The following is a 71,830-nucleotide window of genomic DNA, read 5'->3' as shown; positions in this document are numbered from 1 at the left end:
GTGAAAGTCTCATGGCCCTCTATCAGAATCCAGAGTTTTGAGAAGATTGGAGAAACTTATTTTTTTGCCCAAAATGAAAAAAAAAACGAAAGGGGTAACACTGTCGTTTTTTTTTTCGGGTCGAAATTGTGAATTTTGATATTTCAGCTCTGGAAGGGTCTAGAGCCTCCATTTTTGCACTCAGGTGAAAGTCTCATGGCCCTCTATCAGAATCCAGAGTTTTGGGAAGATTGGAGAAACTTATTTTTTTGGCCAAAAACGAAAAAAAAACGAAAGGGGTAACACTGTCGTTTTTTTTTTCGGGTCGAAATTTTGAATTTTGATATCTCAGCTCTGGAAGGGTCTAGAGCCTCCATTTTTGCACTCAGGTTAAAGTCTCATGACCCTCTATCAGAATCCAGAGTTTTGAGAAGATTGGAGAAACTTAATTTTTTGCCCAAAAACGCAAAAAAAAACGAAAGGGGTAACACTGTCGTTTTTTTTTCGGGTCGAAATTTTGAATTTTGATATCTCAGCTCTGGAAGGGTCTAGAGCCTCCATTTTTGCACCCAGGTCAAAGTCTCACAGCCCTCTATCATAATCCAGAATTTTGAGAAGATTGAAGAAACTTAATTTTTCGCCCGAAAATGAAAAAAAACGAAAGGGGTAACACTGTCGTTTTTTTTTCGGGTCGAAATTTTGAATTTTGATATCTCAGCTCTGGAAGGGTCTAGAGCCTCCATTTTTGCACCCAAGTCAAAGTCTCACAGCCCTCTATCAGAATCTAGAGTTTTGAGAAGATTGGAGAAGCTTAATTTTTTGCCCAAAAACGCAAAAAAAACGAAAGGGGTAACACTGTCGTTTTTTTTTTCGGGTCGAAATTTTGAATTTTGATATCTCAGCTCTGGAAGGGTCTAGAGCCTCCATTTTTGCACCCAGGTCAAAGTCTCACAGCCCTCTATCATAATCCAGAATTTTGAGAAGATTGGAGAAACTTAATTTTTCGCCCGAAAATGAAAAAAAACGAAAGGGGTAACACTGTCGTTTTTTTTTCGGGTCGAAATTTTGAATTTTGATATCTCAGCTCTGGAAGGGTCTAGAGCCTCCATTTTTGCACCCAAGTCAAAGTCTCACAGCCCTCTATCATAATCCAGAGTTTTGAGAAGATTGGAGAAACTTAATTTTTTGCCCAAAAACGCAAAAAAATAAAAGGGGTAACACTGTCGTTTTTTTTTTCGGGTCGAAATTTTGAATTTTGATATCTCAGCTCTGGAAGGGTCTAGAGCCTCCATTTTTGCACTCAGGTGAAAGTCTCATGGCCCTCTATCATAATCCAGAGTTTTGAGAAGATTGGAGAAACTTAATTTTTCGCCCGAAAATGAAAAAAAAACGAAAGGGGTAACACTGTCGTTTTTTTTTCGGGTCGAAATTTTGAATTTTGATATCTCAGCTCTGGAAGGGTCTAGAGCCTCCATTTTTGCACCCAAGTCAAAGTCTCACATCCCTCTATCATAATCCAGAGTTTTGAGAAGATTGGAGAAACTTAATTTTTTGCCCAAAAACGCAAAAAAATGAAAGGGGTAACACTGTCGTTTTTTTTTCGGGTCGAAATTTTGAATTTTGATATCTCAGCTCTGGAAGGGTCTAGATCCTAAATTTTTGCACTCAGATCAAAGTCTCACAGCCCTCTATCATAATCCAGAGTTTTGAGAAGATTGGAGAAACTTAATTTTTTGCCCAAAAACGAAAAAAAAAACGAAAGGGGTAACACTGTCGTTTTTTTTTCGGCTCGAAATTTTGAATTTTGATATCTCAGCTCTGGAAGGGTCTAGAGCCTCCATTTTTGCACTCAGGTGAAAGTCTCATGGCCCTCTATCAGAATCCAGAGTTTTGAGAAGATTGGAGAAACTTATTTTTTTTGCCCAAAATGAAAAAAAAACGAAAGGGGTAACACTGTCGTTTTTTTTTTCGGGTCCAAATTGTGAATTTTGATATTTCAGCTCTGGAAGGGTCTAGAGCCTCCATTTTTGCACTCAGGTGAAAGTCTCATGGCCCTCTATCAGAATCCAGAGTTTTGGGAAGATTGGAGAAACTTATTTTTTTGGCCAAAAACGAAAAAAAACGAAAGGGGTAACACTGTCGTTTTTTTTTTCGGGTCGAAATTTTGAATTTTGATATCTCAGCTCTGGAAGGGTCTAGAGCCTCCATTTTGCACTCAGGTCAAAGTCTCACAGCCCTCTATCATAATCCAGAGTTTTGAGAAGATTGGAGAAACTTAATTTTTTGCCCAAAAACGAAAAAAAACAAAAGGGGTAACACTGTCGTTTTTTTTTTCGGGTCGAAATTTTGAATTTTGAAATCTCAGCTCTGGAAGGGTCTAGAGCCTCCATTTTTGCACCCAGGTCAAAGTCTCACAGCCCTCTATCATAATCCAGAGTTTTGAGAAGATTGGAGAAACTTAATTTTTTGCCCAAAAACGAAAAAAAACGAAAGGGGTAACACTGTCGTTTTTTTTTTCGGGTCGAAATTTTGAATTTTGATATCTCAGCTCTGGAAGGGTCTAGAGCCTCCATTTTTGCATTCAGGTTAAAGTCTCATGGCCCTCTATCAGAATCCAGAGTTTTGAGAAGATTGGAGAAACTTAATTTTTTGCCCAAAAACGCAAAAAAAACGAAAGGGGTAACACTGTCGTTTTTTTTTCGGGTCGAAATTTTGAATTTTGATATCTCAGCTCTGGAAGGGTCTAGAGCCTCCATTTTTGCACTCAGGTGAAAGTCTCATGGCCCTCTATCAGAATCCAGAGTTTGGGGAAGATTGGAGAAACTTATTTTTTTGCCCAAAAACGAAAAAAAACGAAAGGGGTAACACTGTCGTTTTTTTTTCGGGTCGAAATTTTGAATTTTGATATCTCAGCTCTAGAAGGGTCTAGAGCCTCCATTTTTGCACTCAGGTTAAAGTCTCATGACCCTCTATCAGAATCCAGAGTTTTGAGAAGATTGGAGAAACTTAATTTTTTGCCCAAAAACGCAAAAAAAACGAAAGGGGTAACACTGTCGTTTTTTTTTCGGGTCGAAATTTTGAATTTTGATATCTCAGCTCTGGAAGGGTCTAGAGCCTCCATTTTTGCACCCAGGTCAAAGTCTCACAGCCCTCTATCATAATCCAGAATTTTGAGAAGATTAGAGAAACTTAATTTTTCGCCCGAAAATGAAAAAAAACGAAAGGGGTAACACTGTCGTTTTTTTTTCGGGTCGAAATTTTGAATTTTGATATCTCAGCTCTGGAAGGGTCTAGAGCCTCCATTTTTGCACCCAAGTCAAAGTCTCACAGCCCTCTATCATAATCCAGAGTTTTGAGAAGATTGGAGAAACTTAATTTTTTGCCCAAAAACGCAAAAAAATGAAAGGGGTAACACTGTCGTTTTTTTTTCGGGTCGAAATTTTGAATTTTGATATCTCAGCTCTGGAAGGGTCTAGATCCTAAATTTTTGCACTCAGGTCAAAGTCTCACAGCACTCTATCATAATCCAGAGTTTTGAGAAGATTGGAGAAACTTAATTTTTTGCCCAAAAACGAAAAAAAAAACGAAAGGGGTAACACTGTCGTTTTTTTTTCGGGTCGAAATTTTGAATTTTGATATCTCAGCTCTGGAAGGGTCTAGATCCTAAATTTTTGCACTCAGATCAAAGTCTCACAGCCCTCTATCATAATCCAGAGTTTTGAGAAGATTGGAGAAACTTAATTTTTTGCCCAAAAAGCGAAAAAAAAAAACGAAAGGGGTAACACTGTCGTTTTTTTTTCGGGTCGAAATTTTGAATTTTGATATCTCAGCTCTGGAAGGGTCTAGAGCCTCCATTTTTGCACTCAGGTGAAAGTCTCATGGCCCTCTATCAGAATCCAGAGTTTTGGGAAGATTGGAGAAACTTATTTTTTTGGCCAAAAACGAAAAAAAACGAAAGGGGTAACACTGTCGTTTTTTTTTTCGGGTCGAAATTTTGAATTTTGATATCTCAGCTCTGGAAGGGTCTAGAGCCTCCATTTTGCACTCAGGTCAAAGTCTCACAGCCCTCTATCATAATCCAGAGTTTTGAGAAGATTGGAGAAACTTAATTTTTTGCCCAATAACGAAAAAAAACAAAAGGGGTAACACTGTCGTTTTTTTTTTCGGGTCGAAATTTTGAATTTTGAAATCTCAGCTCTGGAAGGGTCTAGAGCCTCCATTTTTGCACCCAGGTCAAAGTCTCACAGCCCTCTATCATAATCCAGAGTTTTGAGAAGATTGGAGAAACTTAATTTTTTGCCCAAAAACGAAAAAAAAACGAAAGGGGTAACACTGTCGTTTTTTTTTCGGGTCGAAATTTTGAATTTTGATATCTCAGCTCTGGAAGGGTCTAGAGCCTCCATTTTTGCACTCAGGTTAAAGTCTCATGACCCTCTATCAGAATCCAGAGTTTTGAGAAGATTGGAGAAACTTAATTTTTTGCCCAAAAACGCAAAAAAAACGAAAGGGGTAACACTGTCGTTTTTTTTTCGGGTCGAAATTTTGAATTTTGATATCTCAGCTCTGGAAGGGTCTAGAGCCTCCATTTTTGCACTCAGGTGAAAGTCTCATGGCCCTCTATCAGAATCCAGAGTTTGGGGAAGATTGGAGAAACTTATTTTTTTGCCCAAAAACGAAAAAAAACGAAAGGGGTAACACTGTCGTTTTTTTTTCGGGTCGAAATTTTGAATTTTGATATCTCAGCTCTAGAAGGGTCTAGAGCCTCCATTTTTGCACTCAGGTTAAAGTCTCATGACCCTCTATCAGAATCCAGAGTTTTGAGAAGATTGGAGAAACTTAATTTTTTGCCCAAAAACGCAAAAAAAACGAAAGGGGTAACACTGTCGTTTTTTTTTCTGGTCGAAATTTTGAATTTTGATATCTCAGCTCTGGAAGGGTCTAGAGCCTCCATTTTTGCACCCAGGTCAAAGTCTCACAGCCCTCTATCATAATCCAGAATTTTGAGAAGATTGGAGAAACTTAATTTTTCGCCCGAAAATGAAAAAAAACGAAAGGGGTAACACTGTCGTTTTTTTTTCGGGTCGAAATTTTGAATTTTGATATCTCAGCTCTGGAAGGGTCTAGAGCCTCCATTTTTGCACCCAAGTCAAAGTCTCACAGCCCTCTATCATAATCCAGAGTTTTGAGAAGATTGGAGAAACTTAATTTTTTGCCCAAAAACGCAAAAAAAATGAAAGGGGTAACACTGTCGTTTTTTTTCGGGTCGAAATTTTGAATTTTGATATCTCAGCTCTGGAAGGGTCTAGATCCTAAATTTTTGCACTCAGGTCAAAGTCTCACAGCACTCTATCATAATCCAGAGTTTTGAGAAGATTGGAGAAACTTAATTTTTTGCCCAAAAACGAAAAAAAAACGAAAGGGGTAACACTGTCGTTTTTTTTTCGGGTCGAAATTTTGAATTTTGATATCTCAGCTCTGGAAGGGTCTAGAGCCTCCATTTTTGCACTCAGGTGAAAGTCTCATGGCCCTCTATCAGAATCCAGAGTTTTGAGAAGATTGGAGAAACTTATTTTTTTGCCCAAAATGAAAAAAAAAAACGAAAGGGGTAACACTGTCGTTTTTTTTTCGGGTCGAAATTGTGAATTTTGATATTTCAGCTCTGGAAGGGTCTAGAGCCTCCATTTTTGCACTCAGGTGAAAGTCTCATGGCCCTCTATCAGAATCCAGAGTTTTGGGAAGATTGGAGAAACTTATTTTTTTGGCCAAAAACGAAAATAAAACGAAAGGGGTAACACTGTCGTTTTTTTTTTTCGGGTCGAAATTTTGAATTTTGATATCTCAGCTCTGGAAGGGTCTAGAGCCTCCATTTTGCACCCAGGTCAAAGTCTCACAGCCCTCTATCATAATCCAGAGTTTTGAGAAGATTGGAGAAACTTAATTTTTTGCCCAAAAACGAAAAAAAACAAAAGGGGTAACACTGTCGTTTTTTTTTTTCGGGTCGAAATTTTGAATTTTGAAATCTCAGCTCTGGAAGGGTCTAGAGCCTCCATTTTTGCACTCAGGTTAAAGTCTCATGACCCTCTATCAGAATCCAGAGTTTTGAGAAGATTGGAGAAACTTATTTTTTTTGCCCAAAATGAAAAAAAAAACGAAAGGGGTAACACTGTCGTTTTTTTTTCGGGTCGAAATTGTGAATTTTGATATTTCAGCTCTGGAAGGGTCTAGAGCCTCCATTTTTGCACTCAGGTGAAAGTCTCATGGCCCTCTATCAGAATCCAGAGTTTTGGGAAGATTGGAGAAACTTATTTTTTTGGCCAAAAACGAAAAAAAACGAAAGGGGTAACACTGTCGTTTTTTTTTTTCGGGTCGAAATTTTGAATTTTGATATCTCAGCTCTGGAAGGGTCTAGAGCCTCCATTTTGCACTCAGGTCAAAGTCTCACAGCCCTCTATCATAATCCAGAGTTTTGAGAAGATTGGAGAAACTTAATTTTTTGCCCAAAAACGAAAAAAAACAAAAGGGGTAACACTGTCGTTTTTTTTTTTCGGGTCGAAATTTTGAATTTTGAAATCTCAGCTCTGGAAGGGTCTAGAGCCTCCATTTTTGCACCCAGGTCAAAGTCTCACAGCCCTCTATCATAATCCAGAGTTTTGAGAAGATTGGAGAAACTTAATTTTTTGCCCAAAAACGCAAAAAAAACGAAAGGGGTAACACTGTCGTTTTTTTTTCGGGTCGAAATTTTGAATTTTGATATCTCAGCTCTGGAAGGGTCTAGAGCCTCCATTTTTGCACTCAGGTGAAAGTCTCATGGCCCTCTATCAGAATCCAGAGTTTGGGGAAGATTGGAGAAACTTATTTTTTTGCCCAAAAACGAAAAAAAACGAAAGGGGTAAAACTGTCGTTTTTTTTTCGGGTCGAAATTTTGAATTTTGATATCTCAGCTCTAGAAGGGTCTAGAGCCTCCATTTTTGCACTCAGGTTAAAGTCTCATGACCCTCTATCAGAATCCAGAGTTTTGAGAAGATTGGAGAAACTTAATTTTTTTGCCCAAAAACGCAAAAAAAACGAAAGGGGTAACACTGTCGTTTTTTTTTCGGGTCGAAATTTTGAATTTTGATATCTCAGCTCTGGAAGGGTCTAGAGCCTCCATTTTTGCACCCAGGTCAAAGTCTCACAGCCCTCTATCATAATCCAGAATTTTGAGAAGATTGGAGAAACTTAATTTTTCGCCCGAAAATGAAAAAAAAACGAAAGGGGTAACACTGTCGTTTTTTTTTCGGGTCGAAATTTTGAATTTTGATATCTCAGCTCTGGAAGGGTCTAGAGCCTCCATTTTGCACCCAAGTCAAAGTCTCACAGCCCTCTATCATAATCCAGAGTTTTGAGAAGATTGGAGAAACTTAATTTTTTGCCCAAAAACGCAAAAAAAATGAAAGGGGTAACACTGTCGTTTTTTTTTCGGGTCGAAATTTTGAATTTTGATATCTCAGCTCTGGAAGGGTCTAGATCCTAAATTTTTGCACTCAGGTCAAAGTCTCACAGCACTCTATCATAATCCAGAGTTTTGAGAAGATTGGAGAAACTTAATTTTTTGCCCAAAAACGAAAAAAAACGAAAGGGGTAACACTGTCGTTTTTTTTTCGGGTCGAAATTTTGAATTTTGATATCTCAGCTCTGGAAGGGTCTAGAGCCTCCATTTTTGCACTCAGGTGAAAGTCTCATGGCCCTCTATCAGAATCCAGAGTTTTGGGAAGATTGGAGAAACTTATTTTTTTGGCCAAAAACGAAAAAAAAACGAAAGGGGTAACACTGTCGTTTTTTTTTTCGGGTCGAAATTTTGAATTTTGATATCTCAGCTCTGGAAGGGTCTAGAGCCTCCATTTTGCACCCAGGTCAAAGTCTCACAGCCCTCTATCATAATCCAGAGTTTTGAGAAGATTGGAGAAACTTAATTTTTTGCCCAAAAACGAAAAAAAAACAAAAGGGGTAACACTGTCGTTTTTTTTTTTTTCGGGTCGAAATTTTGAATTTTGAAATCTCAGCTCTGGAAGGGTCTAGAGCCTCCATTTTTGCACTCAGGTTAAAGTCTCACAGCCCTCTATCATAATCCAGAGTTTTAAGAAGATTGGAGAAACTTAATTTTTTGCCCAAAAATGAAAAAAAAACGAAAGGGGTAACACTGTCGTTTTTTTTTCGGGTCGAAATTTTGAATTTTGATATCTCAGCTCTGGAAGGGTCTAGAGCCTCCATTTTTGCACTCAGGTTAAAGTCTCATGACCCTCTATCATAATCCAGAGTTTTGAGAAGATTGGAGAAACTTAATTTTTTGCCCAAAAAGCAAAAAAAACGAAAGGGGTAACACTGTCGTTTTTTTTTCGGGTCGAAATTTTGAATTTTGATATCTCAGCTCTGGAAGGGTCTAGAGCCTCCATTTTTGCACTCAGGTGAAAGTCTCATGGCCCTCTATCAGAATCCAGAGTTTTGAGAAGATTGGAGAAACTTATTTTTTTGCCCAAAAATGAAAAAAAAAACGAAAGGGGTAACACTGTCGTTTTTTTTCGGGTCGAAATTTTGAATTTTGATATTTCAGCTCTGGAAGGGTCTAGAGCCTCCATTTTTGCACTCAGGTGAAAGTCTCATGGCTCTCTATCAGAATCCAGAGTTTTGAGAAGATTGGAGAAACTTAATTTTTTGCCCAAAAACGAAAAAAAACGAAAGGGGTAACACTGTCGTTTTTTTTTCGGGTCGAAATTTTGAATTTTGATATTTCAGCTCTGGAAGGGTCTAGATCCTAAATTTTTGCGCTCAGGTCAAAGTCTCACAGCCCTCTAACATAATCCAGAGTTTTGAGAAGATTGGAGAAACTTAATTTTTTGCCCAAAAACGAAAAAAAAACGAAAGGGGTAACACTGTCGTTTTTTTTTTCGGGTCGAAATTTTGAATTTTGATATCTCAGCTCTGGAAGGGTCTAGAGCCTCCATTTTTGCACTCAGGTGAAAGTCTCATGGCCCTCTATCAGAATCCAGAGTTTTGAGAAGATTGGAGAAACTTAATTTTTTGCCCAAAAACGCAAAAAAAACGAAAGGGGTAACACTGTCGTTTTTTTTTCGGGTCGAAATTTTGAATTTTGATATCTCAGCTCTGGAAGGGTCTAGAGCCTCCATTTTTGCACCCAGGTCAAAGTCTCACAGCCCTCTATCATAATCCAGAATTTTGAGAAGATTGGAGAAACTTAATTTTTCACCCGAAAATGAAAAAAAACGAAAGGGGTAACACTGTCGTTTTTTTTTCGGGTCGAAATTTTGAATTTTGATATCTCAGCTCTGGAAGGGTCTAGAGCCTCCATTTTTGCACCCAAGTCAAAGTCTCACAGCCCTCTATCATAATCCAGAGTTTTGAGAAGATTGGAGAAACTTAATTTTTTGCCCAAAAACGCAAAAAAATAAAAGGGGTAACACTGTCGTTTTTTTTTCGGGTCGAAATTTTGAATTTTGATATCTCAGCTCTGGAAGGGTCTAGAGCCTCCATTTTTGCACTCAGGTGAAAGTCTCATGGCCCTCTATCATAATCCAGAGTTTTGAGAAGATTGGAGAAACTTAATTTTTCGCCCGAAAATGAAAAAAAACGAAAGGGGTAACACTGTCGTTTTTTTTTCGGGTCGAAATTTTGAATTTTGATATCTCAGCTCTGGAAGGGTCTAGAGCCTCCATTTTTGCACCCAAGTCAAAGTCTCACAGCCCTCTATCATAATCCAGAGTTTTGAGAAGATTGGAGAAACTTAATTTTTTGCCCAAAAACGCAAAAAAATGAAAGGGGTAACACTGTCGTTTTTTTTTCGGGTCGAAATTTTGAATTTTGATATCTCAGCTCTGAAAGGGTCTGGATCCTAAATTTTTGCACTCAGATCAAAGTCTCACAGCCCTCTATCATAATCCAGAGTTTTGAGAAGATTGGAGAAACTTAATTTTTTGCCCAAAAACGAAAAAAAAAAACGAAAGGGGTAACACTGTCGTTTTTTTTTCGGGTCGAAATTTTGAATTTTGATATCTCAGCTCTGGAAGGGTCTAGAGCCTCCATTTTTGCACTCAGGTGAAAGTCTCATGGCCCTCTATCAGAATCCAGAGTTTTGAGAAGATTGGAGAAACTTATTTTTTTTGCCCAAAATGAAAAAAAAAACGAAAGGGGTAACACTGTCGTTTTTTTTTCGGGTCGAAATTGTGAATTTTGATATTTCAGCTCTGGAAGGGTCTAGAGCCTCCATTTTTGCACTCAGGTGAAAGTCTCATGGCCCTCTATCAGAATCCAGAGTTTTGGGAAGATTGGAGAAACTTATTTTTTTGGCCAAAAACGAAAAAAAACGAAAGGGGTAACACTGTCGTTTTTTTTTTCGGGTCGAAATTTTGAATTTTGATATCTCAGCTCTGGAAGGGTCTAGAGCCTCCATTTTGCACTCAGGTCAAAGTCTCACAGCCCTCTATCATAATCCAGAGTTTTGAGAAGATTGGAGAAACTTAATTTTTTGCCCAAAAACGAAAAAAAAACAAAAGGGGTAACACTGTCGTTTTTTTTTTCGGGTCGAAATTTTGAATTTTGAAATCTCAGCTCTGGAAGGGTCTAGAGCCTCCATTTTTGCACCCAGGGCAAAGTCTCACAGCCCTCTATCATAATCCAGAGTTTTGAGAAGATTGGAGAAACTTAATTTTTTGCCCAAAAACGCAAAAAAAACGAAAGGGGTAACACTGTCGTTTTTTTTTCGGGTCGAAATTTTGAATTTTGATATCTCAGCTCTGGAAGGGTCTAGAGCCTCCATTTTTGCACTCAGGTGAAAGTCTCATGGCCCTCTATCAGAATCCAGAGTTTGGGGAAGATTGGAGAAACTTATTTTTTTGCCCAAAAACGAAAAAAAACGAAAGGGGTAAAACTGTCGTTTTTTTTTTCGGGTCGAAATTTTGAATTTTGATATCTCAGCTCTAGAAGGGTCTAGAGCCTCCATTTTTGCACTCAGGTTAAAGTCTCATGACCCTCTATCAGAATCCAGAGTTTTGAGAAGATTGGAGAAACTTAATTTTTTGCCCAAAAACGCAAAAAAAACGAAAGGGGTAACACTGTCGTTTTTTTTTCGGGTCGAAATTTTGAATTTTGATATCTCAGCTCTGGAAGGGTCTAGAGCCTCCATTTTTGCACCCAGGTCAAAGTCTCACAGCCCTCTATCATAATCCAGAATTTTGAGAAGATTGGAGAAACTTAATTTTTCGCCCGAAAATAAAAAAAACGAAAGGGGTAACACTGTCGTTTTTTTTTCGGGTCGAAATTTTGAATTTTGATATCTCAGCTCTGGAAGGGTCTAGAGCCTCCATTTTTGCACCCAAGTCAAAGTCTCACAGCCCTCTATCATAATCCAGAGTTTTGAGAAGATTGGAGAAACTTAATTTTTTGCCCAAAAACGCAAAAAAAATGAAAGGGGTAACACTGTCGTTTTTTTTTCGGGTCGAAATTTTGAATTTTGATATCTCAGCTCTGGAAGGGTCTAGATCCTAAATTTTTGCACTCAGGTCAAAGTCTCACAGCACTCTATCATAATCCAGAGTTTTGAGAAGATTGGAGAAACTTAATTTTTTGCCCAAAAACGAAAAAAAACGAAAGGGGTAACACTGTCGTTTTTTTTTCGGGTCGAAATTTTGAATTTTGATATCTCAGCGCTGGAAGGGTCTAGAGCCTCCATTTTTGCACTCAGGTGAAAGTCTCATGGCCCTCTATCAGAATCCAGAGTTTTGGGAAGATTGGAGAAACTTATTTTTTTGGCCAAAAACGAAAAAAAAAAACGAAAGGGGTAACACTGTCGTTTTTTTTTTCGGGTCGAAATTTTGAATTTTGATATCTCAGCTCTGGAAGGGTCTAGAGCCTCCATTTTGCACCCAGGTCAAAGTCTCACAGCCCTCTATCATAATCCAGAGTTTTGAGAAGATTGGAGAAACTTAATTTTTTGCCCAAAAACGAAAAAAAACAAAAGGGGTAACACTGTCGTTTTTTTTTTTCGGGTCGAAATTTTGAATTTTGAAATCTCAGCTCTGGAAGGGTCTAGAGCCTCCATTTTTGCACTCAGGTTAAAGTCTCACAGCCCTCTATCATAATCCAGAGTTTTGAGAAGATTGGAGAAACTTAATTTTTTGCCCAAAAATGAAAAAAAAACGAAAGGGGTAACACTGTCGTTTTTTTTTCGGGTCGAAATTTTGAATTTTGATATCTCAGCTCTGGAAGGGTCTAGAGCCTCCATTTTTGCACTCAGGTTAAAGTCTCATGACCCTCTATCATAATCCAGAGTTTTGAGAAGATTGGAGAAACTTAATTTTTTGCCCAAAAAGCAAAAAAAACGAAAGGGGTAACACTGTCGTTTTTTTTTCGGGTCGAAATTTTGAATTTTGATATCTCAGCTCTGGAAGGGTCTAGAGCCTCCATTTTTGCACTCAGGTGAAAGTCTCATGGCCCTCTATCAGAATCCAGAGTTTTGAGAAGATTGGAGAAACTTATTTTTTTGCCCAAAAATGAAAAAAAAAACGAAAGGGGTAACACTGTCGTTTTTTTTCGGGTCGAAATTTTGAATTTTGATATTTCAGCTCTGGAAGGGTCTAGAGCCTCCATTTTTGCACTCAGGTGAAAGTCTCATGGCTCTCTATCAGAATCCAGAGTTTTGAGAAGATTGGAGAAACTTAATTTTTTGCCCAAAAACGAAAAAAAACGAAAGGGGTAACACTGTCGTTTTTTTTTCGGGTCGAAATTTTGAATTTTGATATTTCAGCTCTGGAAGGGTCTAGATCCTAAATTTTTGCGCTCAGGTCAAAGTCTCACAGCCCTCTAACATAATCCAGAGTTTTGAGAAGATTGGAGAAACTTAATTTTTTGCCCAAAAACGAAAAAAAAACGAAAGGGGTAACACTGTCGTTTTTTTTTTCGGGTCGAAATTTTGAATTTTGATATCTCAGCTCTGGAAGGGTCTAGAGCCTCCATTTTTGCACTCAGGTGAAAGTCTCATGGCCCTCTATCAGAATCCAGAGTTTTGGGAAGATTGGAGAAACTTATTTTTTTGCCCCAAAACGAAAAAAAACGAAAGGGGTAACACTGTCGTTTTTTTTTTCGGGTCGAAATTTTGAATTTTGAAATCTCAGCTCTTGAAGGGTCTAGAGCCTCCATTTTTGCACCCAGGTCAAAGTCTCACAGCCCTCTATCATAATCCAGAGTTTTGAGAAGATTGGAGAAACTTAATTTTTTGCCCAAAAACGAAAAAAAACAAAAGGGGTAACACTGTCGTTTTTTTTTTCGGGTCAAAATTTTGAATTTTGATATCTCAGCTCTGGAAGGGTCTAGAGCCTCCATTTTTGCACTCAGGTGAAAGTCTCATGGCCCTCTATCAGAATCCAGAGTTTTGAGAAGATTGGAGAAACTTAATTTTTTGCCCAAAAACGAAAAAAAACGAAAGGGGTAACACTGTCGTTTTTTTTTCGGGTCGAAATTTTGAATTTTGATATCTCAGCTCTGGAAGGGTCTAGAGCCTCCATTTTTGCACTCAGGTGAAAGTCTCATGGCCCTCTATAAGAATCCAGAGTTTTGAGAAGATTGGAGAAACTTAATTTTTTGCCCAAAAACGAAAAAAAACGAAAGGGGTAACACTGTCGTTTTTTTTTCGGGTCGAAATTTTGAATTTTGATATTTCAGCTCTGGAAGGGTCTAGATCCTAAATTTTTGCGCTCAGGTCAAAGTCTCACAGCCCTCTATCATAATCCAGAGTTTTGAGAAGATTGGAGAAACTTAATTTTTTGCCCAAAAACGAAAAAAACGAAAGGGGTAACACTGTCGGTTTTTTTTTCGGGTCGAAATTTTGAATTTTGATATCTCAGCTCTGGAAGGGTCTAGAGCCTCCATTTTTGCACTCAGGTGAAAGTCTCATGGCCCTCTATCAGAATCCAGAGTTTTGGGAAGATTGGAGAAACTTATTTTTTTGCCCAAAAACGAAAAAAAAACGAAAGGGGTAACACTGTCGTTTTTTTTTTTTCGGGTCGAAATTTTGAATTTTGAAATCTTAGCTCTTGAAGGGTCTAGAGCCTCCATTTTTGCACCCAGGTCAAAGTCTCACAGCCCTCTATCATAATCCAGAATTTTGAGAAGATTGGAGAAACTTAATTTTTCGCCCGAAAATGAAAAAAAAACGAAAGGGGTAACACTGTCGTTTTTTTTTCGGGTCGAAATTTTGAATTTTGATATCTCAGCTCTGGAAGGGTCTAGAGCCTCCATTTTTGCACCCAAGTCAAAGTCTCACAGCCCTCTATCATAATCCAGAGTTTTGAGAAGATTGGAGAAACTTAATTTTTTGCCCAAAAACGCAAAAAAAATGAAAGGGGTAACACTGTCGTTTTTTTTTCGGGTCGAAATTTTGAATTTTGATATCTCAGCTCTGGAAGGGTCTAGATCCTAAATTTTTGCACTCAGGTCAAAGTCTCACAGCACTCTATCATAATCCAGAGTTTTGAGAAGATTGGAGAAACTTAATTTTTTGCCCAAAAACGAAAAAAAACGAAAGGGGTAACACTGTCGTTTTTTTTTCGGGTCGAAATTTTGAATTTTGATATCTCAGCTCTGGAAGGGTCTAGAGCCTCCATTTTTGCACTCAGGTGAAAGTCTCATGGCCCTCTATCAGAATCCAGAGTTTTGGGAAGATTGGAGAAACTTATTTTTTTGGCCAAAAACGAAAAAAAAACGAAAGGGGTAACACTGTCGTTTTTTTTTTCGGGTCGAAATTTTGAATTTTGATATCTCAGCTCTGGAAGGGTCTAGAGCCTCCATTTTGCACCCAGGTCAAAGTCTCACAGCCCTCTATCATAATCCAGAGTTTTGAGAAGATTGGAGAAACTTAATTTTTTGCCCAAAAACGAAAAAAAAAAACAAAAGGGGTAACACTGTCGTTTTTTTTTTTCGGGTCGAAATTTTGAATTTTGAAATCTCAGCTCTGGAAGGGTCTAGAGCCTCCATTTTTGCACTCAGGTTAAAGTCTCACAGCCCTCTATCATAATCCAGAGTTTTGAGAAGATTGGAGAAACTTAATTTTTTGCCCAAAAATGAAAAAAAACGAAAGGGGTAACACTGTCGTTTTTTTTTCGGGTCGAAATTTTGAATTTTGATATCTCAGCTCTGGAAGGGTCTAGAGCCTCCATTTTTGCACTCAGGTTAAAGTCTCATGACCCTCTATCATAATCCAGAGTTTTGAGAAGATTGGAGAAACTTAATTTTTTGCCCAAAAAGCAAAAAAAACGAAAGGGGTAACACTGTCGTTTTTTTTTCGGGTCGAAATTTTGAATTTTGATATCTCAGCTCTGGAAGGGTCTAGAGCCTCCATTTTTGCACTCAGGTGAAAGTCTCATGGCCCTCTATCAGAATTCAGAGTTTTGAGAAGATTGGAGAAACTTATTTTTTTGCCCAAAAATGAAAAAAAAAACGAAAGGGGTAACACTGTCGTTTTTTTTCGGGTCGAAATTTTGAATTTTGATATTTCAGCTCTGGAAGGGTCTAGAGCCTCCATTTTTGCACTCAGGTGAAAGTCTCATGGCTCTCTATCAGAATCCAGAGTTTTGAGAAGATTGGAGAAACTTAATTTTTTGCCCAAAAACGAAAAAAAACGAAAGGGGTAACACTGTCGTTTTTTTTTCGGGTCGAAATTTTGAATTTTGATATTTCAGCTCTGGAAGGGTCTAGATCCTAAATTTTTGCGCTCAGGTCAAAGTCTCACAGCCCTCTAACATAATCCAGAGTTTTGAGAAGATTGGAGAAACTTAATTTTTTGCCCAAAAACGAAAAAAAAACGAAAGGGGTAACACTGTCGTTTTTTTTTTCGGGTCGAAATTTTGAATTTTGATATCTCAGCTCTGGAAGGGTCTAGAGCCTCCATTTTTGCACTCAGGTGAAAGTCTCATGGCCCTCTATCAGAATCCAGAGTTTTGAGAAGATTGGAGAAACTTAATTTTTTGCCCAAAAACGCAAAAAAAACGAAAGGGGTAACACTGTCGTTTTTTTTTCGGGTCGAAATTTTGAATTTTGATATCTCAGCTCTGGAAGGGTCTAGAGCCTCCATTTTTGCACCCAGGTCAAAGTCTCACAGCCCTCTATCATAATCCAGAATTTTGAGAAGATTGGAGAAACTTAATTTTTCACCCGAAAATGAAAAAAAACGAAAGGGGTAACACTGTCGTTTTTTTTTCGGGTCGAAATTTTGAATTTTGATATCTCAGCTCTGGAAGGGTCTAGAGCCTCCATTTTTGCACCCAAGTCAAAGTCTCACAGCCCTCTATCATAATCCAGAGTTTTGAGAAGATTGGAGAAACTTAATTTTTTGCCCAAAAACGCAAAAAAATAAAAGGGGTAACACTGTCGTTTTTTTTTCGGGTCGAAATTTTGAATTTTGATATCTCAGCTCTGGAAGGGTCTAGAGCCTCCATTTTTGCACTCAGGTGAAAGTCTCATGGCCCTCTATCATAATCCAGAGTTTTGAGAAGATTGGAGAAACTTAATTTTTCGCCCGAAAATGAAAAAAAACGAAAGGGGTAACACTGTCGTTTTTTTTTCGGGTCGAAATTTTGAATTTTGATATCTCAGCTCTGGAAGGGTCTAGAGCCTCCATTTTTGCACCCAAGTCAAAGTCTCACAGCCCTCTATCATAATCCAGAGTTTTGAGAAGATTGGAGAAACTTAATTTTTTGCCCAAAAACGCAAAAAAATGAAAGGGGTAACACTGTCGTTTTTTTTTCGGGTCGAAATTTTGAATTTTGATATCTCAGCTCTGGAAGGGTCTGGATCCTAAATTTTTGCACTCAGATCAAAGTCTCACAGCCCTCTATCATAATCCAGAGTTTTGAGAAGATTGGAGAAACTTAATTTTTTGCCCAAAAACGAAAAAAAAAAACGAAAGGGGTAACACTGTCGTTTTTTTTTCGGGTCGAAATTTTGAATTTTGATATCTCAGCTCTGGAAGGGTCTAGAGCCTCCATTTTTGCACTCAGGTGAAAGTCTCATGGCCCTCTATCAGAATCCAGAGTTTTGAGAAGATTGGAGAAACTTATTTTTTTTGCCCAAAATGAAAAAAAAAACGAAAGGGGTAACACTGTCGTTTTTTTTTCGGGTCGAAATTGTGAATTTTGATATTTCAGCTCTGGAAGGGTCTAGAGCCTCCATTTTTGCACTCAGGTGAAAGTCTCATGGCCCTCTATCAGAATCCAGAGTTTTGGGAAGATTGGAGAAACTTATTTTTTTGGCCAAAAACGAAAAAAAACGAAAGGGGTAACAGTGTCGTTTTTTTTTTTCGGGTCGAAATTTTGAATTTTGATATCTCAGCTCTGGAAGGGTCTAGAGCCTCCATTTTGCACTCAGGTCAAAGTCTCACAGCCCTCTATCATAATCCAGAGTTTTGAGAAGATTGGAGAAACTTAATTTTTTGCCCAAAAACGAAAAAAAAACAAAAGGGGTAACACTGTCGTTTTTTTTTTTCGGGTCGAAATTTTGAATTTTGAAATCTCAGCTCTAGAAGGGTCTAGAGCCTCCATTTTTGCACCCAGGGCAAAGTCTCACAGCCCTCTATCATAATCCAGAGTTTTGAGAAGATTGGAGAAACTTAATTTTTTGCCCAAAAACGCAAAAAAAACGAAAGGGGTAACACTGTCGTTTTTTTTTCGGGTCGAAATTTTGAATTTTGATATCTCAGCTCTGGAAGGGTCTAGAGCCTCCATTTTTGCACTCAGGTGAAAGTCTCATGGCCCTCTATCAGAATCCAGAGTTTGGGGAAGATTGGAGAAACTTATTTTTTTGCCCAAAAACGAAAAAAAACGAAAGGGGTAAAACTGTCGTTTTTTTTTCGGGTCGAAATTTTGAATTTTGATATCTCAGCTCTAGAAGGGTCTAGAGCCTCCATTTTTGCACTCAGGTTAAAGTCTCATGACCCTCTATCAGAATCCAGAGTTTTGAGAAGATTGGAGAAACTTAATTTTTTGCCCAAAAACGCAAAAAAAACGAAAGGGGTAACACTGTCGTTTTTTTTTCGGGTCGAAATTTTGAATTTTGATATCTCAGCTCTGGAAGGGTCTAGAGCCTCCATTTTTGCACCCAGGTCAAAGTCTCACAGCCCTCTATCATAATCCAGAATTTTGAGAAGATTGGAGAAACTTAATTTTTCGCCCGAAAATAAAAAAAACGAAAGGGGTAACACTGTCGTTTTTTTTTCGGGTCGAAATTTTGAATTTTGATATCTCAGCTCTGGAAGGGTCTAGAGCCTCCATTTTTGCACCCAAGTCAAAGTCTCACAGCCCTCTATCATAATCCAGAGTTTTGAGAAGATTGGAGAAACTTAATTTTTTGCCCAAAAACGCAAAAAAAATGAAAGGGGTAACACTGTCGTTTTTTTTTCGGGTCGAAATTTTGAATTTTGATATCTCAGCTCTGGAAGGGTCTAGATCCTAAATTTTTGCACTCAGGTCAAAGTCTCACAGCACTCTATCATAATCCAGAGTTTTGAGAAGATTGGAGAAACTTAATTTTTTGCCCAAAAACGAAAAAAAACGAAAGGGGTAACACTGTCGTTTTTTTTTCGGGTCGAAATTTTGAATTTTGATATCTCAGCTCTGGAAGGGTCTAGAGCCTCCATTTTTGCACTCAGGTGAAAGTCTCATGGCCCTCTATCAGAATCCAGAGTTTTGGGAAGATTGGAGAAACTTATTTTTTTGGCCAAAAACGAAAAAAAAAAACGAAAGGGGTAACACTGTCGTTTTTTTTTTCGGGTCGAAATTTTGAATTTTGATATCTCAGCTCTGGAAGGGTCTAGAGCCTCCATTTTGCACCCAGGTCAAAGTCTCACAGCCCTCTATCATAATCCAGAGTTTTGAGAAGATTGGAGAAACTTAATTTTTTGCCCAAAAACGAAAAAAAACAAAAGGGGTAACACTGTCGTTTTTTTTTTTCGGGTCGAAATTTTGAATTTTGAAATCTCAGCTCTGGAAGGGTCTAGAGCCTCCATTTTTGCACTCAGGTTAAAGTCTCACAGCCCTCTATCATAATCCAGAGTTTTGAGAAGATTGGAGAAACTTAATTTTTTGCCCAAAAATGAAAAAAAAACGAAAGGGGTAACACTGTCGTTTTTTTTTCGGGTCGAAATTTTGAATTTTGATATCTCAGCTCTGGAAGGGTCTAGAGCCTCCATTTTTGCACTCAGGTTAAAGTCTCATGACCCTCTATCATAATCCAGAGTTTTGAGAAGATTGGAGAAACTTAATTTTTTGCCCAAAAAGCAAAAAAAACGAAAGGGGTAACACTGTCGTTTTTTTTTCGGGTCGAAATTTTGAATTTTGATATCTCAGCTCTGGAAGGGTCTAGAGCCTCCATTTTTGCACTCAGGTGAAAGTCTCATGGCCCTCTATCAGAATCCAGAGTTTTGAGAAGATTGGAGAAACTTATTTTTTTGCCCAAAAATGAAAAAAAAAACGAAAGGGGTAACACTGTCGTTTTTTTTCGGGTCGAAATTTTGAATTTTGATATTTCAGCTCTGGAAGGGTCTAGAGCCTCCATTTTTGCACTCAGGTGAAAGTCTCATGGCTCTCTATCAGAATCCAGAGTTTTGAGAAGATTGGAGAAACTTAATTTTTTGCCCAAAAACGAAAAAAAACGAAAGGGGTAACACTGTCGTTTTTTTTTCGGGTCGAAATTTTGAATTTTGATATTTCAGCTCTGGAAGGGTCTAGATCCTAAATTTTTGCGCTCAGGTCAAAGTCTCACAGCCCTCTAACATAATCCAGAGTTTTGAGAAGATTGGAGAAACTTAATTTTTTGCCCAAAAACGAAAAAAAAACGAAAGGGGTAACACTGTCGTTTTTTTTTTCGGGTCGAAATTTTGAATTTTGATATCTCAGCTCTGGAAGGGTCTAGAGCCTCCATTTTTGCACTCAGGTGAAAGTCTCATGGCCCTCTATCAGAATCCAGAGTTTTGGGAAGATTGGAGAAACTTATTTTTTTGCCCCAAAACGAAAAAAAACGAAAGGGGTAACACTGTCGTTTTTTTTTTCGGGTCGAAATTTTGAATTTTGAAATCTCAGCTCTTGAAGGGTCTAGAGCCTCCATTTTTGCACCCAGGTCAAAGTCTCACAGCCCTCTATCATAATCCAGAGTTTTGAGAAGATTGGAGAAACTTAATTTTTTGCCCAAAAACGAAAAAAAACAAAAGGGGTAACACTGTCGTTTTTTTTTTCGGGTCAAAATTTTGAATTTTGATATCTCAGCTCTGGAAGGGTCTAGAGCCTCCATTTTTGCACTCAGGTGAAAGTCTCATGGCCCTCTATCAGAATCCAGAGTTTTGAGAAGATTGGAGAAACTTATTTTTTTGCCCAAAAACGAAAAAAAACGAAAGGGGTAACACTGTCGTTTTTTTTTCGGGTCGAAATTTTGAATTTTGATATCTCAGCTCTGGAAGGGTCTAGAGCCTCCATTTTTGCACTCAGGTGAAAGTCTCATGGCCCTCTATAAGAATCCAGAGTTTTGAGAAGATTGGAGAAACTTAATTTTTTGCCCAAAAACGAAAAAAAACGAAAGGGGTAACACTGTCGTTTTTTTTTCGGGTCGAAATTTTGAATTTTGATATTTCAGCTCTGGAAGGGTCTAGATCCTAAATTTTTGCGCTCAGGTCAAAGTCTCACAGCCCTCTATCATAATCCAGAGTTTTGAGAAGATTGGAGAAACTTAATTTTTTGCCCAAAAACGAAAAAAACGAAAGGGGTAACACTGTCGGTTTTTTTTTCGGGTCGAAATTTTGAATTTTGATATCTCAGCTCTGGAAGGGTCTAGAGCCTCCATTTTTGCACTCAGGTGAAAGTCTCATGGCCCTCTATCAGAATCCAGAGTTTTGGGAAGATTGGAGAAACTTATTTTTTTGCCCAAAAACGAAAAAAAAACGAAAGGGGTAACACTGTCGTTTTTTTTTTTTCGGGTCGAAATTTTGAATTTTGAAATCTTAGCTCTTGAAGGGTCTAGAGCCTCCATTTTTGCACCCAGGTCAAAGTCTCACAGCCCTCTATCATAATCCAGAGTTTTGAGAAGATTGGAGAAACTTAATTTTTTGCCCAAAAACGAAAAAAAACGAAAGGGGTAACACTGTCGTTTTTTTTTTTTCGGGTCGAAATTTTGAATTTTGATATCTCAGCTCTGGAAGGGTCTAGAGCCTCCATTTTTGCACTCAGGTTAAAGTCTCATGACCCTCTATCATAATCCAGAGTTTTGAGAAGATTGGAGAAACTTAATTTTTTAACCAAAAACGCAAAAAAAATGAAAGGGGTAACACTGTCGTTTTTTTTTCGGGTCGAAATTTTGAATTTTGATATCTCAGCTCTGGAAGGGTCTAGAGCCTCCATTTTTGCACTCAGGTGAAAGTCTCATGGCCCTCTATCAGAATCCAGAGTTTGGGGAAGATTGGAGAAACTTATTTTTTTGCCCAAAAACGAAAAAAAACGAAAGGGGTAACACTGTCGTTTTTTTTTATCGGGTCGAAATTTTGAATTTTGATATCTCAGCTCTGGAAGGGTCTAGAGCCTCCATTTTTGCACCCAGGTCAAAGTCTCACAGCCCTCTATCATAATCCAGAGTTTTGAGAAGATTGGAGAAACTTAATTTTTTGCCCAAAAACGAAAAAAAAACGAAAGGGGTAACACTGTCGTTTTTTTTTTTCAGGGCGAAATTTAGAATTTTGATATCTCAACTCTGGAAGGGTCTAGAGCCTCCATTTTTGCACTCAGGTGAAAGTCTCATGGCCCTCTATCAGAATCCAGAGTTTTGAGAAGATTGGAGAAACTTAATTTTTTGCCCAAAAACGAAAAAAAACGAAAGGGGTAACACTGTCGTTTTTTTTTCGGGTCGAAATTTTGAATTTTGATATCTCAGCTCTGACCTATTTAGCATGTGGTTCAGTTGTCATTTTGAGAGGAAATCACCCAGCCTTATCATCTTGGTCAGTATGATGCCAGAATACATGGAACATTTAGGCACATATTCTGCATACATACCAGTGGTTTGATGTAAGGGAGACAAAATATATCCACTAATTAGTTTGGAATGGGGGATTACAGAAACCAAAAGTTAAAGTTTAGTTTAGGCTGTAGTTGAACACTGTAGAAAGCTGGCTTGGAGTTTCGATGCCGTGCAATATTACTTGGACACTGTCCTATAATAAAAAGTGTTTGAATGTTGTTCAGTGGCTTTTCTTTTTTAAACTATTAAATTATTATTTTAGCGTCAACCCTATTCTTTTATGTATTGAACACTTTGTACAGGGCTTCCTGTTGCTGAGGTGCCCTGACCCCAGACTTAATATTGTAAATGTGAGATGTGACATTGTTTACAGTGGTTGTGCTGTCACACAGAGGACGGGCTGAACGATTGTGCTGGTTGATGTTTTAATAATGTGTTTCAGAGATCAGTCAATAAAAATAAAAAAAACTCCAGATTTGACAGTGTTTGTATTTCTTTGCACAGTAGCAAAAGTTAAAGTATTTTAATGACACATGAAATGGTACAGGACTTTTACAAAAATAGAATTATAATAATTCAATATTTTGAACAGAGTTACAGGAAATGTTTGGATATGTATTCACACTGATAAATGTGTAATAACTTGTCCCTTTTGGCTTATTTACTGTGTTCTGGACTCTGACATAAAGTGCATTAAACTTAAGTTCACACTTTGCATAATTGATTTTTTTCGTCCATAAGGTTAAATACACTTCCAATTTTTATAGAATGTGAAACGTTAAGCATGAAATATATATTTTAATCGAAATCTTTTAATTCACTTAAATTTTAAAAAGTTTCAGTTTGAATATTTCTTGAACATATACTACATTGGTCATTCTGGTACTTTTGAGATGATTTGTATTTAACAGTTGGCAGTTACCGTTTACTACACTAATATTTAACTATTCGAAAAAAAACTTGCATAAAAAGACAAGTGTTTTGAAATAAAATAATCAGACTATGCTTAGTCTATCAATCACATTTAAATGTGGAAATTATAAAAATGCACAAGCAAAACTCCAGTAGACAGAAACTGCTAGCTGTTAAGATAGCTAGCCTCTGCAAAATAAATAAATAAATAGCTGAGACTGGAATGATTGTTCAGTTATATACAAACAGCTGCTTCCCTGAATACAACATACTTAAACCTGCCAAAACCAGTTGTAAAAGACTTATTGCACAGTTAGTACCAGTTAGGCACACAGATGGCAACAAACTAACCGATATTGTCCCAAGCAGACACTCGCTTGGGATAACGGGAGAAAAACATTCTCTAAGTGCTATTTATATAATGAAGATCTAAATAAATACTCTGCATCTGTTCAGAAGATAAACATACAAATTGTGATTTGAGCAAACGACTCCATACATAAAAACAAATGATCTAGTAACCATTGCGTTTGGCCCAATTCATTGCAAAGCTAATGCATTTGAGGAAGCAAATACATTAAAGACATGTCGTTTATCCAGATTTTGGCTTGTTGGCACAGATCAGTCATGTGACAAATGCCCAAGCAGCAGTTCAAGTCTCTCAACCAATCAGCTGAAGTTGGTCTTGCGAAGGTGCCTGTTGGGAATTTCAATTGCACTGACCTGGAGTGGCCAAGAGCCGCCCATGATGCCTGCCTGAATGGCCACCCCGGTCACCACGGCCAGGTCAGGGTCCACGGAGGTGTTCGGGTCCTTCCCAAAGTACTGACTGATGAGCTGTCTAATGCGGGGGATCCTCGTAGATCCTCCGACCAGGACAATCTCGTCCACCTCTTCTTTCTCTAGATGGCCCTCTATGAGGACGGTCTCAATGGGTGTCAGAATCTTCTGGAAGAGATCCGCATTGAGCTCCTCGAAGAGTTCCCGCGTCAGCTTCTCCTGAAATAGGACGTTTTCCTCTCGCGCTCCGTTCTCTCCTGTTGTCTGCAGGTGAAGAGGAACTCGGAGATGAACTTGAGAGTCCTGGGTGAGGTTGAGTTTGGCGGCCTCGACAGCCTGTCGGAGAAGGTGGATGTCTTCTTTAAGAGTAGGGGGCACGCCGTACTGCTGCCGCACTCGCTCCATGGAGAACTGCAACAAACGCTGGGTGAAGTCCTGCCCTCCAAGCTTGTTATTACCTATGGAGATAAAGACATGTGTTACTCCCGTGCTGGAACAGGATGAGGCTTGTGCACCTGATGTGGTATCATTTCCATGCGTGTTAAATGTCAGTGAGGTTTCAGTGAGAGTATTACCCAAAACCTTGCCAAAAAAATTTTTTATACGGTTAGACTTTGTGTGAGAACACTTTGTGGACTACAACTCTTCCTGCTTTCGACGCATTTGATATACCACCACTAGCACACGGATCCCGCTAATTTGTGGAGGGAAAATGTCTTATGCGGTCATTGCGGTGACACCACATATGCGACGTGTAGTCTTTCTTGTTATGTCTATTCCACAACTGCTAGCAAAGAATCATACAATATACTGTCAAACTCGTTACATGAGAAATTACATTTAAAAAATTCACAGACAACATTTGTTCACATTCATGGCACAATTCAAACAGGATCAGAAAATAATTATTTTCTCTCATTCACTAGCATTGACGCTTTTTGAACCTAGAGGTCCACTTGGAGTTTTACGGATGGGCGGGACTTACCAGCTCTATAGAACAAACAGTTTTCAGTAGAAAGTGTTTTTAGTGGTATGTGTCGCCCCGCTCAAATAAATAGATTCCACCATGAAGAAATGACATGGTGTTTCACTAAACGTCAGAGACAATCCTAACACTCATTGGCTGCCATCTATGTAGATACGCTAGTCACGAAGAGTAAAAAAAAATAAAAAATACAATTTTTAAGAAACGGTACGAGTAAAAATGTTTAATTATTATGTACGTCATATATAATTAGTCTGAAAAAATGGCAGACGGGCTGAATGAAAATGCAAATTCACAGTTTGGCAATAGGTGGAGATTATGGAAAAGCTTATAAACTACTGTATTATTAGGTATTATACAGTGGTAGGATGAAAAGAAAATACCATGGAAAGTTTTCTGAGACAGTTCTTTTCACACATACATTCATATAACACTCAAACCCAACAACAAACAAAAGTCCTCAAGTGTATAATTAGTAATTAAATTAATTGTGAAGTATGGTCTAAGTGCGAAAATTACTTAAGTGTTACATTGAAACATTGAAGTTAATATAAAATAATTACGCTTCCCCCAAGGTCCAGTCACAATAGGCCAGGTGTGTTTGCCCCCTAAGGACAGCCCTGGCCTGTTGACAATTATATACAACTATACATACACATTACACAGTTAAGCAGTAGGGCTGGGTATTGAGACAAATTTCACAATTCGATTCGATTTCGATTCACAAGCTTTCAATTCGATTCGATTTCGATTACGATTCGATTCAATATCGATTATTTTGGATATCAGTTACAATAAATGCCAATTTTTCTCATCGTTTAAATTACACTTTTATTTATTTTTATAATAAGAAGATTATATAAAAAATAAACATTTAAATGGTGGCTGTCATAAAAATTTGCCAGATTTATTCAAATATGAAGGTAATAATGAATGAATCACTTAAATTACACTTTTATTTATTTTTATAATAAGAAGATTATATGAAATATAAACATTTAAATGTCATAAAAACTTGCCAGATTTATTAAATATTAAAGAACTTTAAGATTATAATGCATATGTAATATAGTGTATATATTTAGCAAAATGCTCCTCTCTGGAGTTGTTTTTTTCTATAAGACTAACGAGTTGATGTGGGTCTTCTGAGGTAAATATGACGATACATGACAAGACATTGATTACAAGCTGTTTAACTGACGACATGATACGGATTTCGATAAGTTGTACTCTCTTTATCTTTTAACACACTTTCAGATGCTCCTTCATGTTTATTTTGCGCTGTGATTGGTATTATTAACCCAGGAGAGAGATCAGCGCTGCTGCTTCTCTAGAGCTGTGCCAGAGTGATCTCACGCCACAGCGCCAAAACTCTATTTATGTTTTTGAATTTCTAAAGGAAATGGACGTAATTTGGAAATTGAGACTTTGTTTCATATCAATAGTAACAAAGGACAAAGATTATTGCGATTTTTTTGAATGCGCGCAGCCGCGATAGAATGTCCCATTCATTCAAATGAAACAGGATGACTAATCGATTCTTGAGACTTAAGAATCGATATCGGTTCGTAAAAATGAGAATCGATTATTATCGAGAAATCGATATTTATTACCCAGCCCTATTAAGCAGGTAACAAAGTAATACTATCCATTAATAACCACAAATATACTGTACATCCATCACAGTAAAATCTCTGTGCTGAGACATTTATAATGTCTATCACAATCAGACTCACCTGCCATTGCTCTGGTGAGGAACATGCCACCCTGCTTATTGAGAAGTGACACATCTAGTGTTCCTCCTCCAAGATCCACCACTAGCACATTAAACACTTCTGCTTTATGCAGTCCATAGGCCATCGCTGCCGCCGTGGGCTCGTTGATCACCCGCAGAATGTCCAGCCCTGGATAAAAGAAGAGATGCACAGTGATTGATCATTTTATTTAACTATTGATCATCGAACAGAACATTATCAACAGGCTAATTTCAATCATTTCAATAGAAAGACCAAACTAAACTGTCACTGTCACACAAGCTGTGGTGACATTAGGGGAATTTCAGCCAAATTTTGGGTCTATATTCTCACGACCACTATTTGAAATAACTCGCTGTACGGAATGGATATACATTATACAACTAAATAAAATTTCTCCAATTAGTGCAAAAAAGGTCTATTATCAATAGCTTCGAGATGTATGGAAGAAATTGGAGAACAATATTAAATGTGACCACACCTGAAAGGGTCATGAAACCCTAAAACACAGTTTTTGAGATGTAAAAGGCCCCCTGAAATCAAAATATACATTTTGTAGTTTTTAGTGTGAGTATGTTGGGATTAAGGTTATGAATAAGCTGGTGTGTTACAAACCAATGACATTTAGGAGATATATGCATTCAAAACATACAGTCCCTCACTTCCGCTAAAATGGATCACGGATTTATGACCTCACAGCGGACTTTAGCTTCTCGACACATCTTCTGTCCAATCAAATGCTCTCTAGAATGTAAAGCATCCCGTCCCCTACGGTATAAATACTACCAGGTCAAAGCGACAGTTTGTTGACACTCACATGTCGCAGAGCAATATGGGTTTTTGCCAGGGTCGATATTCTCACGACCACTATTTGAAATAACTCACTGTATGGATATACACATTATACAACTAAATAAAATATCTCCAGTTAGTTAACTAGCAGGGCGTTTATTTAGTTTCTTTTGTCAAATAAGTGCTGAAATTCACCGGACACATTCCAGGATAGACACGGTGTCTGGACACATTCCAGCACGGAAACATTTCGGCACAGACACGGTGTCCAGACTAAGGGTGTGCACAAATATTCGAATTTTCGATCTGTAATTATTATTCGAAAAATAAAGTATATTTAGAATTTTACTACGTTGCTTTGCTGGCCATAAATGCAGTGAATCCATGAAAAATCCCAAGCACTAACTCGCAGTTATAACAAAATGCACTAGGTGGTGCTGTGGAGTGTTAACAAGTTGTGTGTATTTGATGACATAATGTTGTCGTCTGCCTTGCGAAGTTTGGAATTACTTGAAATTGATCTTACTAAAGGGAATTACTTTTGATCAAATTAATTAATTAATCGGTGTTATAATATCACCACAATAAGAAATAAGAACTTCCTTTAAGTTTTGTTGAGGGAGACCGATTTAAGAACAGGAAACGCAAAGTGCTGTTAGAAACTTCGAACACCGTTATCTTTTTGTCTCTGAAACGTGCCTCTAAGTGTCACTCGAGCATAAATTGCTGGCGGCGCGGCGCCCCTGCATGTCGATATTGTTGTTTTTCTCAATATAAGTGTGAATCAATATAAACACGATAAACACATGCTGACTCGAGTGCGTGTACGTTCTGTACGATATAATATATTTAGCAACAAGAGAACGCTCATATTTTAATATTCATTACTCTGTAGAATGAGAGTGTTTTAGGTCTGTGTTTTATTGATTAATTTCTCCCCTCTTCCACCATCTACACTCCCACTTTTCCACACCCATTTCTTGAGTCTTTCCGCTCTGAGGTGTGAAGGACAAGACTAAAACATGGGAAGGTTTCATGACACTGTAAGAAGCGAGTAGTAAACTGACCAGCTAGGTTAGCAGCTCTGATGGTGTAGTTCCTTTGCCTCTCATCAAACTCTGCCGGTACTGATATGACGGCTTTATTAATAGGAACTCCCAGTTGCTTCTCCGCCATCTTTCTCATTTTGAGGAGGAGACGGGATCCGATGAATTCAGGAGTAACTGTAAAGGTGCTGTTTGTAGAGACCAAGAATTCTGCACTCCCATTGTTGAATATCACCTGTAAAATAGTAAAAAGAAAATGTCAGAGAGTGACAAATGTAAGAGTGATGAATGAAATGTATGAAATGTGTACCTTAAACGGGTATCGTGCACTCTCTCTCTCTAAAGTCTCTTGGTCAAAAATCTTCCCTATAAATCTCTTGGCATCGTAGATTGTGTTTTGAGGATTCGTGTCAGTTAATTCCTGGGCCTCATGTCCAGAAAAGACGCCGGTAGGGGTGAACGACACCACACTCGGGATGCTTTTGCGACCTTTGTCATCTTCAATAACCTCAATATCGCCTGTGCCGGGGTGAAACACTCCCACTGAGCAGAACGTGGTCCCAAGATCTAACCCAATGACCCTGGGCTTTGGAGGAGGCAGGTATTGCTGTCCCAGATATCCTGCTAGGAATAAAGCCAGGATGACAGAACCTGTAGAGACATACAAATATATATGAATGGTGAAAAGGACAGAATGGTGAAATCAGGCAATGCACTCCCTTACAAAAACGTATTGTGGTGGTACAGTATCAGTATCAGATGGCAATAGCATGATTATTTTGTTTTACCAAACTAGCAAGTTAAACTATTAATTAGACTACCATGCATGCCGTTCATAAGCATTTCAAAGGATAATATAATAACTTAAATGACCAAAAACATGGTATTTATAACACATAACAAAATATATAACATGGAAAAGACCACGATGACGTTTGGTAGGGTGCCTACAAAAAAATATTGATAACGTTAGGCACCCTACCAAAATATTGATAGGCACACTAAAGCCCAAAATGCTGTCTAGGTTTTGTGACACATCCGCTGCAACAACTGTCATATAAAGAACGAAAGCCAGCTGTAACGTTATCTATAGCTACACTGCGTATAAAATACGCTTATGTTCGAGTCTGACTGCTTTGTCTGAGGCTAGACAAGATAACTAACTGATTTGGTTGAAATAAATCCAGTTATCCACGTAACGTTACAGTCAGTTGTTATTTGGGAATGTCATGCCAGATGCGTCAGTTCGGTTTCTAGCTAACGGCTAACATAACTTACACACAAAGGTTCTTTCGGTTAAATTTGACATGTATCTTGCCGCGTAACTTACATTAGTTCAAATGAACACTCACCTATTATGGACATTTCTCCCGCCATGTCTTCAACACAATATGCTATGGATAATGACTGTACATGAGATGTTCATTCAGTTTCTGCGCCGACAGTACGAACACAAACACGTCAACCTAATACGAGCTGTTGGGCTTTTGGGAGTTGTAGTTCTATCCATCAGCCTCATAGTTACAAAGTGAGGGGAATTGTCTATTCTGTAAACTACATTTCCCAAAATGGACTTTTGCACAATTTCTTATGGTTCGACCAGCGTCTAAGGAAGTCAGTGCGTTTAATTATAAATAGAAAGAAATAAGAAAATAAGTGCGTTTTTAAATATCCATGGTACAAACAAATAAATAATGGTTATAATAATAATATTCACAACAACAATAATAATAATACATTTAAATCAAATCTCAAAATTAAGTTAAAATATTTAATTTTTGGCAAACCTCCATTTTTCAAAAAGAGTAGGCTAGTATTATTAATCAAATAAAAATATCTTTCCACTATATTATAATATGTATCAAGTAAAATGTATAAATGTGGTCACAAACTTACATATTTCCTGCTACAAGATCGTATTAAAATTGATGATATGGAAAGATTGATAATTTTTTTTTTAAAAAAATGACTTGCCACAGCCCTGTCATTCAAATTATGCACACTTTTGCATTAATATAATGAAATATATATATATATATATATATATATATATATATATATATATATATATATATATATATATATATATATATACGATCTTTGTGCCTGTCCCATTCTCAGGTTTTACATTTTCTTTTTCATTTTCCAAAAATAAGCATCCAATAATCCCAGTAACGTTAGCCTAAATATTAGACAGCAGCCCAGAGAGGGGAGTTGCATATTATGGAAAGTGCTTTGAAACCAAACCTCCTTTTACAGTAAAGCACAGGACTAGTCATCTGGAACAGTATCCAAACACCCACAATAGTTATTTTAAGAAACAAATAGTTAATTTTAGCAACATCAAAGTTTGCCTATTCCAAATTTAGAAACAAGAGAAAGTTGCAGAATAAATAATTTATTTTTTATCATTTTATAATATTACAGTTGTATATACAAATCAGTCATGATAAACGTTTGAAAAAGCTCCTCACACACAAGTATGGTGCATGGCAAGAAAGTTCAAATGGCATCTACATTGAACAGAAAAAGGTTACATCAACACAAAGCTGAACAAAAATGTGTAAATACAAAGCACAAGTATCTAAATGAAAGACTAACACACATTATAACAAAAGAAAACATAGTTTTGTGTCTGTTTGTAGCTTTACCAATAACTGTATCAGTATAGAGACATTAGTTAATCACTAGTGAGTGCCTCTCAACTATCAGGACACTCTGCTGGAATAAAACAACCCGAGTCTCTAGGACAGTCATTATCTTTGTCTTCCTCTTCATCGCCCTTCATCTCTCCCTCTCCATCTTCTGTAGGTCAAAGCACAGAAAGGTTAAATCTCTCATACAAACTCCTGCTCGTTAATTTAATCTCTGCCAATCAAATCAGGTTTGCACAAAAACCCAAATGAAATTAATGTTAATTAAATGGCAGTATGTCTTCCTGGTTATTATCCCACACACTCATATCAGCCAGAGCGGCCCAACCATGTGCCACCTGCTCACACAGTGAGCCCACATCCAAACAGCAATTAATCCTGGAAAGGTCTGTTCCTGACCGCACAGAGCACCATGGATTAAATTAAAACAGATAAGGTTGTGACATTCAATATTACAGGACTAATGTTTCAAAAAGGCAGAATTTCATCCAAACACAAAAATAGACGATGCAAAGATAGCAGAATCTGTGCCCTTCCTGAGGCTTGCTGACAAAATGTTTCCTGAGATGGACACAGAGAAAACCAAAATGTGGTTTTGCCCACAACTGTCAATCAAATTGGTTGTATTGACACAACTTACTGTTTGTGACATAGAGGCAGTCTGACGCAGCAAGCAACTTGTGTCTGTGTTCTGGATCAGTCACATTCAGCTCAATCAAATGCCTCTCTTTCAGATGTTTGAGGTCATCTACTGTCTGGTAGCCATTCAAGAGTAGCGAAGATGCATATTCCTGTGACAAAAGAGATTTTAAACTTTAAAACGTTGCAATACAGCTATAAACGCATCATGGAAATATATAAAATGCATTACATTACATCTGGCCAAAAGAAGTGTGAGACACAATAGAAACACACTGTATGAGCAGGCATTTTAAAATCATTCTTTATGGGAGCTAAGCGATTTTTTTTTTGTAGGATTGATTTAAAGTGTTGTGTACAAAGGGTGAGAGTCGCAAAATGTTTTGAATATACGCATCCAAAAAAAATTGTGATTCAAGTTAAAACAAAATACTTTGAAATACAAAATACAAAATGAAAATGCTGCCCCAAATGCTGCAACACAAAGGAAGATATTTTGAAGGGCACCATTGACTTCCATATATGGAAAAAAAAAATACTAGTCAACTGTTTGGTTACAAACATTCTTCCTTTGTGTTCAGTATAACAAAGAAGTTTATACTGGTTTGGAACAACCTGATGGTGAGTAAATTAGGGCAGCGTTTTCATTTTTTTGGGTGCACTATCCCTTTAAGCTTCCCCCTCGGTCTGTTCAAGATAGTACTTGATGTTTCTATTTGTGTTCATGTGTATGTATGTCCTGTCTGGTTATACCTCTAAATGCAGTCTCTCTAATAACTCCAGAAGTGTATTTGGTCGTGGATTCTTGCATATTTTCACAGGTCTTATTTCCGGGGCCTCAGCCTCTTCCTCCTTCTCTTTCTCCGGCAAAACATCCACATAAATAAACTTGAAATTTCCCACTTTATTATTGAGCATTCCAGTCCATATGCCCATAGGTGGTTTACTTATGATGCTGATGATGTCTCCCACCTAAAAAAGACCGCCGACATCATTAACTTCCTGTTGGCAATTTATGTTTTAAATTTGTGCTGATTGATTCAGCTCACCTTCAGTTTGAGTGAGTCTGTGTCATATGGGCTGGGGACAAAGTCTGTATGAACTTTTGCTCGTCCACAGAACTGTCCCGTGTAGGGCATTTCCTCCTCCAGTTTCAGGCTGTCTCTGTTACTGGATACATCTGAATTGCTGGTCACACCACCTGAGCCAATAAATATATAAACAATAAGAGTATGATTACAATGTCAAAACACTTTGTAATTCAGTCACGTGTGTGCAGATACTTACTGGACGAGCTCTGTCCACTGTAGAGACTTTCTAATGAGTTGCTGGTGCGGTCTGAGCTCTTCTCTGCTGGAGTCCCATTCTCTGTTTCTCCTTCAGTGTCATCACCCTGCACCAATCAAAATATCAGTCTGGATATTCCTATCAACTATTCTGCGGATTTAATGAAAGGGATGACTGGGGTAGTTTGGCTACATGGGTTAGTTTTTTTGGAGGGGGTTTATAATTTTTGAGTAAATTTCTGGGTAATAAGGTACTTAAAAATGTTTGTAAAAAATAAAGTTTTAAATATATTTTAATAGGTTAAAAAGAAATGGAAAAATTTTAAATATATAAGCCTAAAAATCTTAGCTAATAGAGATAGAAACCAGTTCTATGTTCTTAGAAGAAAAGGTTCTACCTTAAAAGGTTCTATCAGTGCTCCGTATTTGGAACCCCTAAAAGTTTCTACACTCTTAAAAAAAAGGGTTCCTCTGGGTTCTATATAGAACCCTAGGGTTCCATACTTGGCCAATAGAACCTTTTACAAAAAAAAAAAAAAAACGGTTCTATATACCAATTTGGAGTTCCATATATGAATGGGGATGGAACCACTTCTGGTTCTAAATAGAACAATTTCTTCTAAGAGTGTATATAAGACTGCCTTATAAGATGAGATCATAATAACAATGAGGCAAATGAGGGGGATAATACATCTTTATACATTTAAATGCATCATATGGTTGAACAAACTGCTGATATTTTGGAAAATAAAAAACAGAGTTGCCTAATCAGTGTCAGTAATTATATGAGGAACTTGCATTGTGACTCACCATGTCCTCACAGTAGGATTTGACGTGTTTCTTGCCCATCCTTTTACGCATTGTCATCGAGATGGCCTTCATCTTTTTTCCTAGACTTCCTGGTTTCTCACAGTTCTCTGCTGTCGATTCACCCTCTGCCTGTTTTGTACACAAATAAACACAATATGTTTTATTAATCCATCTGTATACAAGTATGTCTGACCAGTGGTCAATTAGTCAATCGTAACTGATTGTTTTGCAGTTAAGGGTATAGTGAGAAGTATCTTGTGAGGAGGAAACATAGCATCATAATGGGGTATAAACTCTTTAAGACCAGATTAAAGTGTTTTATTCATCCAAATTATTCTTACCTCAGGTGTTCCATTTTCCTCAAGTCTGGAAGGGGAGTGTTGATTTCTGAACGTGTCAAATCTCCCAAAACTGGTGGATCGCTGTGTCAGGTAAATAAAACAGAGCAGAAAATTATATCAATAAGTTATAACAACATATGTTTTTACATTGCTTTAACTTTTTAAATTAAGTTAAGCAATTTTCAACATTTTTTTGTATGTTGAATAATATAATTATACAATATATAATATTAGCATTTTTTTTAAATCAGTTTAATATAATTTAAGTTGAAATGACATAAACATCCAAGCTGATTGTACTTAAAAACATTTTTACAGTGATTAGATATAATATCAAAAAACATATATGTACATTCTTTCGTATAAAACAAAAATGGTCATTATCATGCACTTTAGGTCATTAAAACATCACCTGACATGCTTGCGCTTGATCATTTATATGTAATGTTTTCAATTTGATAAAAGCACTGATATATTCCTAATCCGCTCTGTACGTGTCATCTCTTTCACAGGAAAACGACAAATAATTATCTAAATTAAAAATCCATGTAATCTCATACAAATAGCAAACTGAGTTAACATTAGATCTGACATAGATGAAGCCATTCATACTTGTTCAGTAATGTCTTGGTGACAAGATTGTTTTGTTTTTTTCCTACTGGGCACTGAATATGATATCCTTCATATGATTACCATTGTTAAGATACATTAATAAAACCTACCTTAGGTTTAAGACTTTTTGGTTTGTCTGATGCATTTGAAGCAGCCCGTTGAAGCATCGCCTTGATGTGCGTTCAGTTTTTTCTTAAAATGAAACTCTATTCTGAAACTAGCGGTTTTACTTCTCTCAGCTCCACAAGTGTATAAATTGCAATGCCTCAGTAGAACAACCGAGCACGAGAACTTCCTTAAAGCACACAGGATGTGAGCCAATGCGTATTCGGTCTATTATCAAGGCATCAGTTTAACAGGGGAAAAACACTGAATGCTTGAGTCTGCATTTTGTGGTTTACCACTTCGAGAGTCATGTCGAGTAACACAAATTTTTAAGTGTACACACAGAAAAAAAAAAAAAAGAATTTCCATAGAGGTGCTTTTTATAATCAAACCCTCCTTGCATCATATCGATTTCATAAAGCCCTCAGATTGTAGAATAAATGCAAGAATCTGTGCTTCTACTGTCTTTTATATAACTTTTATGTTGATTGTCACGTTCATTATTTCACACTATAGGAAAACCTATAAATATAGTCAAGTGAAAGCTTATTAATCAATATTCCTTTGGCCATATTTCTTAATCTTGGTCTCTGTATTGGGGAAGTAAGCTCCATGGCACGCAAAGGAAGTGGACCCATGCTTTTGAAATCCTTCCCGTCTGCTTTCACAACTTTTAGTTAGGAATTTTTGCAAAACTGCACAACGAGTTGTATCCGGTATATGAAAAGCATGTTGTCACTTTATACAAATATTAGTTAGCCAAAACCAGCAACATTGGTTCTACCAATGGCGTAAGTGAGGAGGTGTGACTGTTTGTTTGAGCGACCAATGGAAGACTGAAATGGAAAACTTCTCATTTAAATGAACAAAGACATTAATGTGGATTGCTGTTCGAGGCATAAACTGACCAATAGTGTTCAAGAAAACCTTAAAGACAATAACAGCATAATCCAGCCGTGTGCAATCGGCCGCAGTAAAATTCAAATCCAGGATTACAGCATTATAATCTATTTCTTCCAGCACCACAAGCCTTTGGAAACAAACAGCCTCTCCTAACCTTTTATGAGAGCTTCAGTTTATCCGAGAGTGATACAGTGTAGTACTTCACCCTTACAAGATAGCCATATGAGAATCCAGGAAACAGGAAAGGATTATCAACTTTACACTGTCTATGTGTATATACCTTTAGAAAACACTAGAAGTCATAACCCTGAATTGTTTTAAGCGTGTAGAAACATCACTGGTCAATCTTTGAGGGTCATATATGAACATTGGCATTCAGCACTTGATGGATGGGAGGTTAACAGGTTGAGTTTATATCACATGAATTGAGCTTGGATGGATTGTGTATACTATGTATAGAAATTCAATTAATTTAAGCACTTTGCAAAGGCTATGAGACTTTGAGATATGGAACCAACATATACACGAAGAGTTCAGATCCATCTCACATGTTTTCACGTTTAGACATTCAGTCATTTCACTCTAATGGCAATGAAAAGGTTATTAGTCCCTTATAGAAATGTCTTATTTTCATAAATGTCACTTTAGTCAATTCATTGGTATTTAACAAAATGTAACTGTCTTTTTCTGCAAAATCAGCTATGTTCATGAGTGTGCTTTTTAAAAAACAAACAAAAAAAATCTCTAAGTCCACCTCTTTGGACAACGAAGCATAAGAAACAGTTGCAAAATCACTAGAGATCTATCTGGAAACATTGCAAATGACGAAAGCAGAATTCAAAATGTAACAATGAAGAAACTGATCCCCACAGCAGGGGGAGCTGTAAGTGACTATTGCATCAGTTTCTGTTACAGCAGCACAAGGAACACTGTTGTGTTTACTTGCTACTCTGAAAATCCTGTCATTGCCACTGTAACCATGGATAAAACATGATAAAAACTTGCAGCTAGAAAATTGAAAGCCGGCTCATAAGCACACCATCATTCATCTTGAAATCCTATCATTTGATTTGCGTCTTCTGATTGGTTTCTGTGGACTTAAAGGATTTTGCTGTCAAATGGAAATGGCGTTTAGCGGTTTCTGCCAACGTACCAAATAATAATAATTCATTATATTTCTATAGTTCTTTTCTGGGTACTCAAAGTGCTTTAAATTGAAGGGGGAATCTCCTCAATCACCACCAATGTGCAACATCTACCTGGATGACGCGACGGCAGCCATTTTGCGCCAGCTTACTGGTGGAGAGGAGACATCAACCAGGAGCCAAACAGAGATTTTCGTTCTTATTCGGTCTGATCATTACTGTTTACGTCGGAAACGGTTCCCTATTGGCACCGCGTTTCGGTACCCAACCCTATCCATAATGCATCCGTCTGCATATTCAGTACCTTCGTCCATAATTTCAAAAAGTTTCAGCTGGTTAAATCAAAAGCACTGGCGCTGATCTGTGATAGGTCTGTTAGCGCATTAGGTCCAACCCCCAATGGGCGAGTTTGAAAGGGTGGGCACTCGTAAATCCCCCCTCTTACACTTCCTCCTACAATGACGTAAAATGACGATTTTTGCGTCATTGTAGGAGGAAGTGAAAAGGGTAAATAGCGGATTTCTCTCGTCTCAGGGGAAAATGAGGAAGTGTTGGACGACCATTCAATAGTATAACTGGGTTTCTAACAATGGAAAGCTTAATGCAAATGGGTGGAGTGTCCCTTTAAAAAAACAACAAACTTAAACGTTTGAGTTTATAGTTTATGTCAATAGTTTATGTCAAAAATGACTTACATTGGGGGCACAGAAATCCACACTGGTTGTGGAACGCACCACTCCTTTGGGCAAGGAGTCTCTCTTCATGTTTTGAACATTGACTTTATCTCCTTGATTTGGGATTCTGGATGTAGCGCAGTCACAGGTGGGGACACAATGCTCATTGTGGGGAGGTTGACAGGTGTTGTAGACTTGGAACCAGTTTACAGATGTTTCAGTGGGGTTACTCCAGCGATGCCTACTAGAGCGGGCTGTCTCCATGACCCTTGACCCGTCAGCAGAAATACAGTAAGTCTCCTGTTTATGTGACTGATGCTTCATTCCTTTGGCACCTTTGATGTGAGCTTTGCAATAGACGTTAAAACAAAAATCATTGTCTGTCAGTGACATTGACACAGAGCTGGCTTTAAATAAAAATCTTTGTTGCACCACAAAAGTAGTTACTATGTTAATTTACCTGTTGTCTCTTGTGTTGGAGTTCCTCTTTGACTGCTTTTCCTCTCTAATTTTTTCACCCTTGTCCCTCTTGTCATCTCTGCATTTTCTGTCTCAGGCTGTTAACAGACAAAATAGTTAAATGTCATTGTTATATTTTAATTTTGAACGTAATTTAATTTATACAAAATAAAATACAATACAATAATTTGCTTTTTACATGTAAGATGAATACAATAATTTTATGCATTTTTTTCCACAACCCTTATACAAATTTAGCAGTCTAGACTGAATCTAATCCAATGTAGGCAAAGGGATTACATAGGCAGAACGTGCCCCACACCCAACCATCTGTACAGACACAATCAACCACAATACCCTTTTTGGGGACAACTGTTCCGGCCCCTGTGAAATAATGACGATCAGTTACATTCCAGCTGGCACAAAAGCACCTGGGTGGACAGGGTTTGAACTCACCAAGTCATTCTGTCTGCACTGGTTTGGATTACACCCCTCATAATAGGCAATCTACCAGTAAAAGAATGAAACAAATAAGAATAAATAAAAAAAGTAATGCAAAATATGTATGTGTGTGCGTGTGTTTATGTATGCATGTTGATTGATAGAGAAAAAGAAAAAAATGCTACATTAAAATATATTGTTTCCATTAATATTTTTTTTAATCTTGATCATAATCTTTTAAAACAAAATGTCGGTTTCTGACCTGGACAGGCATCTCTTGCTGTGTGTTTCTTGAATTGGTCTTTCTGTCTGCTATTTTCTGGCTTTCAGCCCTTCTTACACCTCTCACTTTATCTGTAATTTAAACACATTCATTGAATTATTGAACAATAGTACTTAGCAACCAAGTCACTATGAATATTTAGCTTTTATTTTGTAATTTATTTTAGTATTATTTAGTATTTTAGTGCATAAAACCACGACATTACAGAATCTCTGATAAGATTCAAAAAAAAAAAAAAAATGTTAACCAAAGCAGAGCTCAAAATAGTACATTCCGTATGAGAAAAGTTATGTGGCTTTGCACCTCATTTCCTGTTTTGCTTCTTTATGTATTTTGATGAGGGGAAATACCGGCAGGATATTTTACTGTGCTTAGTCAAAGAAAAAATGTGGTGCATCCACACAGACAGGTTCAACAACATTATTAGCTTAAAATGACGTTACACCGCCATTTGAAATTCAGATTAGTATAGTAGGCAATAATAGTTATATATTTGAGCATTGTCCTTTTTAAAAAAAAAAACTACTAACATTTAACTCTAGTTAGACTATGTTACGCTAAAAAGGAAGACATGGACAGAATGAATATACCAAATGGGTAGTTGACATAAAATACATGTGGGAAGTTGACATGTCCCTTTGACATTGGCTTATTCTTTAATCATCATTATGCATCTTTTATGAACCTAAAAATGGAATGGAATGTTTGTACTTTTACTTTATGTGTTAGTTTCTGTGTCACACCACAGGAACATTTAAGAAGGCAAAAGGATGATTCCTCTGCAGTAAAATGACAAAGAAATGACGACCAGCTAATATACACTTTTCTCCTATACATTTAAAGGTAGGGTAGGCAATTTCAGAAAGGCTAGCAATAGCAAGCTAGCTTTGAAAGCATACGATCCCAAAGTCACACCTAGTTCAAAACACATGGACACATACAGCCAGAGCATGCAAAGCGTCACGATCTGAGAGATGGTGTTAAATGACCTACAATAATAGTGAATAAACAGAGCTCTTACTTGCACCACCTGACTGCTAGATTTCATTAAATCCGAGTCTGAGGACGTGAACTGCCCTGACTAGAATGCAACGGGTTGCTATTTCTCAATTACGGCAATGACGTGAATGCAGCAGCTCGTTTTGGTGCAGGAGTAACTGTAAAAGGTGCACTCGGTGCGTGTCTAATAAAAAAGTTGCTGCCTTAAATTTTTTAAGTACAATCAACAAGGATGTTTAAGTCATTTTAACTTAAATTGCATTAAACTGACTTAAAAAATGGTTGGATCTTGTAGGTATAACTTTTACCCTCAATCAGGTCAAGGGGTCTATACGACCCCAATCGACTTTTACTTAAAAAAAAGGTTCCCTTCATCTCAGTGGAATAAGATTTTGTCACTTTTCATATATTATATATCTGTACACACACACACACACACACACACACGCACACACACACACACACACACACACACACACACACACACACACACACACACACACACACACACACACACACACACACACACACACACACACACACAAAAACTGGACTTGATTCAGTTGTTCTGAAGGTATGTAAAAAAAATGTTTACACTTCTGGTCTTCTGCTCTTCACATTGAAATGAATGGGAAAGTATTTTCTAAAACTATTTTCTTCATGTGTCAAAAAAAAAAAAAATCCGGCATAAATCTGATTTTTTTTACACAGAAATGAAGGCCTAGAGCATAAATGCAATGTATCATAAAAAATAATATTTCACATGCAAGCTAATGGTGTAGTTGAGGAATTGTGTGGTATATGGATACAAAAGTACTTTATATCTCCAAAAACACAGCATTAATGAATAGACGAGAAGTAAACAAAAAAAATCTATATTATTTGTATGATTAAAATGTATATTTTTTGTACAATTACTCAATCAATTGTTAGGGTCATATAGACCCCAAAGCCCAGAAGAGTAAACAGGAAACAAAGACCATTTGAAGGTTAAATGCTTAACTGCAAATTGTTGTTATCGATCAAATTATTGATAATTTAATTATTTACAGTGAGAGTCTCATGTCTTGGAACATGCTGATGATGTGTGATGCCTGGAAAGGTATGTAAATACATATGTTGACAGGCAGGCACATCGTATCATTGCACAGGACCAAATGCAATGATTGGACGAACATAGAAGATATACAGTATGTAGACAGTACACTTCTATTATTGTTTGCTATGTGATGAGAGTTTCAACCAGTTTAAAAAGTGTTTATGAAAAACATGTTTTAATCTAAAATCATCCTATCTTGAATGTTGATTTAAAAAAGTCCATGACACATTTTGTCAACTACCCGAGTACTTTGTCATTGAAAGTCCTCAGAGCCCTTAAGTCCAGTGCCCTATTTACAATAAAGACCCTGCTGATTCTTAATTAATCTCACACAGGACAAGCAAGTGCTTTAAGTGAGCTGATGACTGCACAACACTGTGGGTGTATTGTACCCACTCTCCATTCACTGTGAATGGGATTTGGCGCAATAAGGGTTTCTGATTGGCCAATGTTCAGCGGCTGTTGCTTGTCTGAGTGTGTCTTCTAAATGAAATCTAGTCGGGCTTAACCTACAAATCCTCAGAGTTGTTTTACCTTCATTCTGATGGTTCCTCAGGAGGACTAAGTCTTCCTGCTTCTTGACAGCGGGCCAGCCAGAATTAGTGCAGATGGTATAATCTGCAGGAGGGAAACAAAAAAAAATTGAGATTTATTTATTTAAGGTCCACCAGTGTTCCATGCTTTTATTTATTTTTTTCACTCTGGAAATCTTGATCGGGGGAAGTAAAATTTAGACAATCTTGTTTGACCTGTCATGTAATCTGATAAACACTGTACAAACCTTTTTCTTTGTTTGCCTGTCAATCAAGCTAGTTTCTTTATTATGAGCGTGAAAGGACAAGTACAACAAGGGTGTATTATTGCAGTTTGGTCATGTGATGCAGAAGAAACACATACCTAAAGCATGATTTTCAGAAACAGACTTTGGTAGTGACCTGAAAGTTGACACAACAAAACATTTAATAAAATACAAATGTTCAGAGAGAGTTTACATTTCTATGTCTCTATATGGAAGCCACACAGGCCCTTTCACTTTTACTTTGACTGGAAGTCTTTTTTTTTTTCACTAAAAAACACAGACTGATCTCACCTTTGTTTCTTTTTTCTAGTGTTGTCTGAATTAATTTGAGAAATTTCCTGAAAATAAATACAGTATGAGGCAGTATAATAATACATTATTGTATATATTTATGTGAAATCTATTAATATGAAATCACATGCATGCATATGTTAATGCGTTCTCAAGAACTCCCAAGCCTAACATTTCAGGTTTCTCAGGTTTCTCAAACAGACCTGAAATGTTAATATATTTCCATATGGTTTCAGTATAATCAGTTAACAGCAGCTTTTCCTTTAATGGAAGCTCATGATGTCCACAGCACTGTTATAGCGGGCATTCAGATGGCTGATACATTTCCCATGACAGTGCAGCATGCATGCAATATTCCAGCATTCATTTGTATAGTTACCATGGAGATGGAACGCGCTGCGCTCTTCCAGTTGGTGGTGTCATCTAAGAGAACAGCTGGACTTTGGGACCTGCTGGGGATGGTGTACACCTGGGCCTCACAGGACTCCTGCACGGCCTCGTACAGGCTGTCCATCGAGCCCTCCTACAAAAAAACAACAACAACAACAACAACAACAAAAAAAAAAACATGTCACAATCATGTTACAATCTGTGTTGCTAATAAGCTAATAACCCCTGGTTTCACTGACAAGGCTTAAGTTAGTCTTCAAATATGTCAGTCCCGTTGTTTTGTCTCAAGATGCAAACAAGTAAATGTTTTTTTTTTCTAAGGCTGGTTTATAACAGTTACTTAAATGTCTTTAATGAACTAAAGCCTATAATCCTGGCTTAATCTAAGCCCTGTCAGTGAAGCCAGGTCTGAGTGTTGCATTTTAAGCCTAGCCTTTATTAAAAAGAATATAGTATTTTGTTAATATCAGTAATATATTACTGTATTTGCATTTATTGTTAAATAAAAAAAAAATCTTCATACAGATCATTTAATTTCACTTTCTCAAATGTCATTTCTCAAATGTCACTTTCCCCTCAATTTAGCATTGGTTTAAACAAAGGTCATGCTGTATTTTAGTTTAAAGCAATTTTTTAACAAAAATAAGTTAATAATTACGAATGCAGTACAACCACCAATTTCACGAAGAGTCACAGACCCGAAGACCCTGATTTATAAGGGTGCGTTTACACGACAACTTTCCCATGGATCTAAAATAACTAAAAATGCTGTCTCATCCATGCCAGGCCAGGCAAGTAGTTGGCGATGTCACTTTGCAGCGCACAGCAGCACCATCTTTATTTTTTAACAGGAATAAAAGGGAGGCTGTGTGGGATGGACATGCATCTCTTCAGTGGGTTGTACAGTTATTTAATGTGTTTTTGAATTGTTTTGCTGACGAAACACTGGAAAAAATATATTTCCAAGAAATTTTAGTAGACAAAAAAACTGGAAAAACAAGAAAAATGTGAAACTGACTGATGACTGTACGCAATACGCTGATTTCACGCAGCCGCCATTTTGAAATCGAAAGCAATGCTCTGGTGGGAAGAACCCTTTCCCGATCTCACAAGAATTCGTACAAATTTTACGAGGTGGCTAATTCGTAACAATTCGTGCGACCTCAATCATACGAATTAGTACGTATTTGCTAAATCGTACATATTTTACGAATTGGCCAATTCGTATGAACTCGTACGAATGAGCTACCCCTGACCCCGCCCCTAAACCTACCCATCACGTGGGTTTGGACAAATCGTACGAATTCGTATGAGTGAGGTCGTATGAATTATGAATTAGCCACTTTTTAATCACTCGTACGAATTGACTGAACATATACGACTCACTGAACACATACTGTAAAAAAGCATGGGCATGACGTCACAGTTTTCACAAATTTGCATTTTTGTCCATTTTCAAAAGTCTGCAATTTCAGGCCCACAAAACGCTGTGTAAATGATCGGCCAAAACACAAAGTCGTGTAAACGGCCCCTATAGTGCATTCGAGTGCAAATCCATTTGCGCAAAAGATAAAACAAACAACCAGAAGCATTATATTGCTAACAGAAAATAAGAGCAGTGCAAATTCACAGACGCAAGACCACCATTAATCCTATATTGCACAAAACAACATCTGGCAGAGACATTTTTAAAGAAGTTGCTGCCTTCAATTTTTGAATGTTTCAGTCATTTCAACTTAAATTGCATTAAACTGAAAAAAAAATTAATCTTGCATAACATATAAAAAAAGTTTGAAAATTGTTTCATTTGATGAGTTAAAGTAATGTAAAAACATTTGTTGCTACAACTTCTAATCATATAATTTTTTACAGTGATTTAAAAAAATAAATAAATAAATATTCAAAATGAAATTGAATAAGATATTGTGATAAATAGTTTATGTTTAATGCAGGAGTTACAAATGTACATGCCATAATACACAACACACTGACTTGACCTCATCACTATAGGGAAGCAAAAATAAAGGCCCTCCGAAAGCAGCTAACGCATGGTTCTTGATCTTCTGTCAAGCAGTTCATGTTTCATCCACACACTGTCGATCAACAAACCACAGAGAAGAAAAGCAGAATCACATCTTACCAAAGAGAAGCAGAAGAGATTCATTCTGGGAAGTACGGTTTCTTTCCAGTGCCCACAGCATAGGATGAACAATGGGACGAGGCAGACAGACAGAGTGCTTAGTGTTCCAGACTGCCTAGTGCTCCACAGATTAATTCTGAATGACATCCTTTCTCTAATCCAATAGATGTGGAGGACCATTACCACTCCACACAGCCCCTATATCAAGTGCTGAGCTTGTTAATGCTGAAGTTGTTTACTTAGATATAGAAGTGGGTTGGGAGCTTTTGTTTGGGCTATGACGGAGTCGCTTGAGTAATTTACTGTAGATTCCGGTCACTAGTCTAATTTAAAGACTAAAAATCTCTGATGCTGACATTTATAAAATATGACAATTTAAATGCCATATTTTCATTTATAGTTTTCACATTAATTAACATTATTTCTGAAATTATTATTTGTGGATGCTCCATTCACATATATCAGGCCAATTCTTGTAACAAAAAAAGAAACTTTTATATTTACAGTAATATTTGATCACTCTATTTAGTATAAAATATTTTATTTAGCCATGTTAAAATATAAGTAACTTAGTGAGTAACTTATAAGTATGTGTGTGTATACACAAACTCAGCGGCCACTTTATTAGGTACACCAGGATGGACCCACTTTGGTCTTCAGAACTGCTTAAATACTTCATGGCATTGAATAAAAAAAGGGGTTGAAACATTCCTTACAGATAACATATTGACGTGATAGCATCACACAATTGCTGCAGATTTGTCGTCTGTCGCATTCATGATGCAAATCTCCTGTTCCACCACATCCCAAAGGTACTTTATTGGATTGAGATCTGGTGACTGAAGGCCGTTTGAGTATATTCAGAAGATGGAAACAGTGTGGTCATAAAGGGATGGACATGGTCAGCAACAACACTCAGGTGGGCCTTAGCATTTAAATTCTCATTTGGTACTAGGGCAAGAGTGTACAAAGAAAATATCCCCCACACCATTACACCAGCAGCCTGAACCGTACACAAGGCAGGATGGATCCATGCTTTCATATTGTTTATGCCAAATTCTGACCCTACCATCTGGATGGTGCAGCAAAAAAATCTAATTGTCCGATTTTGTTGAGCCCATGCCAATTGCTGGTTCAACATGTTTTGCATTCAGAGATGCTTTTCTGCATGTCTTGGTTGTAATAAGTGGCTATTTGAGTTATTGTTGCCTATCAACTCGATCTGGCCATTCTCCTCTCACCTCTGGCATCAATAAGATACAGTATTTTCACCCACAGAACCACTGCTTAATGGATATTTTCGGACCATTTTCTGTAAACCCAAAGATGGTTGCGTGAAAATCCCAGTAGATCAGCAGTTTCTGAAATACTAAGACCAACCCGAAGTCACTAAATCACATGTCTTCCCCATTCTGATTATCAGTTTTAACCATAGGCTTTAACTAGACAAAAGAAAGTGCCGCTATAGACGTCTGTCCCCGCGGTTACTATGGCAGTAGAAGCGGAAACCAACCAAGGAAAACGCATATTACGTCATTGAGAGGCGAAAAGTGAACATGGACGAGCCATTATTTAAAATGTGAATTTCTCTGAAATTAAAAAAAGTGTAACGTCATGTGTGCGTAGAACAAATTAGTTCGCACTCGCAGCCTTTAAAAAAATCGTCCGCACTTTGTGTTCCTTTCTATTTCCTGTCGTTGTGCAGGCTCTTTTATCGTAGCTTATATGACAGTGTAAACAGCCCACTAACCCATTTATTTAAACTAAGGCTTAATTTATGCCCCACAGACTGGTCAGTTGTATTACGACTGAGAGCAGTAGGCCTACACATCATTTCAGAACTGTGATGCAGTCAAGTTCGAGTGTGTGCATGCTAGTGTAACTCACCGATGTAGCCTACTTGTGATTCGCGGAATTTTGACGAGTTTTATAGACGTGAATCAATTGTTTCTTTTTCAAAAGTGAAAAAAAAAAAAAAAAAAAAACAGCACCCCAACATGTTCCTGCGCCTCTGTATATGTTCAGAATAGAGGGCATAAACTCTTAACGTGCACAGCAGCTTAATATTCATGCTGCTATCTGTATTAATCTCTTTTTTTTTCTACTGCATTTGTTTGCATCTGTGTATTTCTTAACACAATGTAAGTAGACTGAAGACAAATAAGCTATAGCCTACAAACAGAACACCAGCTGTCTCTACACAGGGAACATTGACCTCTTTTTCTTGCTAGTGACATAAAAATATACTTAAATATGGCAGTGATATTTTATTAACCAAGCACCATGTTCTGTCTCCATCCACAGAGAAAAATGAAGGTGACATTAAAGCAAAGCTTTCAAGAAAATCTATCACTTAAGTAGGCCTACCTTCAAAAACCTTAACTGCACTGTGTGGGACCATCTGAATTATCTAGTTAAAAATATAATTTAATATGACTGAATCAACCTCATTAAGGCTAGTAAATCGAAAGTCAATTGTTTAAGGCTCCAGTCACAGAAATGTTCCCTTAAGTGCAGAGTTTCACTTTCTACATTGTATCTCCCAAGGAGTGTGCCATGGTGTTGCAGCCGAGGATTCACCGCCTTGGCATATGACATTACCTGCTAGCACTGCGAGTGTTTTTTAGCCAAAGTGCATGTGATGTCTTGTCAACAATCCTTTGTTTATATCTGGAACTGTCTTAAAAATAGGCCTAGAGGATTAAGGTGCACAGCGCAGCGCTTCAGATATCAGGAAAGAAGGTGAATCTAGTAAGAATACAAGCAGTTGCAGAAAGTGGGTCAAAATGAAATCAAGGTGTTCATGGGTTCTCTCTGGCTGTGCAAACAGATGATTGTGAAGGTCACCAGATATTTGATTTGCTTCAGTGATAATCTGCTTGTTTTTTATTTTTTGGAAGTGTGCCAAATTATGCAATCTGTTCATTTCCTTTATGTTGCAATGAAAAGGGCAGTTTGCGGTGATGGCTGGTCTGGCAGAGAAAGCACAACTATGCACTCAGATAATTAATGTGCTCACATAAATTTAATGATTAGTCCTGCATACTTACAAATGCATATTTTATTAAGGTAATTCAAGTAGCAGATTCCATTTGAAAGTCAACAAGAAATCAAAATTAAGCTTATTTAATTTCTTAATGCGTGTTCCTGTCTTTATTGTCCCATCATTCAGTAGTGCATGTTATTCCAAATTGGAAACAAATACATTTTTTGCAGTAATCTTTATAATATGAATTCAATGTTTATGTCTTTAAATAATGCAAATTAAGAATCTGGGCATTATTTTAACAAACTTGCATTTCAGTTCTGACTCTTTTCAGTGGGGTTCTCACTGTCCAATCAGTTTGCAATATTTAAAATTACACCCCCACCCATTTTTTTTTCCTGTTCAATATCAAATTGCAAACTGGAATTCACGTTAATCGTAGCTAAGTCAAGATGGCAAGGCCTTTTTTACAGTCTCAATTCAGTTAAGGTTAATCCATCACTGCTATGTGTCCTGTTTCTAATTTTCTTCCTCTTTCTTGACAAATCTCTCTCTCTCTTTCTCTCTCTCTCTCTCACTCTCTCTCTCAATCAGCAAAAGAGCTCAGATTCTGAGAAACGACAGCTCATTCACTTGCTCATTTCTTAGAACTTGTAAATTGACAAAAATGCCGTGTCAATTCAACCACCGAGGCCTCCGGCTCTTAATCTTTCGCTGCCCATTAGAGAACATGACAAGATAAATTGCTGTCACAGGCACTGTGTGCAGGTTCCCAGCTGGTTATTTCAAAAGAAGAAAATCCTCAATCTCTTAATAACAAACCCTGTGGTCAGGGAAAATAAAGAAGGGAGGATTAATTTGCAGCTGACCCATATTTCCTTGTTCGAATTAAGATTATTAGAAGCTGCCCAATTTATTTGTGTACAAGAAGCATACCTAAGACTGCAAAATATGTTATTATAAATATTACAACGAGCAGCTTAACAGTTATCTGTGCGAAAGTAAAAGTTACTCAGAGACGGAACAATAAAGTTCAATAACCTCACAAAATTGTTGACTAAAACTTCTGAAGGGTTTATAAAATGCACAAAGCATCCCATTGACTCTCACAGAGTTAAGATTGTTTGGAAACAAGCAGGTTATTATGTTTTAAATCACCCATAATTGTATCTCATGAGAGGAATGCATGTTTCCAGTAGTGTAGTTTTCAGTCTTCTCATCTGTTAAAAGCAACGGTTAATCCAGACAAATGGCGTCATAACATCTCTCTCGATTGACCTATCTCTCTCTCTCTCTCTGATACTGCTTTGACTTCAACACACACACACACACACACACACACATATACAGCGTTTTACTGAGTAGATTTTATTTCATTCATAAATCAAATCATACAGATCTGGGACAGAAATCATGCTAATTAGAAATTCATTTAAGCAGTGATATGTAAAACAATCCATGTTGAATCAGATGGAAAAGGAATTAGAAAAAGAAAAATCTACAGTAACCCAGTGCTACTTGCAATGAGCATTTGTGTCTGACTCAAAGACAGATCAACAGGATTGGTGACATTGAGAGATCAGTCACACAGATCAGAAGTGCAGCAGTAGGTATTCACTCCAGGCACACAGAACTCCTCACATGTCCGGGAGAACACAGTAGCTGAGGTTAAAAACATATCAAGAAAAACAGGTCAATCAAAAAAAAAAAAAAAAAAAAAAAAAAAATACATTTTCACTTTGTTTTAATCACCAGTGGAAGGGTAATAAATATGAAGCTGTTTTAGGGTCATTATCATGAACTATAACTTACCCCCCCCCCCCCCCCCCCAATCAAAACATTACAGTAAACTTATTATTATTATCATTTAGTCAGCTGCCAACATTTACATTTAGTTTAAGGTGAAGTACTAAAATACATAAAACTAAAATAAAAACTAAGACTATATAGATATTTTTTTTAAACTTTAAATTGAAAAATATATATATATATATATTAAACATTAAAATATGAACAAAACCTATAATAATATATCAATGATATATAGCCTATTAAAATGATAGCACTATTACTGACTATTGAAAATATAGTTTCCTTACCTGCTGCAACCGTTTTGCAGAAATTGCTTGAGGTTGGGCATTCAGTTGGGGTCTTGCAGTCCCCGTCCACACAGGTGTAGCATGTCAGTGAGTGCACTGATGAGAGATTACATATTAGACAAATAGATGACAATGGTGACATTTTTCTGCACTTCATTAGAGTATTTTCAATTTTTACATTCCAAATTTACTCCGAGATAGCTCGCAATGTCTAGTTTGTTATATTAGATAGATAGACAGACAGACAGACAGACAGTTAGATAGATAGATAGATAGATAGATAGATAGATAGATAGATAGATAGATAGATAGATAGATAGATAGATAGATAGATAGATAGATAGATAGATAGATAGATAGATAGATAGATAGATAGATAGATAGATAGATAGAAAAAATCTATTTTCTTACCTGATACGCTGCAGAGGAGCACCACAATAAAAGCACACACTAATGCCTTCATGATGAAAACTGGTCTGGTCACGCAGAGGAACGTGATTCTTTATATACCTTGGGTACACCTTTTACAGTAAATGCATTCTTGCTAACGCAGAACAGTAATGCAGCATGACAGGTTTCATGTAACTAGATATAGAGCTTAGTTCCCTGACAAGGAAGTAAAATTATTTTGTACATGTCTGGTAATTCTCTGTGCTTGCCTGTCCTTGAGCCTTGATGCAAGATCCAAGAACTTCTATCAACCCTGTAACACTATATGGCATCGTTTTCTAACATTTTCAACTCTTTTATCCATCTTCTGACATCTGATAATTTAGTTATTTTAGGACTAAGATCAAAATCAATTTTACAGCAGAACACCCTCAGGAATAAACCATTTGACGTCACTTTTTTTCAAATATGACCAATAACTATAAAATTCTATTTTATTATAGAATTATTTAGTACAGTTATTGAAACCAGTGTTGGGGGTAATGCATAACAAGTAACAAAAGTTACATTATCAGATTACTTTTTTCCAAATAACTAAGTATCTTTACTTTTAAAACATTATGATGCTTATTGATAAATGTGATGCTTATTGTAGTTCATAAATGTAAGCATGCATTTACTCATCTCACTTTCACAAAAAACGATTCATATTCCTCAAATGGAACTAAAATAGTGAAAATATACTTTATGCATTTAATCTCACTTTATTAACCAATGTCTTTGCTGCTGATCTTTGATTACCTGATTCAGCCATACTAATAAGCAAAAATGACTTTAGATAAACATAATTTTAATTGTGTTGAACTATCTTTTGTTGCGTCCTATTCAATCCAGAATGGCAGCAGCTGAAAGCTGAAAGCTGTTTGTTTGAGATGCGCCCTCTACAGACATGAATTTGCATGTTCTTCAGCCTGAGGATTATTCGTTTCACTTTTGGTTTAAAAAGGCCTTCGAAATAGATTTTCTTTTTAGTAAACAAGCAAGCCCAGCCCAGTTGAGAAAAGCCCATTACTTTCCACAAAGAGCAACGACATTAGTTATTTTTCAGGAGTAACACTTACTTTAAAAGTAACTTTCCCCAACATTGATTGAAACCAACCACCATATTTTTGGAAGATGGGTATCTAAAGTGCAGAACCCTTAAATTCAAATCCTGTCAGGAAAACCATCCAATTAATCTGCCCACCAACAATCCTCTGGTGTTCCACAGGGATCTGTACTTGGACCTCTTCTCATTCTATACTAAATCACTCAGTTATTTATTTAATAACCACTCTTGGCCTCTTACCTCTTATTAAGAATGCAAATCTCATCTCAAAATAGAAATTACAGGCTAGCTGGCAAAATGATCTCTAATAGTATGGACCTTAGGGCCATGAGGCCAAGTGATTTCAATGCTTATTACAGCTGGGGCACGGATAGGCCTTATGGGTAATCTTTCTGAAGATTGGTATTGTATTGTTTTTAGACATAGGCATTTCCATAGAAGTTTGAGGCTAGTTATTGCTTTGAGGAGAGATCTTAGGGGATTGGAGGCAATTTCCAATGTTCAACTCTCTACACTAAAGTCTGGTTGCCAAATATATGAAGAATATTGTCCACTTGAGAAACCATATTAGACAAGAAATTTCACAGCTTAACACAAAGTTGCAATGAATGTGGTTAAGACAATGGATTAATAACTTAGTTAGAGCAACTATTGTTCATTAAACATTTTGATTTCATTGCTAGTTATCAAAATTTTGATTAAAAAATGCACTGTATATCTTGATGATAACATACGTGATTAGTAATGTAATTTTAGTAAATGAAGATGTGTAATCAAGGATGAGATATCTGTGAAAACAAAGAATACCTAAAAAAGCCATTATGATCTTGAAATCATTAGGTAATTGCTGTAATATGGAGATTAAAAAACACAAGGGTCTAACTAACACAGACAGCAGGGGGCAACAAAGATCAAAAATAATAAGACAAACATTATAGCAAATACGTGGTGTGCATGACCTTCATAAAAAAAGGTAAAAAATGATACTGGAACACATATGGATTAATGTGTTTATAGTAAAGGGTTGGTTCACCCAAATAAAGATTTTGTCATTTACTCACACTCAAGTTATTCTACGAGTTTCTTTTGTTCTGTTGAACACGAAAGAAGATATTTTGAAGATGGGGGTAATCAATGGTCTATGTCGATGGTCCCTTTTTTTCATACTATGGAAGTCAATGGTGCCTGTGCTTGTGTTTAGCACAACTTGAGGGTGAGTAAATGACAGAATTGCCATTTTTGAGTGAACTAAATGATAAAAAATGTATCATTATGTGCCATATTAAGAACCAGATTTCATGCAATGCGCTTAAGACAAAACATTGCTTTAATTGAAAGCATTGAAAATATTTCAGTTTAATATACAAAATTTCCATTTCATAATTAATGCTTAAGATAATTATGAGTTTGGTAGAAGAGCAATCCTCAGCCTAAACATCTATCTATCCATCTGTCTCTCTCTTCTCTTTAGTTATCCATCCATCTATTTATTCATAAATCACTCAACCATACATCTATCGATCCATTAATTCATTTTTTAATAAAAGCAATTTATTGGAAAGCTTATAGTTCTTTAGGCCTATACCACTTAACAAAATTAAATCTTCTAATGTAATTTGATGCATTAAGAGAATTGCTAAAAGTTCCATTTTGTAAGCAATTTAATTCCTGTATAAATAATCACTTCAATAAAACATTTGGGATTTCATTTTGCTTCTAAGAATACAGGTGACCGTGATCATGACTTGTGATTTAGGGTTGCCAGGGTTTATGGTTGAACTTTAGAGTAGCACAATTTTCAAACTTCTTCACTGGCTTTTGTGCAAATAAAGTTTTGTGGGTTTTTTTTTTTTTTTGGTTTTAAACTATGTGTTGGCCTTGTGACCTTCTGAAGGATTTCTGCAGTGACATCTCACAATTCCTTCACCTGTGCCTATGACATCCAGAGGAAAATGTCTAGAACACAACAGTCTGTCTTGCATCAAGCAACTTGGAAGAATTTAAATAAAACAAACACAGTAAGAAAATGAATAATATAATTGAATCTGAAAAGGCTAATACATAGCAGTTTATTAGAATTCCAACGCATTCTCATCCCAAAGCGCCATATACGACGCTCTAGAATTCATATCGCTTAAAAGTCATTTATGGAAACGGCCCTAAATTAACAAGCACTGCAGTACCATTGACAGCCAGCAGATACTACCATTGAGCCAATCATGTGTAAGTGCATGACTTATTTTGCTTGCATTTCACAGATTAAATAGCTAAAATAGCTCTCCTCAGATTCTGAATGCAGTTGCTCGAAAAAATAAAAATAAAAAAACACAATTCTCATTTAAACAACCCAACAACATCTTTAATTATTCATTTATTTATTCATTTGATATGGACATAGAAATAACATGCATTGTTTAAAGTGTTCAACACCTGTCCATAGGGGATTTTACAACAAATAAAAACACATTGTTAAACAAAACAAGGCACACATGAAAACAACTTTGGCCCAATTTAAGCCACTGTTTGAGCTCTCTGGTAAAGATGTTAATATTGTTCTGCTGTTTGAATCCAATTGGGAGAGAGTTCCATAGTAGCCTCTCTGAAGGAGAAGCTAGAAAAGATTTTCTAAACTTTGGTAGTACACAATCCCAGCTGAGGCTCTGGGGGAAGGTCTAAAAAAACTCTGATGCCTCTCCATGAGGCCAGAGAACAGTCGTGACACACAGTTGTTCAAACATTTAAAAGTCAATTTCAAACAACTAAAATGTACACATTTTTCAAAAGTAAAAAGCTTGTGCTTTCGTATGATATCACAATGATGCCATATCAATCAATCAATCAATCAAATTTTATTTGTATAGCGCCATATCATAGGTTTCTTGTCAAATATCTTAAAACCGTAATTTTTACGGTAAAAAAACGGCAGCTGTGGTGGTTGCCAGAACTTTACCGTTAAAAATACGGTAGGAACACTTTTACAGACTTAATTTAAAATGTACAGTAATAAACCGTATTTCATTATCTGATAAAATGTTGATTTACTAACCTTTTGAAAAAATAATATCGGTTTTGTACCATTGTAATACACTGACAACCAACAATCACATGAGCAATCAAAACTCAATAAAAGTAATCTTCCACAAGAAAGTTAATACTTATAAGAAGCTGCACAGTGTCATTCACACAAAAATTAAATGCAATAAACATAAAAAATGCAATAAACATTAATTTAACATTAAATGTAACACAAAACCCAAAAGTACATAACTGATTAGAAAAAAAACAAACAAGAAAACTATAAGGAACCATAGTTATTTCAACAAAAACACATAAAATGTGAAGTGTCACAGTGAATTGTTGGAATGTCAATTTACAGTTTTTCACTGTAAATTATACAATGAGTTGTTCTTTTTCACAAAAACAAAACTTAACAGTATTTTATAGTAAAATTCTATTACAGTTATTTACCGTATATATTAAGGAAAATTTCTGTTAACCAATTAACAGTTTTGCACTGTGTCTTTTACCGTTAAAATCACGATTATTTTTTACAGTGAAGTGACTGGTTTCAGAGTGGACGCTGATGTTTGTGACCATGCTGTAATACAGTATGACAAATGTGAAAAAAAAAAACATTGCATGGGACGCATGCACAAACAACGACTCTACTCTAATAAAACGAAAACAGTTTAGATTTGATTTAACTTTCCTGCAAACATGGTTTACTTGACTTTTTATCCATGATTATGCCCAAGTGTTTCGTTTCATGAACCTCATGAATGAGTTCATGGTCTAAATGAACTTCAAATATGCTGTTATTTCATCTCTGAAATAAATGTCACCATTTGCAAAGTGAAACAGTCTGAAGGTGCGAGTAGTCCGGTCTCTCTTCAAAAAAGTCATTCTCTCTTCCAAAGCGCAATGTAGTGACTAATGGATAGCGGAAAACTTCTGATTTCCCATTTCCCTCTGTAAATTGCAGAAACAGAGTGTCCTCCATTAGGCTCCATAAATCTGAGCTGATGTGACAAAGGGTAATGAAGCAGCTTTCTAATCGGCCTGCCCACGGCCCCCTCATGTCACACTGCAGACAGGCCTGTTTCCAAATGCAGGAATAGTTAACAGATTACCGAACGAAGCTAAATACACAAACATTTATTCCCAGGGCCAGACAACGGCATCACGTATGTCAATAATGCTGAGTGAAGTGAGTGAAGCTTCGCTAAATGCAGCGGAAAGTTGCTAGCATTTACAGAAATCAATAAAACAACACCCGACAAGTTTAATGAAAGAAGACTCTGTAATGATCCCATTTTTCCATGCTCATATATCTCTAGCTAACCAGAACCTCTGAAAAAGAACAACAAGTCCATTTCGAAATGCTGTTTTATAAAAACAAGAACTTCTTCTAAATCTGGGAGTTGCGCTTTACCCTCTCAGGAAGGTGTGTGGAGCAACGGCGGCAAGATGACATTAAACTCTCGGCTTGTCCCATACAGTAGCCTACACGTGTTCCTCTTGTCCTTGTCTCTGAATTGGAACAGAGCTTACTACAGCGAGACCTGGCTTGTGCTTTATCACATAAACCTTCGGTATCCCTAATCAAATAACCACCCGGGCATGAAAACATATTCCACTCTGTTCACGTAGCCTTGCGATGAGTGCCTTGCAGAATCAAACAGGACACGGGATTAAGTGATGGAGTCGAGTCTTCCAGAGGGCCTTGTGCTACGGCGATTAGGAGAGAGGTATTACTGAGATTGTGGGCGGTACGACACATAAAGAATGGGGACAGAAGTGCAAAGTAGCTCTCCAAGACCCATCAGGTGCTCATCTGTTGAAATATCGCTTTGTGGTGGAGGTATTATAAAATAACAATGCATGGAGCTTTTATTTACAGCAAATTGCACAGCTGAAGGTACATTGTAGCAGCTGAATTTGCTCACATAAGAAAAAAATGTTGATTTGGAAAAACAAAAAAACAAAAAAAAGGGAAAATAAACCGGAACCTTCTGTGTGCAATACACTGGATCAAACTTATCTTTTTAAAAATACACAGTGGTCCAAAAGTCTGAGACAAAAAACAAAACAAAAAAAAAAACAATATAATATATGTTAGTAGTTTTTTGTATTTCCCTGACTAAGGCGCTTTTCTAAATAAAATGTTTTATTATTATTATTATTATGTTTTATTGTTGCATTTATAGAACATTTTTCTTTTAAACTTATATGTATCAAAGAAATATGTAAAAATGTCTTCAAAAATAATAAAAATAACAATAATAAAATAAAAAATAAAAATAATAATATGTCTTAAAAATAATAAAAATTTAATAAAACTTGTTGTATATTATACAATAATATCATATATAGAACATTATTTAAAATTTTAAATCCAGAAACCAAACTGCATGGGGAAAAAAAAATAATATAATAAATATATAATATAATAATAATAAAGATAATTATATATATAATTATCGTTATTATTATTAATGATAAATTAAATCTTCTCCCAAAGTAAATAACTCTTGAGAAAATGGATGACAAACCAAATACTACAGTAATAAACGCATTACCACATGGTCTCAGACTTCTGGACCCTGCTGAATATTTTATAAAACTGTATTTATCTTTTTCGAAATTGACATATTCACATTTCGATATTTGACACTTGCAGTGCTGTATAGTGGCTAATGGCTCACTAAATCCACATTCCCTTTCTTTGTCTCTCTGAACTCCTATCTTTGCATTCGGCTGAGAGACTGAGAGGTCATGACCTCTGTGGCCTTTTGTTCCCTCGGTGAGTTGGGTTACAGACAGTGCTTCATCAGCCATGCTGTAGATGACCTTCTGTACTCCTGTCCCTCAGAGCTATGCAGGGCCATTGGCCTCTCTGTTTCAGTGTTAAAGCTGCCTTTTACAGAGCAGCCTGGCCCAGCTGGGAGACAAACAGAGACAAATGGCCTGGTATTTTTTCTTCAGAATAGTTAAATCAACAAGTGTGACATAGAAAATGGGTGTAAGGTGGATTGCATACACACACATTTACTAAGCTATATAAATGGCTACATTGCATAGACGTACAAACTGTATGTTCTATCCCCTTACACTAACCCCTACACCTAAAAACATGTACTGTATGTGGATATCAATGTAAACTGTCTCTCTGAAATCTTGGCTAACTTTACAGAGATGCTTATGTTGCTAAAGTTTAAGTAAGATACAGTGTCCTCTGTAAGAGGCTCTCAAAGCCGTTCCAAGAACTCCCAGGAAGTATTTAAAGCTCAGACGTGATGCTGTAAAAATAATTCAAAGAGCAGGAAGAGGAGTTATTAAACCGAAAGGAAAGTTGCACAAGAGTGGAGGGGAGTTCAGACAGCAGGGGTCTTTGATGAGCGTATCCGGACTGGGCCGGATGAGAGCTGAGTAATGTGGGGGAGCTTTATCCAGGTGCACACATTGTGCTCTCGAGTCTAGCACTCTTTTCTGCCCTCATCCGTCTCTCTTTCACTCATTCGTTCTCTTTCTCCCCCCTTTCCCTTCTCTGTCTATTCAGCTCGAGCGCCAGGAGTCAGATAGATGGTCCAGCTGCATCCTCTTGGTCACTATGTGCCAGTTTATTTAAGGTCTTCTTGGAACAGAGACCTCCCTGTGAAAGTCCTAATATATTGCCTGTGTGCTCGTGTTTGCCTGTGTTTGTTCTCGGGAGAGTAAGTCACGGTCCTTAAATACATCTCAGGGTCGGTTAGATTTAGAACGCTGAGTAAATACTACACCGATTCAGCTTGCATGAAAGGGAGTGTAGTTATGGCTTTCTCATTATGTTTTGGACTGAGGAGATCCATAACACCTGGAGCAAGCCATCCATTAGCATTCCCATTCATCTCGATGGCACTTTCTCAGGATGGCACAAGAACAAGGACGCACACAGTTCCAAAAGTCTTCAGTAGCAACTATTTGGAGGTGTGACGTGGCAGGCAACAATTTAAGGCCAAATACTGTTACGTTATAATTATTATTTGTATTTTCTACTTTCCAAAAGTTTGGTGCTGGAAAAAGTTTTGCTCTTTGCTAACCAAGGCTGCATTTATTTTGATCAGTGATATGCTAAGTTGCTCAATGTTATCAATGTTGAAAACATAATATTATTGCGGAAACTGATACGTTTTATTTAGGATTAGGATTCTTTGATGTATATATATTTTTTTAATCCTCTGGAATAACATCATAAAATCAATACTGTCATTTTTTATTAATTTAATGTATTTTTGTGTAATGAAAGAATTAAATAACATGATTTCTTTCCTATCTATATTCTTTATATGTAACACATATATAATGTATTACAGTTTCCACAAAAAAATAACTGCTTTCAATGTTGATAATAAAAAAAAATGTTTCTCGAGCTGTCACAGTTCCCTCATACACTCCATACTTCATCAAACTCATCGCCTCTAAAAAACACATACCTCATATACACTCATTGTCTGGTCTACAAGTAAGACTACAGACTATTACCTGTATTCTTACCTCCAGCGATTCCTACGAAAGAGTTCCCTATTGTCACCTCATATTCCCTGACAGCACCAAATCAGCATATTAGAATTATTTCTGAAGGATCATGCGACACTGAAGCTGATGAAAATTCTTTGCCTTGACAGGAATAAACAGCTTAAAATATGTTCACATGGAAAACATTTTTTTTAATGGTAATATTTCACAATATTTCTGTTTTTATGTTATTTTTGATCAAATAAATACAGCCTTGGTGAGCAGAAGAGACTTGTAGTTGGCTAACTGGGCCATGTTACAGTACGTAGATTTTCCCCGAACTGTACATTACATTTATACTCTAACACATATGTATTTGAATTAATAGCTCTGAATAAACAACGCTACCTCACGACCAATTCGTACGAGTGATTAAAAAGTGGCTAATTCATACTAATTCAAACGAATTCGTATGATTTGTCTAAACCCACGTGATCGGTAGGTTTAGGGGCGGGGTCAGGGGTAGGTCAGTCGAACGTATTCATACGAATTGGCCAATTCGTAAAATATGTAAGATTTAGCAAAAATCTTACTAATTCGTAAGGTAAGGTCGTGCGAATTGTTAAGAATTAGCCACCTCGTAAAATTTGTACGAATTCTGTCTTGGAACGGGCTGCAAAATGCTCCTTGACACCACAGAGATAGTCAGGTTTGAATTTTTTTTTTTTTCATTCAGAACGATCAATCACACCACTTCTAATTTCTATTTCAAATAAGCAGTATAGCCTTGGTTTTTTTTTTTTTTGGTTCCTCACCAGTTTTCAGCTGCTCTGGGCCGTCCACAGGCCATCAATATTGATCACCTTTCTATATGAAAAACACTCCACTCTCATGATTATGACTTGCACTATTGATTAATTCATTTTATGTTGACGACAGCTGCATTAACATTAGAAAAATGATAGAAGTTGAATTTATTCAAGTGAATCAATTATTCATTTAATTCATGTATGCATATTTATATATTCATTATTGTATTCATTTATGCAGATTTTGGAGGCTGTAAAATGCTAGACGTATGACTTCACATTATACTAATAGCTCAGCCTGTCCTGTACAGGAGGAGGTGACTCAGAACTTTTATTGCACCAATACTGCCTACTCATCTGCGCTATCCCTGCACAGCCTGTGCTCTCCTGCGTCATAGAACAGTGTCCTCAATGGGACCTTTAACTTCTCGTGACCCCTGAGGGGTGGAGCTCCTCATTTCCTGCCCTGCTGGTGACTCACACCCATCAATGAAGGTGTTTATCAGTCTGACCTTTCATGACCTCTTCTGTTTCCTGCTGATGACTGGATGACCCTAGTGGGTGACCTCTTGTTGATTTTTATCTGGTTTTTAACACATATTCAGTTTATGTCTCAATGCATCTTGTCAGAACGGCCTGTCAGAAGCATTATGCCTGTTCAAACTCATTATTTTTTTACTAAGTGGATTTTTAATGCAACTTACTCACACAAATGTGTACACATAGACACACACACACACACACACACACACACACACAAATATACATACATAGTTGTTAGAATGTGTTTTTTTTTACCCCATTGGTCATGTCTTATTTTGCCCGAAGCAGCAAGTGAGCCAAAACTGCCAAAAAAAAAGAGATGTACAATTACGACGCTGCCTCCAGCAACTTATAAATGTGTCATCATGACAGAGTATGATAATATTTGTGTAGGCTAATGCATGTGCATTTTAATTGCAAATAGATTTCCTTTTATAAATGACAAATAACATTGGAATTCAATATGAGAATAAGATAAATATGTGGATTATTTTTTAATGACACATATTGATCCCATTATGGGTGCTAAATAGAACAAAAAATTTGTTGGCTTCCGTCAAATGTAATTGTTTCGTTTCATCTCAGGATATGGGACTGTAATCGTTGCTTTTCAGGCAGCAGAAACAATGAGCTTTTTGATTAAGGATCCAATATGACCAATTACCACACTGTAACTAGCCATGTTGGCGGAATGTAGATGACAGAAGATCTTTAATGGCTTGTACATTCCACAACAGCATGGATGAACAAAATCTGTTATCACCATATTAAAATACAAGATGCACATTTATCACCACAAAACGAGTTTAAAAGCATGGATTACTTGGCAGACGACATTGTCTTACTAGAAAATTACGGAGAAAATGGACAAGGTGACCCTCTAGTCTAAAGTATCATTTATAATCTATTTCAGATCAAGCATTGTTTAACAAAACCAAACGGTAACACTTTATTTGAAGGGGTGTGCATAAGACTGACATGACACTGTCATAAACATGAAGTCTTTATGAATGTTTATGTTGTCATTAAGTGTCATTCGGTAAATTATGACACTTTTAATGCAAAGTTGACATTGTTTAAAATGTCTTTGTCATGACAATTTGACATTAACCAAGACAAAAATGTCTTGATCATGACTACTTGACATTAACCAAGAAATCATAACCTGTCACAAATATGTCATAACAGGTCTAATTATCAAACTTAAAGAAGTTATTTAGCTTTGTGTTAACATTACATTACCCTGTCATATGTGGTTGGTTTTGACTTTGGCCGTCATGACACCATTATAACGTGTCATGAATATTTTACTTGTCCTCAAGTAAGTGGAATACATTGGACTAGTTATTAAGATGTCATTAAGGGTTATTACACTGTCAAATGCTTTAACAACAGTGTCATTAATATTTCCCCTTACCTCAAGTAAAGTGGAACACGTTGGACTAGTTATAAAGATGTCAGGTTGACAGGTTATGACTTCTTGGTTAATGTCAAGTTGTCATAACAAAGACATTTTAAACAATGTCAACTTTGCATTAAAAGTGTCATAATTTACCGAATGACACATAATGACAAAAGTCATAAACATTCATAAAGACTCCTTCATGTTCATGTCAGTGTCATGTTAGTCTTATGCACATCCCTTCAAATAAAGTGTTACCAAACCAGGTCATGTTGCTATAAAAAAGTGCAAAAGATATCATAATTTACCTGAGTGTAAGATTTGAGTTTGCACTGCCATCTAAAAAAATATGTCGGTGCCATTGTTTTGTTTGTGCCGTTATATTACATTAAAATTAAATTTTTTTTGTAGAAAATATGAAAAAGCATATTCTGCGGGAGCACACGCATGAGGTTTCCAAAGGCTTATAAAACAAGCATACTGTAAACATAGCCTAATTTTGTTATTCCATAATGCGCTTTGTGAAAGATGAACAGCTTCTAAATGCATGACCACAACAAAAAGTGTATCTGAAACTCTCTGCGATTACCTCAAAAGCAAGGCCAAGAACACCGACTTGAGATGCAGGAAGAGGCATGGGAGGGGCAGAGCCTTCACTGTCTCCTTGAGGACCTTGCTACACTTCATCATACATTCCTTTTCATCTCCGCGTCCTCAACTTCCAATGGTTTTCCGCATCACCGCCGCTGAAACGCACAGTACGTGATAAGGGTGAACCTGCCGGCTGTGGGAATTGACCCGCTATCCTCAGTTTAGATGTCAATAGTGGGCAATTTTTTCCCACTTCCTCAAGGTCATTGTGACCTGGAGTGAATCCATAAGAGACTAGCCTAATTACTGAGCAACAACAGGCAGTGCTGGAATAACCTAATTATTCTTGGCACATATTAGATAAAGGGGCCTATTGCTGGCTTTCCTGTAAGGGGCCTGTTGAAAAGGAATTTGATTTCCCCAAATACTTCACCACCAGATCTCTCCTTGTGTTAATTTGGTACTTTAAAGCAATGAGGGATACCTCTTCCTTGCAAAACTGAAGGAATGGCTCTTGGAATATAAAGGGTCGAAAAATGAACCGATCCCCCAAAATGTCTGTCCACCCATCCATCCATCCATCTATCTCGAGTCTGAGGTCACTGTTTTGTAGCTCAAAATAGATATGTTTACCCCTCAATTTATTTAACCGTTACCACAAGGTGACTTTTATTTTTGCAAGATGATGAGATGAAAAAGTCACTGAGTGGATCTATGCAGTTTTATTTATGGATCTGTTTCTCTTCAGTCAATCCTACCCCCTGAATAAGACACGTTGTGCAGTGGACAGCAAACTAATGGAAGTTTCCCTCCAGGACATACCAGTGTGATCCTCATTGACCATGTCATGATGAATTAGCTTCAGCTATAGGCAGCTGGCTTTCTTATAATACACCTACAGGTCAGGAGCCAGCGTTCCTTGATTTGTTATGGCCACAGTGAAGAGAAAGGTCTTTGGATGCATGTTCTTTTAGTGACTCTAAAAACCTATAAACAGTGCAACATAGAGGACACAGTAGCTTATATTTGGATGTGCGCAGTCAGAAATAGATTCGGAGATATCACAAGGTTATTTTGTTTGTTCTCTGATTTAGATCATTAAAATGGCTGCCATTGTGTTTACTGTCATTTTATTTGTCCATTAAATTAGCAGTAGCCTAGATCTGACTGTCCATTTGATAAACACTTTGCCCAAGTAGAGATGAGTGACCTTTCAGTTTCTTGGTTACTTGGATCCTATAACCTTTAGCCATCAGTGGTTCTCAACTAGGTTTGCTTTAGGACCCAGATTTTACACTTCACTCAACACCAATATCTCTTCTATTTAAAAAAAAAGAAAGAAACGTAATTAATTTAAATTGAATATAAAATATTTTTGAGTTAATTAATTTCACTGAACTATTAATTCAACCTATAGTACCTGTGTCATGGGGGTATTCCAGAAAGCAAGGTTAATTTACCAGCACATACCCTGAACTCTTGGTTGACTAACCCAAACCTTTGAGGTATGCAGGATCCAGAACTGCAGTCTGGAGTATGTTCAGTCGACCCGGAGTATGATATTATTTTTAGACTCGCCTTTGTTTGGTTTTCCACGGTGTAAAAGTTATACTGTACCTGCTTTCGGGTACTTTTTTGTTTCACCTCCAGCAAGGTTCTGAGCGAGCTGAGGCGATACAAAAATGTGACGTGAAAACAATGACGACTGCTGATTGGTCATTCACTGCGTCATCATTGCATGCGCAAGATGGAGTATCCAGAATATCCCCGCCATTTTTAAATAGTTTGGCCAGAGATAGTTACTAAACTTATTATTATGGCAACTCGGAAGAATACGCCGTGGTCAAATGAGGAGATGCAGACTTTCCTGTTTGGTTGCCGAAGAGAGGATCCAGCGATAGTGTTATAAAGTGGAAGGATGATGAACCCAAACGCAGACAGTGTACAATGAACTCAGGGTTTATTAGGACAAAAAAGGAAAACAAAGCCCACGAGGGGGCAAAACAAGACTGGGTAACAAACACTAGACTTAAACCGAGGTCAAGACAGGAACAATACTAAAACACGAACAGACTCTGGATTAACAGTTAACTCAAGGGATTACTCACTGCAAACTTCACAAAACAACAAACAGATCTCACAGCAGGTTTCACAGCATGTTTCAAACAATGAACCGACCCAGGACAGCAAACACAAGGGGATTATAAAGGGGAACACTAATGACCAGGACAGGTGAAACTGACTAGACAATAATCACAAGGGGGCGGGGTAAGTTAACGAGACAACACAAGCACATGGCCCAAACAGGCCATGCGCTTGCACACAAAACATGATTCTGTCATGATCCTGCCTCACGACTAGAGAAAATCAAAGACAAGAAGGCAGAATCATGACAGAACCCCCACCTTAAGGAGCGGCTACCAGACGCTCCTCAAGGGGACATTAAACACGGGACATGACAGACTGTGACAAAGACACAAACCAACAGTACATAGCAAAAACTAACAAAGGCATACAAAAATACACAACGACAGGATTGGGGTGAAACATCAAAAACAACATACAAGGCAGAGGAGGTGGAGGAAACACAGAGTCTTTGAGCGACTGTCCAGGGTGGGTGGGCGGGACAGGGGTCCTGGGACCACAGGGAGTGGACTTAGGAAGAGAGGACCGAGCGGGCTTGGGAGGAGTGGTGTGGGACAAGGGAAAAACAGTCCGGGGTTGAGCCATGACAGGGGAGACAGGGGAAACAAACGGAAGTCCAGGGACCGTGGGGACAGGGACAAATGGGGAAACAGTCCGGGACCGGGGTTGAGCGCAGACAGGACTGACCGGGGAAACACACGAGGTCTTGGGAACAGTGGAAGTCACAACAGGGATAGCAACTGGGGGTACAGCGAACGATGGACACGAAGCTGGACTCATGACGGGGGGTGTGGTAGGAGATCGCAGAGGGAAAACTGGGACAGAGCTCACCGAAGGTGACTCTGATCCGACGATCAACCTCTCCAACTTGGGAGTGGTGTTCTCCGCTGCAGGTTCAGGGACAGCGCCTACAGACATAGGTTCAGGGACAGCACTTACAGACACAGGTTCAGGAACAGCGCTTACAGACACAGGTTCAGGGACAGCGCTTACAGACACAGGTTCAGGGACAGCGCTTACAGCAGCGGGTTCAGGGACAGGGCTTACAGACACAGGTTCAGGGACAGCGCTTACAGACACAGTGGGCTCGGGACAAGACAGGACAGGCACTTCGAGGATCTTGATCAGACTGGACAAATAGTCAGACAGGGTCTTGGCAGCCAGAGAGATGGGCATCTCCTGACGAGCAGAAACCGACTGCAGAATCTCTCTTGCGGCTAGATCGGCCACAACTCTCTCCGCAGCGGGCTCTGGGACGGCGCCTGCTGGAGCGGGCTCTGGGACGGCGCCTGCTGGAGCGGGCTCTGGGACGGCGCCTGCTGGAGCGGGCTCTGGGACGGCGCCTGCTGGAGCGGGCTCTGGGACGGCGCCTGCTGGAGCGGGCTCTGGGACGGCGCCTGCTGGAGCGGGCTCTGGGACGGCGCCTGCTGGAGCGGGCTCTGGGAGAGACAGAGACAGAGGACCAGAGGCTCCCTTCTTCCTCTTCTTCTTCCTGGGTCGTGGAGCAGAGGACATAGCCAGGCTGGTGACCGGTTGGGGAAGCACGACAGGAAGTGTGGTCTCAGTTGAAGAGGACTCCGAAGTAGACTCCCACGACAGCCGTCTCTCTCGCTTGCCACGGAGACTTGCGGGTGCAGCTGATGCGTCGGGAGCCGAAGTGGAGTGAGCCTGGTTCCCCTGCGTAACCACGGCTAAAATGTGACCCTCCGGGATCACTGGCAGCCTGGCAGGTGGTGACAAGCTTGTGGGTGTCTGTGACTCTCTCCGGGATAAGCTATCCACCACAGCTTGAAATGGGCGACGAGTGAGCTCCTCCCGTTCAGTCAACGGAGGTGGAGAGTTGAGACCGGCGATGAAATAGCGAGAAACCAGGACCTCAGGCAGAAAGAATCTCCTTTCTTCAACGACTTGAGCATACTTCTGCAGGGACAACTCACCCTGGGGAGGAAATGGAAGTCTTCCAGCTCTACTATCTGCGATGGCCGACTGCCACCATAATTCTTGGTCAGCCGGTTGTGGTCTATTGGGGAAAGACAAACAGTCTGCTGGGTTCTTCTTTGGTCGGTTCATTCTGTTATAAAGTGGAAGGATGATGAACCCAAACGCAGACAGTGTACAATGAACTCAGGGTTTATTAGGACAAAAAAGGAAAACAAAGCCCACGAGGGGGCAAAACAAGACTGGGTAACAAACACTAGACTTAAACCGAGGTCAAGACAGGAACAATACTAAAACACGAACAGACTCTGGATTAACAGTTAACTCAAGGGATTACTCACTGCAAACTTCACAAAACAACAAACAGATCTCACAGCAGGTTTCACAGCATGTTTCAAACAATGAACCGACCCAGGACAGCAAACACAAGGGGATTATAAAGGGGAACACTAATGACCAGGACAGGTGAAACTGACTAGACAATAATCACAAGGGGGCGGGGTAAGTTAACGAGACAACACAAGCACATGGCCCAAACAGGCCATGCGCTTGCACACAAAACATGATTCTGTCATGATCCTGCCTCACGACTAGAGAAAATCAAAGACAAGAAGGCAGAATCATGACAGATAGCTTGGTGGGGCAACGAGGAACGAAAGGTGTCACTATGACGACCGGGTACTATTTGTTGCGGTATACTGTCTGCAATGGAAAACGGAGCGAAAAGCGAGCTCGAGTCGAGATGAGCCGAGTCGATCTGGTCAAAATGACATCATGACTTTTGCATAAACATACATGCCACTTTCAACTCAAGTGGCATGTTATCTATACGCATTTTGAGCTATCCGTGTGTATGCGTGTATGTCTACGCCGTTAAATGTCCGAGTGATTCCGCGTGTATGTACACGCCGTTAAATGTCCGAGGAAACGAAGCAAAATGTAGATCTACGGAAAGACTCAAAAATGCTATTAACCCCAGTGACGGGTAGGTTTAGGGATGGGGTTGGGGTAGGTCATATATTTATACAGTAATGTAACGTTAAGTCAACGGCGTTCATAAACACTCTAAAAAGCGATTATGCGTGTTGATAGCGCACCAAGAATGGAAATAGGACTTGGCGTGTCATACACGCGCCATTTCATGAGATCAGTCTGACCTGGTACTGGTAATGGAAAAGTGCCATTGCCCTGAAAGTTACCTTAGGTTTTGGAACAGAAAGTTGATTTTATCCGCTTACTCTGAGTAAACTTACCCAGGTAAGTCGCATAACCTGCTTTCTGGAATAGCCCCTGTTCTCTATTCCCTATATGTCAAACTGTTGTCAGAGTATGAATTACCAGAGGCTGAATTATTCTTCAAGAGAGGAAAGCCACAATGTTTCCACGGAAACGCTAGTGCACAAGACTTCATATTCAGTAGATCAATATGGCGTCCAATAACATGTTGTGTTGCCTTCTCAAAGTGCCTTGTGTCTGCATGGCTATGTGTGTGCGTGCATGCATATGGTGCATATACTTGTGTGAGCAAGTGCGGTGTTGAACGGCAAAGGCTGATCATGGTGTTTGAGCTTGTAGCCGCTGATGCATGAAATGGGACTCAGACAAGCAGTCTGCTTAAGCCTGTCCACATGTCCTCCTCCATATACCTACATCACTCCATTGATTTTGCAGCAAGAGATGGATGTGGGGGTAGAGGTAAATCTGGCCTTGAGTTTGTAAGTCCTGTAATTCCGACATGTTTACAATCCAGAAAACATTACACAAATTCTTTAATTAAGAACTTAATAAAGGAACCCAGCAGGTTACAAAGGATCAGATGTGATAAATGGTGTCTTTTCATGTTTTATGGAGACTTTCCATAGACCCAATGATTTTTATATATTTTACAAACTGTATATTCGATCCCCTACTCTAACCCTACACCTAAACCCACCTATCACAGAAAACTTTCTGCATTTTTACATTAACACACACATATATATCTTAAAATATAGTACAATTTTAAATAAGCCTTTTACATCATCTTTGGTTGATTTGATTGCTTATAGAGTGAAAGCATCATTAGATAAATGGAAATTTCCCTCTGTGGGATGCCAAATTAAAGGTTGTTAATCAAGAAAATGCTAGTTTAGCATAATATAATAATGTTTGTTGATTTCATTAATCAACGTCAAAATGTACAGTGTTTACAAGAAAATCTGTTATTTTCGTACTAGGGGGTCTTTGGGTTGTCTGAGAGTCTGACAACTACTGATATAAACCACATTCCTCTTGCATTGTAATGACAATAATAATTTATTCATAATTCTCACACTTCATACTACTCCAGCATTCTGTTTGCAACTACAAAATTCAACTGGGAAAATAAAACATCACAAAATGAGGTGCAGAAGGCTAAAGCCCTTGGGATTCTGGGATCTGTCTTTTGACCTCCAAAAGCAAAGTAGCAAGTTAATGAACATCCATTACAACAAATCACACATGGCCTTGGAATGCTAAACGGGTCTTAATTGCAAACCCACTACCAATGGAAAATGCACACCTCTGCAAATGGCAGATGCTTGATCCTGATCAATAGCAGGCATGCAACTATCACTTGCAAAATCAATATTGTTGTATTTGGTTCTCCAATCTTCTGTCTTGTTGGAAATAAGGGCTCTAACAGAGTGGCCACGGATAACGAGCTTGACCACTGAGACCTTTGTCTTTATCTATCAATGGGTCAATCCTTAAGTCTCTAGTGACCTGAGGCTGGTGTGGTTCTTCACCACATAGCCATTTAGACCTAATCGTGTATGTGTTTTTTTTTTTTTCATTGCTTAGAAGGTTATTGCGCATAAAAATGCCAATTGTGTCATTTACTCACCATTGTGCCATTTCAAATCTACATTTTAACTGTTTTTTTTTTTGTCCATAGAATAAAGTCAATTTGGTCAAAAATAACATTTGGTGCTACTGATTTTCATTGTCATTATTTTTTTTTTTTTCAAAATATCACAACATGAGAGTAAGTAAATTTGGTCAGAATCTTGTCCCTGTAAGATATCATTTGACTTTAATGTTAGCTTCATAAATACATAAAGACCTATGGTGTCTTATTATTTTGCAGTACACTGAAAAAGCTATATTTACTGCTTTGTCTTAATAAGGAATATCTAATGAGACAACACAGGTCGTAAACCAAGCAAATGTTCATTTCTGAGTGCTGTCGAACACCAGAACACACCCTCTTTCTTCCGTATTTCGCATAAGCCCATCTATTAAACGACTTTCAATGCACCAATTTGTCTTTGGCAGATGAATGTCCTTGTTGGCACAAAATTGCATTAGTCCCTGTTTTAGCCAGTAAATGCCATCTGTGATTGACAGGAAGATATGAGCCAAGAGTATACATGCCTGGGCAAATGGTGTCCATTAAATGCTAAAGTAACATGGATTATGGTTTAATTTGCTGAAAAATTATGTTTACTAAGGATTTCACATAAATTCTCTGACACTATAATGTTCGACTGACATGTTTTTGAACCCCTAGAGGATCTTTCTGAATCTGACCTCTGAACTGTAACGGACAGTACATGAAAACTAAAAAAAAAAGACATTAGAACCCATTCAATCCTGAGATGAGGACAAACAGGTTAGGATGGAAATGTGTATTTGGCCCCAAAGTTTTTGTCAGGACAGCGTAATTTTGTACATTTTAGCGTATAGATGAACCTGAACCTAACATACTAAAAAGACTCATTCATGTAGTTTAGCTTGTAACGCATGGTGCTATAACAGGGCCAAGGTTGAAGGCTCAAATGCAGAAAGTCGCTTTGGATAAAAGCGTTTGCTAAATGCATAAACAAAAGCCACAAACCTCAATTTTGATGTCATGAAGCCATGACTTCCTTTATAGCATACATGTGCAGTATATGAAACTACTCTAAAAAAGCTGGTGACTTGTAAAGAGAATTAAAAAGAGAGCTAGCTTTCACAAGGCTTCTTTCACCTTGAGCACAGAGTTATTTTCAGAGAATAAAAACGAAGGGCGTCGTAGATAAGGAGCTCGGCAGACAAGGACAAGTGAAAATCACGCCGTGCAAATGCGCCGCAATTGCGGAGGCCCTTTTGAGAGATCACCGGTGGTTTAAATTGCAAAGATGAGCGTCAAAATGGATGAGGCGTCTTCAGGCTCTCTGGCACTCGCCTTTGAGATTTGCAGTAATTACTCATTGAATGGGGGGCATCAAGAAGCTGCTGACGCCGTCTCGTTTTTCAGCAATAACAGAGCGCTTTCCACATCGCTCTGCGTCACAATCATTCAGTCACCTGGAAAATGTGAGTCCCTCCCCGCACAACAACACATACTGGCAAACTTTTCACGTGCTTCTGCTGTGTATTGATCAATGCGGAGGAGAAGCGGAACATAATACTACATGACCTCTGTTGACATTATAATGTTGCATTATTTTGTAATAGTGAGGAAAGTGATGACAGCTTAAAAAGGCCGCTGCATGAGTATAATAGCTGACCCGTGTACATTTTGCATAGACGAAGATAAGGAGATATAAAGCCCCATGAGGGGCGAGAGAGACAAAGAGAGAAGTGTGGGAGAGAAGCATGAGAAAAGAGAGCGAGAAGGAGAGAGTGTGGTCTGATAATGGAGGGCAGGGGAAGGTTGCTGACCTGCAGATCATTCTAGGGTTGTGTTACAGAGGCAGGACAAGGTCAGCCTCCTTAGTTTACCACTGTGGTTTCATCATCTGTGTTTTATTTAGTATCACAAACAAATTCGGAGATACCCTTAAATAGACATTATAGAGCATCCAACCCAAATGGCATCATTTCTTTTCTCTGGGATGAAAGGCAAAGCAGTGCACATGCACTCTTAGAAGAAAAGGTTCTACTGTATATAGTTCTTTCAGGCGCTTGATTAATATAGAACTTTCCCATCATATTATCATTTTTTGCTGTCTTTCATTGAATATACTTAAGGATATGAATATAATTTGGGTGCCCAGCAACGTCACTCACATGATATTGTAGCAATGGCAAATGCCAACGATCTAATCAATTCCCAATAGACAAAATCAAGAAAAATGGGTATACATCACAATAGGGACGAAAAGACAACTGTATTTCATTAATGACTTTTACAATGGTGTTTCATGTATAATGGTGTTTCATGAGTTGTTTACAATGTTAAAGAGAAGGATTCTCATGGTAAACATGGCCAAAGTTGAAAAAAGAAAAAATTTGGATGAATAACTTACTTGTACAAGTTTCGGCTGTTTTTTTTTTTTTGTTCGATCGTGGATCTGACATAGACAAGAGTCGCGTCGACCATAGGAGAGCGAGACCGCACACATCAGCGCGCTTCAACAGGAAATCATCGGCAGCGCTGCATAGGATTTGTTCAATAATGTCTTTAAAGGGTTAGTTCACCCAAAAATTACAATTATGTCATTAATGACTCATTAAGACCTACGTTCATCTTCAGAACACAGTTTAAGATATTTTACATTTAGTCCGAGAGCTTTCAGTCCCTCCATTGAAAATGCATCTACGGTAAACTGTCCTTGTCCAGAAAGGAAATAAAGACATCATCAAAGTAGTCCATGTGACACCAGTGGGTTAGTTAGAATGTTTTGAAGCATCGAAAATACATTTTGGTCCAAAAATAACAAAAACTACAACTTTATTCAGCATTGTATTGTCTTCTGGTTCTGTTCTGTTCTGTTCTGTTCGCGTTCAGTGACGCTGTTGACGTAAGACACTGATGGCGTATTATCTGGTGCATCCGTTTATTCGGGTTCAAATAAATATGATTGGGCAAAAAAATGCAAGTCTTCCTCTGTGTCGAAATCCTTAGACATGTTTGTGATGATTGTTTTTTGTTTAGCTCGGACACACCAGATACATGTCAGCAGTGTCTTACGTCATCACAGTCACTGAACGCGGATTGACAACAGAATCGGAAGAGAATA

General features: G+C 37.8%; 4 protein-coding genes across 4 annotated transcripts; all 4 read right to left on the bottom strand.

Moving 5' to 3' along the window:
- Nucleotides 1-22,525: 22,525 nt before the first annotated feature.
- hspa13 (heat shock protein family A (Hsp70) member 13) lies at nt 22,526-29,778 on the bottom strand. The gene is made up of 5 exons (XM_039662749.2): nt 29,639-29,778; nt 28,597-28,937; nt 28,308-28,521; nt 26,431-26,598; nt 22,526-24,167 (listed from the first exon to the last, which is right to left on the bottom strand). The coding sequence occupies exons 1-5, from the start codon at nt 29,661-29,663 to the stop codon at nt 23,599-23,601; spliced, it is 1,317 nt and encodes a 438-aa protein (XP_039518683.2). The 5' UTR covers nt 29,664-29,778; the 3' UTR covers nt 22,526-23,598.
- An 890-nt stretch (nt 29,779-30,668) lies between these two features.
- Nucleotides 30,669-61,839, bottom strand: samsn1a (SAM domain, SH3 domain and nuclear localisation signals 1a). The gene is made up of 16 exons (XM_089121153.1): nt 61,777-61,839; nt 42,206-42,349; nt 41,827-41,873; nt 41,634-41,671; nt 41,271-41,354; nt 38,618-38,709; nt 38,371-38,421; nt 37,916-38,012; nt 37,486-37,802; nt 34,017-34,097; nt 33,676-33,804; nt 32,867-32,972; nt 32,629-32,786; nt 32,333-32,551; nt 31,581-31,731; nt 30,669-31,091 (listed from the first exon to the last, which is right to left on the bottom strand). Exons 1-16 carry the CDS (start codon nt 61,822-61,824, stop codon nt 30,988-30,990), a joined length of 1,866 nt encoding a protein of 621 aa, XP_088977279.1. The 5' UTR covers nt 61,825-61,839; the 3' UTR covers nt 30,669-30,987.
- On the bottom strand, nt 48,690-49,998 carry LOC120473122 (uncharacterized). The gene is made up of 3 exons (XM_039662802.2): nt 49,853-49,998; nt 49,442-49,537; nt 48,690-49,004 (listed from the first exon to the last, which is right to left on the bottom strand). Exons 1-3 carry the CDS (start codon nt 49,902-49,904, stop codon nt 48,922-48,924), a joined length of 231 nt encoding a protein of 76 aa, XP_039518736.2. The 5' UTR covers nt 49,905-49,998; the 3' UTR covers nt 48,690-48,921.
- A 2,207-nt stretch (nt 61,840-64,046) lies between the features above and the next one.
- On the bottom strand, nt 64,047-65,993 carry LOC148973344 (uncharacterized). Its single transcript, XM_089121152.1, has one exon. The coding sequence runs from the start codon at nt 65,991-65,993 to the stop codon at nt 64,221-64,223; it is 1,773 nt and encodes a 590-aa protein (XP_088977278.1). The 3' UTR covers nt 64,047-64,220.
- Nucleotides 65,994-71,830: the final 5,837 nt, after the last annotated feature.

The sequence above is a fragment of the Pimephales promelas genome, chromosome 16 (assembly GCF_988280905.1).
Source record: "Pimephales promelas chromosome 16, fPimPro1.hap1.1, whole genome shotgun sequence".
NCBI classification, from domain to species: domain Eukaryota; kingdom Metazoa; phylum Chordata; class Actinopteri; order Cypriniformes; family Leuciscidae; genus Pimephales; species Pimephales promelas.
Note: the sequence above shows the minus strand (reverse complement) of the source record. Positions and strands in the feature narration are given on the sequence as shown.

Excerpts from the sequence above, each read along its gene's own strand:
- hspa13 (XM_039662749.2), bottom strand. The coding sequence starts at position 29,663 with ATGGCGGGAGAAATGTCCATAATAG. Across the intron at positions 28,938-29,638 it reads GGGAGAAATGTCCATAATAG|GTTCTGTCATCCTGGCTTTA; the intron begins GTGAGTGTTCAT and ends ATGTCTCTACAG. Across the intron at positions 26,599-28,307 it reads CAGAGCTGCTAACCTAGCTG|GGCTGGACATTCTGCGGGTG; the intron begins GTCAGTTTACTA and ends TCTTTTATCCAG.
- LOC120473122 (XM_039662802.2), bottom strand. The coding sequence starts at position 49,904 with ATGAAGGCATTAGTGTGTGCTTTTATTGTGGTGCTCCTCTGCAGCGTA. Across the intron at positions 49,538-49,852 it reads GCTCCTCTGCAGCGTATCAG|TGCACTCACTGACATGCTAC; the intron begins GTAAGAAAATAG and ends ATCTCTCATCAG. Across the intron at positions 49,005-49,441 it reads CTGCAAAACGGTTGCAGCAG|CTACTGTGTTCTCCCGGACA; the intron begins GTAAGGAAACTA and ends TTTTAACCTCAG.
- samsn1a (XM_089121153.1), bottom strand. The coding sequence starts at position 61,824 with ATGCCTCTTCCTGCATCTCAAGTCGGTGTTCTTGGCCTTGCTTTTGAG. Across the intron at positions 41,874-42,205 it reads CAGCGCGTTCCATCTCCATG|GAAATTTCTCAAATTAATTC; the intron begins GTAACTATACAA and ends ATTTATTTTCAG. Across the intron at positions 33,805-34,016 it reads AGGAAAATGGAACACCTGAG|GCAGAGGGTGAATCGACAGC; the intron begins GTAAGAATAATT and ends TGTACAAAACAG.
- LOC148973344 (XM_089121152.1), bottom strand. The coding sequence starts at position 65,993 with ATGAACCGACCAAAGAAGAACCCAGCAGACTGTTTGTCTTTCCCCAAT.